The sequence below is a fragment of the Equus quagga genome, chromosome 19 (assembly GCF_021613505.1).
Source record: "Equus quagga isolate Etosha38 chromosome 19, UCLA_HA_Equagga_1.0, whole genome shotgun sequence".
Lineage (NCBI taxonomy): Eukaryota > Metazoa > Chordata > Mammalia > Perissodactyla > Equidae > Equus > Equus quagga.
In genome coordinates this window covers 34,036,300-34,108,388 of record NC_060285.1, presented here as the reverse complement: position 1 = coordinate 34,108,388, position 72,089 = coordinate 34,036,300, and the positions used below count along the sequence as shown (strand labels likewise).

At 36.4% G+C, this 72,089-nt stretch overlaps 1 protein-coding gene across 3 annotated transcripts; it reads left to right on the top strand.

The window, feature by feature from the left end:
* The first annotated feature begins 26,290 nt into the window (after positions 1 to 26,290).
* Positions 26,291 to 48,760, top strand: ALX1 (ALX homeobox 1). Of its 3 annotated transcripts, none has more exons than XM_046646036.1 (5): positions 26,291 to 26,360; positions 26,628 to 27,280; positions 30,106 to 30,410; positions 33,441 to 33,569; positions 48,163 to 48,760. In XM_046646036.1, the coding sequence occupies exons 2-5, from the start codon at positions 27,055 to 27,057 to the stop codon at positions 48,481 to 48,483; spliced, it is 981 nt and encodes a 326-aa protein (XP_046501992.1). In that variant the 5' UTR covers positions 26,291 to 26,360; positions 26,628 to 27,054; the 3' UTR covers positions 48,484 to 48,760. The 3 variants fall into 3 exon arrangements, with proteins under 3 accessions (XP_046501992.1, XP_046501993.1, XP_046501991.1); XM_046646037.1 differs by lacking the exon at positions 26,291 to 26,360 and having other exon boundaries at positions 26,427 to 26,735; positions 26,821 to 27,280; XM_046646035.1 differs by lacking the exon at positions 26,291 to 26,360 and having other exon boundaries at positions 26,427 to 27,280.
* The last annotated feature ends 23,329 nt before the right edge of the window (positions 48,761 to 72,089 follow it).

Genomic DNA, 72,089 nt, shown 5'->3' with positions numbered 1-72,089 from the left:
CTCCTTTGAAGTCTACCTTTTTCAAGGCTCCAAGATCTACAACCAGCATTTTGACCATTTGGGCAGCTCTGCTAGTTCCTATTGGTCCCTTACATTTCATAACTTAAATTTACAGATAAATAATTTCCTTACTGCACGTTTAGAAAGGTTTTACATTTAATTGAATTTTCTGTCACATAGAGTGTTCAAAAGGTGGGTAAAAGTTACGTGTAATCTTGTCCCTACTTGGATATTTTTCAATATAGGCTGAAACTATGCATAAAAATAATAATTGAGTTTTGGTTCAATTGTCCACTAATTAACTAGCATATTGGTCTTATTTGTACAAAAATCTAAATAGTTATATAATTCTGATGTATTTTCTTCAGATACTATCTTAAAGAAAAAAGAAAAAAGAAAAGTCTCTAGTATTCTGTCTATTTTTGCAAAGTTCAAAGGAGACACTACTCATTAATGTTATTTTTATTAAAGTATATTTTCATGTAATATAGCCCAAATTACTCAAATATGGGCATAGTCTTTGCACAACTTCAGATATTCTGGTAACACCTAGTTTACAGAGACCTTGAGAGGTAAAGAGAAGACAGTGACGTAAGTAAAGGATAAGAAAGTCTGAAAACAACTTTTGATAAAATAATTAAGTTAAAAAAATCATGTTAGAAGTTATGAGATCATATGTAGATATAGGTAGATATCATTATGGATACAGATATAGAAATATCTCTTGTGTTTCTCCACTCACAGAAATTGAGGGTAGTATTGTTTTTCATTGATATATTTTATTCAGTTTTAGTTTTACAGGTCTTAATTCCAGGTAATGAACAGTTTTTTTCCATTCCAAGCCATGAAAAACAGATATGCATCTCACGTTTGCTTCCTTAGTAATTTTCTTTGTAGTACTGTTATATTAGAAACATACTTTATTTCTGAATATTAAACAAGGTATTGGCTTCTTTACTTCTTTCTTTATTTTGACTTGGGCATATAAAGCCAAGTTTCAACTGTGTTACTGTCTCTTACCTTTGGGCAAATAATTTAAGTGCATTGCCTCAGTTTTCTCATCTTTAAAAGATGATATGTATCTTGCAGAGTTGTTATGAGAATCAAAAGAGACAGTGAATATAAAGTGCCAAGCCAGGGCCTAGGACATGTGGACTCAAATTGCTGCTTCTCCTTCAATGGGACATTTTCAGGAAAGATATGAGTGAATTGACTTTGGCAGAGAATCAAAGAGTAATGAGAAGTTGAAGGATGATGAAAAAATATGGGCAATAACACATAATACTCTCCTAGTAGATTTAATGGTAAAAAGCAATGTAATTGTGTTCAAGCAAAAATTTTGTTGATGCTAAATGCACAATAAATTGTTACATATATGCACTGTAGTAATATTTTTAATTAATTAGCATACTTATAAATGATGATGTTCTGACTACAAAATTGTCTAATTCCTTGATATTCATGATCTATGCTAACTGTTGCCAAATTTCATTGTAGGAAAGGTAAATACTGACTATCAGATTTCCCATTAAAAAGATTCAAACTTTGGGGCTGACCTGGTGGCATAGCAGTTAAGCTCACATGCTCCACTTCGGCAGCCCGGGGTTCACTGGTTTGGAGGCCGGCGCCAACCTATGCACCGCTTAACAAGCCATGCTGTGGCAGCCGTCCCATAGATAAAGTAGAGGAAGATGGTCACAGATGTTAGCTCAGGGCCAATCTTCCTCAGCAAAAAGAGGAGGGTTGGTGGTGGATATTAGCTCAGGGCTAATCTTCCTCAAAAAAAAAAAAAAAAGATTCAAACTTCAATCTCACTCTAGACATTATATTTTTCCCGAGATAAAAACAAGGTGAAAATAAGATTTTTTTTTTTTTTTTTTTTTTTTTTAAGATTTTTTTTTTTCCTTTTTCTCCCCAAAGCCCCCCGGTACATAGTTGTGTATTCTTCGTTGTGGGTTCCTCTAGTTGTGGCATGTCGGACGCTGCCTCAGCGTGGTCTGACGAGCAGTGCCATGTCCGCGCCCAGGATTCGAACCGACGAAACACTGGGCCGCCTGCAGCGGAGCGCGCGAACTTAACCACTCGGCCACGGGGCCAGCCCCGAAAATAAGATTTTATAAACAATTGTGGCCAAGTTAAACGTTTTTGTTCTATGTATAATGAAATCTGGCTTTGTCTATCCTCTTAAAGTATTCAAAGTTACATGTCAATAAGGAAGCTAGAGTTACATCTCATAGAATTATTATCATTGTTGTTGTTCAGCGAGAGTTGGTCTCTAACAATGTTAAAGTTTAAGCCTTTTTTAAAATTATTGCTTGAACCATTAACTCTGATTTTTCTTGGCCTGAAATTTTGGGGTAGGAGCTTTAAAATACAAATTTGTTTGGTCTTGATATTTTGGCCCTAAACTTTGACAATTAATTAAACAAACACATTAGCAATAACACTTCGACCTTTAAAATATGCCCTTAACCAGAATAGGAGAGTCAAAATTAATTACTGTTACACCAAGAGCAAGTTTACATGGTTGGTGGAATCATTTAACAGATAAATATTAAAACCAGCACAGAGTAGTCACGCAATAAATAGCCGTTGATTTAATGTCCTTTAGCAGCTCGATACTACCTATTGCCAAGATCTGAGACAGTTTAATGAAACAGTCAACAATGATTCCTGACACAGTTAAATGTAACAGTTATTAGTAACACTGAATAATGTTTACAGATCTAAAACAGTAGTTAGTTTCACCAGCAGTTGACATTATGCAGAGAAAGACAGATTTCATCTGTACTTGTGTAAGAGAACTAGTTGTACATATGTCAGCTACATTTATTCTTTCTAAACAAAACAAAACAAAACAAAAACCTACACACATTTTAACATTTTTGAGGACAGCATCCATGTATGCTCTATTGATAACAGATTAAAGCATCATGTTTCTAACCGTTGTAATTTAGTTCTTACCCCTTTCCTTCATGATCATTTTCTTTGTTAACTGTTTTACTCTGTTTTTTTTTTTTTTCTGGTGGTTATTGTTGTTTTCAAACCAATTTCTTACACTAGCTAATGTGGTGCGAAAATAAATGAGTATGATCAAATGTGAAATGCATTTGTCAAATGAATGAAACTGAAGTGCAATAATATAATAAATCCTCAGGCTAGTCATGTTTATTGTTGCCAAATGTCTCCCTGCTAAGAACTAATAAGCATGAAAAGGGATAATGAAAGTTTCCATGAAAACTTTTTGGAAACCTATTCACAAGTCTTCACTATCTGGGAAAGTGGCAATAAGTATTTGTTTTATACAAGTTCCATATGAGGACTGTAAAGATGGGATTATGAGAATAGAGTCAAATGGAAAGCAACTACGGTATGATAGTTACTGATATTACTTGGTACACAGAAGAAAATTGACAGGGAAGCTCCACTGAAAGGCAGAATAGAACAGTGCCTGCTACACAATAGTCACTAAGTACATGTGGAATGAATGTCTAAGTAAAAGGAAGATTTTACATTAAAGCTTTCAAAGACCCCAGGTGATCTTGAAAATGGAATTTGGGTTTTTAACATTTAAATTCCAAAGGATAACTGCTCAGTGATAAACATTTTAGAATTTACTTAAAATGCATATTTTTGCTAAAAGTTTACTTTGGGAAAATTAATTAACATGGGAAAATGAGGTGTAAGATGAGATCATTAGAAGTTAAAATATAGTGTTATATAAGAACAGAGTTGTTTCAAAGGAATCTGCATATCAATTAAGGGTAAAAATATTCTCAATTATTAGCATTATTTATGCCATTATTCTTTAATTACAAATAGTTATGGACACTCAGGTGTAAATATTGTAAATATAATGGAATTGAATAGAGTCCTGAAGAGAACATTAAAAAAAAAATGATCAGAGAAATTGGAAACAGAACTTTCCTGAATTAACAAGAGTAAGGGCACATATGACCTGATTTTTAGTACCAACTGTGTGAAGCAGAAAATGATACCCAGGTAGCTTATGGATTTTAAGTTTCACTCAACTGCTTATTGAGCTACACTTTTTATTACTCAATTTAGAAGTTTAAATACTCAATAAGTATCTACCAGTTTGGTGGAAAGCCGGAAAACTGCAATAACCAGAGTTATATAGAATAGTCATCAATGGAAAGAAGAGTTTTAGTTAATTTAAATGTGACAGAAGGCAAATCTAATTCTGAAAAAAATAACAAAATCTATTTAGATATTAGAACAAAAAATAAATCACTCAAAAAAATTTCCTCCAGAAAAATAATGGAAACAATGTTGAACAATGTTAGTATAAGAACCGCAGAATTTATAGAAGTCAGACAGTATTTTTAGCACCACATTCTAATGGTGCAGACACAGCCACAAGGTGTCTTTAAGAAGGACTCAACACAGTAGTGTGTTAAAAATAATAAAACTTGGGAAAAGAATGCATGTTATAAGGAAGCCTCAAGGATTCTAGATCAAATATGAATGGTAGCTATTATAAAAGATCAAGAAATAGGCAAAATACAAAATTAAAAATCTATACAATGTCTATCGACATAAGATTTCCCACCCTATCTGATATACATTAGCTTTTATGCTCATTAGGAATTGTTTTTTTTTCAAATTAAATGTACATAGACAAAGCAAATTATATGTATCACACATGTTTTAAAAAAATAACATCATGTTTTAGCAACAATAGTAAATATTGTAGACATTATTGTGACTATTAACTAACTTTTTCTTATTTATATGTCTCTTAAATATTGGGTAAAAAGAGTAACTGTAAATTTCATTGTCCAATTGAGATTTCAAAGAAAACAGAAATTTTATTAATATTTTTATGTTATAGAAAAAACGTTTATTCACTGAAAAAGCTTGGCAACAGCTTCAACAACAAACAAAATCAACATGTTACACTGAGGAAATCTGAATATGACATAAACAACCTGTTTATGTCATTTTCATTCTCAGTGTTAGACCTTAAACTGTCTACCTGAAGTTCACTGAAAACGATCATTGTCATTCAAGGTCGGACATAGCAGTGACTTTAAAAAGCAACTGCTATTTGAATACTGCAATATCCACCTCAACCTCAAACTTGCCCAGTGTAACTCATTCACAGCACTTAAACTGATGTAAATGCTTTGCTGCTAAAAATTTGTTCTGGTCACTTTCATTAAAATGTCGAATTTTTTTTCGCCATGCTTTACTTATGCTGTATCTGCTGCTAAGAAATACAATATGGGAAGGATTTTGAAATGATTTCTATATCCAGACACATAGTGTTGGGTGTATCAATGAAAATTCAATGACGTCTTACTATACATTATGAAATTTCTATTTTGACCTGTTCAATGAAGTTTTTTTTATACATACCAGGAGAGTCATTCAAAGCATTTTACATATTAAATTACTTATCAAAACACAGCATATATAGACCTTGACATTTGTTCAAGAACCAAGGATTTAACCAAAAAAATTTTTTTAAAGGACCAGAACAAATCTTTAGCAGAACACAGATTATGTGGCAAAGAAGTGACTTATTGGAAGATAGGGCATACTTATCAAGACATACTTTCAGAATATATGTAAGAGACCGACTGGTTTATTTGTATGATCACCTGCGAATATGCAGCAGACTGTTAAAGAAACATAAAATCTATAACAATAATTTTGCAGAAAAGAGAAAAGAATGATCAAAGGTCCTTTAGTCATAATTTTTTATTCCAGGAACCCATCAGTAGGTCTGGCTCTAATAATTTTTTGAGGCAAGATTCTCTCACTATTATATTTTCCTGTGGGTAAGTAATTTTAGAATGATTATACATTGACTGTATTAAATTGCTTCTTTATTTTCTTTTTTCATTTCTAGAGTAATCGTAGGACAAAATAATAGCTTTGCAATGAATGCCAATATGTGGTTCCTTCATAGATGTGTTGTTTTACTCCTCAATTTATTTTCTAGTTTTCTAGTGGTTCAAGAATTTATATGATGACAAAAGACTCTCACTAAATGCAATGAGAGAATAAGCGATATTGATTACTGCTCAAATTGTTTATTTACACATAGCAAAATACATGCAAGCTTTTAATCACATCTAAAGTATTGCTTTAAAACTAGTATATAGTCACATTTGTTTCTGTAATTTTAAAGACAAATTTCCTACAGCATTTTCATTCCACTGAAAGTATACTTCAAAATTGCTATAAAGCTGTCTTTTAATATCACACATGTTCTCTAAAATATAATTATTATTTGCTGAAGGAATTACATTAAACAATGAAAAATTTACAGACTGCCTTCTAAATTTAGGATTACATTGTGGATAAGTACAAAAAGACTTGAAGATTCATCAGCAGTTTCAAAATAACAGACAACAAAACAGTATTAGGAAAAGAAAGTGTACCATATGGTAAATTTGTAGTCAATAAAAAAATCCTCTAGAATACGGAAACACTGTTAAGAATGAGGACTAGATCTAAGGAAAAGTTATGTTTTAATGCAATTCCATTTATTTCATTTTGAAATAATTATTTTAGAAGTATACAAAATTATCTGTATTTCAATACTTTGCACAGAAAGTGTCACCTTTCTTACATATTATTTTCCATCTTTGATAAAAAGCTTATACTAAAAATAATGGCATTAAATAATACATCTTTATATTATTAAAATATTTTCATCAAAAGTATTAAACAACAATGAACTATTATTGAATTATATTTTAAAATACATACTTATTTCTATGTATTACCTTGAAGAACGCCTATAAGGAATTTGATTTAGCTTTCTCTATTGGAACAAAACATTTGTGTTAGCCATTTGTAGAAATCTGCTTACTCTTTTATTAATCTCTAAAGTTTTTATCTTGAATAAATGTATCTGAATTTTAAATGTGTCCCAATAGTTCTTCATTTCTCACACCCGCCTGGTCCCCCGCCCCTCCACCCCCAGCATCCTCCCTAAATAACGTGTTCTCATGAATATGTACTTGCTATCCAGGAATCAGTTTATTCATCAAAGAATTGTTACTGCTGGGGCAAGGTGAGGGTCTGCTGTTATTGTGACTGTTTTTTAAAATAGACCAAAGTAGACATTCCATTCTCTTATTTGGAAAAAATATATTTCCATTATGTAAGTAGTAAGTAGAAGAGAATAAGCTTTTAGGCTGCTTTCTTACGCTTTTTAGGCCACTGTTTTATCATTAGGAAACTCCTGCTTTTATGTACCAGTAATATTCCTATTGCTTGAAATCGTTCTTGCAGTTTCGAAAAGAACGACTGACTGACTTACAGGCAATAGTTTCGTGCAGGATAAATCTGGCCCATGGAAGCCAACTTCACTTGGCACCTCTCTTAGTTCGTCTCTCCGCTTAGATTGCCTTCCCCAGTGCCAGCTGTGAAGGTCTCTAAACTCATAAGCCACGTTCCACCTCTAACTGCATTACAGACTTGTGCCTATAGCCATAGGCGCTGGCCTCTCTGTGCCAGGACACCCTTTCCTAAAACAATAGCTTTAATTTTTTTCCCTGTTTTTCAGTAATGTTCTCTAAAAATAAAATATACTCTCTTTATGAAGATTCATTAGCTCCTTTGAACTTTTCTTAATCACAGTTTTAAGATTAAAAACCAAAAGCAATGCTCTTGTTTTAAAAGAGCTTTTAAATATAAAACGGACTTTTACAATCAATATTCACGATCGTGTTGCCCCAAATTTGAAATTACAGATCAATTTCCACAGTCTAATGTTTCCTAACCCTTCTATTTGGACATATATTTTTAAAATATTTTAAATTTTAGTTGGAAAACTATTACCCTCTAAAAAAAATTAGATATTTTTCCCCCTAAACTTACTTAAGCACAAAAGCATCACAAGGGAGAGTTACGTGGTAGAACCCTTGCCTCCAGCCAGGCCTGAGGGGGCTCTAGAAGCCCTGGCTCTGCTGCTTTTCCAACGTCTCCCCACAGATACAGCCCTGGGCGCTTGCTTAAGCCTCAGGAGACTTAAAGCAGATGATCATAATTCTTTAATGGTATTCTTGATACGGCCTCTTGGGGTCTTGCCGAGTAAAACATTCCTAGTCCACTGTTCCATTCTTACAACTACTAGTTGTTTTTAACCTCTAACAGTTCTGTTACTTTTCTCTGGATAAGTTCTAACTTGTTGCATGTAAATAATAATTTCTCCCATTTGATAGCACCTGTTTACAAAGCACTCTCATAGATCTTTCCACCATTGAAATATAATTAGAAAGGCAATCTTCACAACAACCCTGTAATGCACAGGTTATTTCCCTGGTTTTAAAATGACGTCTCAGAAAGCCTGTGACCTGTCCAGTCACAAAGCTGTGTTTTACGCAGCCAGATTAGAACCCATGAATATCTTTAGATTCTGGATCTAACATGCTTTCCATTTTACCAAGAATCCTTTTATCCAAAGAAATGCTTATTTCAATAGGACTATTTCTAAAACTAATTTTAATATATGAATTATGAAAATATAAGCAATTTAAAAATATAAAATATAATCAAATTTAAATATCTAAACACAAAGAAGATATATCACCTGATAATCTTGAAATACCAGAGACATTTGAATTGTAGCTAGCAGGAAATTGTTATATCTATTCAATTTTTCAGTCAGTTCCTTTTAGTTAACCTAAACGTAATTTATACTAAACTTTGATTACCTTGTGTTGCAAGTGAAAAGGAAAGTCAACATACGTTTTTTAAACTCAAAGATCATACAGTTATAAAATGTGTGTTGTTGACAAATATATTTCTTACTTTAAAATATAATTTTGCTTGAATCAAGTTAAGTGAAAGTGTACATTTAATATCACTGTCTAGGTTGTTCAATTAAAGGAACACTTGCACCAATGATAACAAATACAAGACCTTCTAGGAAAGAACGTATATCATTCCGTGACAATCCTGTACAACTCAGTGGTGGATGGGGAAGTGGCAAAAAGAAGGCAAAAACTTCACACTAATCCTTCAAGCTTCCGCCTTCAAAAACATGGCAAACAGTTTCCTTTCAAGAGATCTGTGGATATCTGGCTATGTTACCAATTGGATACAAGGTTTTAGAGGGCTGTATTTAATTTGTATTATTATATGTATTTCATGATTTTGTTTTCTGATGGAGTTTATCTTATTTCCCATCTGTAAAATACAGTTTTGCAGTTTTTCCTATATCCATGTGAAATGACCTCCTGAAAATTAATTTTTGAAATGTTATAATGGAATTTGCATATCCACTTTCTTCTTTGGTTTAAAATTTTTATGACACTTGTATTAAAAATGATTTTTGTTACCAATAATTGTTAATACCATACACAAGTTATAAGAGAATATAACTATATTTTACTGATACTGTTTAATGTAGTTTTAATGAATAATTAATATATTAATAAATTTTATTCAACCAGATTATTATAATTGGATATTTCAAAGATAAATTGATATATAAAGTAATTCAAAACAGATAATGAAAATGGCCTTTTTTCACTTTGTCATCTTAAAGAGTTATAAGAAGATATACATTCAATTTCAATTTCAATGAAATATAAATATTTATCAATTTAATTAATTGGATATTGCATCTGTAATGTTTCATGCAGGTCGTTCAGATGTATATTACTCTTCTCATTTGTAAAAGGCAGATGCTAATTGTCGTTTGTTAATATTATTCTGCTGACTCAACAATACTCTATCATTTTAATTTTTGTTAAGGTGCCTTAAAATTATCCTTTAAAAAATCTTTTCAAAGAGCAACCTTATCATTTTGTAATATTAATATATTTTCTAAAATTACAGACCAGTTTTATTAAACTCTGTTGCATGGGTAACATTCTGTAATATCTTAGTAAATACACTGTGTAAAATGCTTCATCTACATTTAATGCTCTATAGGATCTATCCTGAGTCTGGTGCATTTTTTACAGTGACTTTCCAGTGTGTTTCTGTGTAATAGGATCCAGTGAACTTTAGTTTTTTCCTTTGTTTTTCCTACTCTTTATTGAAACATTTCAATGAAAACTGACTAGGCAGACTTAGAGATGCATTTATTTAGTTTGTGCCCCCCCCATCAACTTTTGGAGCCCTGTTGCATTTCAAACCTGTAACTCCCTTTAACTTGATTGAGACAAATGTTAATGAGCCTTGAACTGTCAATCAATAAAAAAACCACAGATTCATATGTTGTGGCCTAGAAATTGAGCTTTGGAACGTAAGCTCCATGTGTAGTTGCTTTATGAACATGCTGTTATGTCATCCTTTTACTAACAGCATCCACAAACCAACATAATGTAATGATGGAAAATATTTTATCTCAGCTTATTGTGAACCCTGGCAGGAGAAAACCACATTAAGGCTGATATCGATGGGGTTTTATGGTTCATATGCTCAAATCAATGAACTGGAAAGGCTAGTATGAGAAGTGAGATGCTTAGGATTAAACTGTTTTAGCGCCTAAAAATAACCTTAATCTATGGTATTCTTATTCTGTGATCTGTGTAATTGTTTCATAATATTAATTTTGAGGAAGATGATGGGTGTTGATGCTCTTAAATTTGTAAGTGATGATTGATAAGTATGTCAATAAAATAGTTTCCTAATTATGGTGTTAAGTTGGAAGTTCTTTGTCGTGATGTTTATTGTGTCCAACCTTAAAACAATCATTTAAAAAGCCTCTCAAAGCTCAACTTATCATTTTAACACATTTATTTGTCTTATGAAAATAGAAAAGGTATTTTAAAATTGAATAAATTTTAAATTTAGTTTAAAAATTTTTAATTTTAAAATTGGAATAAAGCCTGAAAGAAATCAAACTGAGAAATATTCTTTCTCCTGTTTACTTGGGGAGGAGACATTGAGGCGAATATTTGTCTTTTGGATTTGGGAAGGTAAAAATAGGAGCCTACATTGTCACTTAGTTGACACTGAATTTTGGAAGCACAAAAACGAACCTAGGCAATGCAAGTACACAAATGTGTGACGCCAAATGAGATTTTGTCCTTTCCTGCACCCTGTGTCTACCCTAACCCCTTTCCAACTCAATTCTCACTTTCCTGCCTGTCCTCCTGCCCCAGTTCTATAACAAAGGATTGTCATCAGTCACTTCTAGGAAGAATGGCAAAGTGAATCACTGATCACAAAAAGGCTGATAGAAGTGTGAGGTAGGGTGTTTGGTGATTCCAGTATGTCTTGAAAGGAGAGTGAGTTATATTGGTTTATGAAGATATCCTCTTCCCAAGGTCTGGTTCTGCCAACAACATCTTTGTGCACATAGTGCATTATAAGAGATCTTATTAAGTGTTTTGGGAAGCATTCTAAATCCTAATTTCTTATTGTGCTCATAAATTAGTTGGAAGTACAGCATTCACATTAGAAAAAAAAAAAAAAAAGCCAGAATAATATAACAAAAGCCAAAGCATTGTTAGAGGTAGGCACTGCTCTGCCTTAGAGGCAAAAGACAGAATACATTAGGATTCTTGAAAATTAGTTTTGAGTTTTTCTTTTTAGGAGAAAACAAGGGAGAATGCATTTTAATTTGAAAGAGTATGTTGGAAGGCACAAACAGGGATTAAAAGATTACTGAAATTAAAATTGCAAATGAACAATAAATAGCAGTGTTTTAAGAGATCTTTGTCTAATTTCAGATACTCACATCATCAGCATAATGAGCTTTGGTTCTTATATTTCTTGATTCTGCTGTTCAGTCATTGAATTCGTCATCGTGCTGATTTTCTCTTAGTTGTTTGTAATTTACTCATATTTTCCTCAGTTTTTCTCAAAATCTGGGTAGAATTGATCCAAAGTTCAGACTAATAAAATTAAATTATAGCATACCACCAGTTTACTGTAAAGTGACTATAATAGATTCTTATAAGTTTCTTAGAAAGGAGAAATATTTTTGCTTATGTTTTTGAAAAGAAAAATTCATTTGTCATTCACTTACTAGAGATTAAATGTGGATAAGGTCTCCTTTTATTATTATATTTTCTTTATTATTATATTGCCTACCAAGTGAAGTTCCCATCATCTTTAAAGGCCAGAAAATTATTCATCATCTGAATTTATGGTTTTCATGACTCTACTGGGGGAAAGTGAGTTATCTAGTAAATATTCTTTAATTTAGGGGAAGACCACCCCTAAGCATTCTATAGATTAATAGTTGATAAGGCTAATTTCTAACTAATCACAAATAGTAGATGTAATTCTACTGTCCATTTCAGTATAGCATGAAATCTATTACCTCCTGTGATATTTTTGCGTACCTAGATGGAGCTGTTTTTGTCATTGATGACTGTGCGATTCAGAGGAAGACTCTTTCCAGCAGATGAAGAAGTGTAGTCTAGATCTGTGTTATCCAGGACGTTAGCCACTGGCCACATGGCTCTGGAGTACTGTTAATATGCTTAGTCTGAACTGAGATCTGATGGAAGTGTAAAATGCACAGTAGACTTCAAACATTTTGTATGAGAAAAAGAATGCAAAATTGCCCCATAAGTTTATGTTGATTGTGTTAAAACAGTAGTATTTTGGCTTAAATAAAACATATTAAAATAATTTCATCTGTTTCTTTTTTCACTTTTTAAAATGTGAGTACTAGAAAAATTTAAATTACATATATAATTAACATTGTATTCCTATTGGATAGAACTGGTCTACAGGCTGTTCTGTGAGATCACTTAGTTAGGATGGTTTGATGTCCCCATGCCCCAGAAAATAATTTTAAGATAGTAGGTAAAAGAGAGATAGTGACCATAGAAAATTAGGCATGAAAATCCTAGTTATAAGAAAAAGGAACTTTATTTCGTTTAAACATAGTGAATATTATGAAATAAACAGGAGAGATAACTCTCCATTGTGGTTCTAGACATTAAGATGGCATAATTTAACTCCATCATAATTGAATTTAAATCTATTTTATAGAGAGTTATATATATAACTATATGGATTTTATAGAGAGTTATATATAATATATATATAAAACCATATAGCTTCATAATTGAATTTAAATCTATTTTATAGAGAGTTATATATATAACTATATGGATTTTATAGAGAGTTATATATAATATATATATAAAACCATATAGCTATATATAACTCTCTCTATATTTGTTTTTATTTGGTTTTAATCAGAGACCATCCTATAAAGTCGAGTTGAAGTTTTTTATGTTGCTGATGGTGAGAAATAGGATTAACACTCACCTTTCAGTCTGTGTTGTCTCAGGCTTTACATATGTATAGCTGTTAATTTTTTAAATGGCATGATTTGGACTGTGGCATAGATGAGATCTTTTAATGGGACCCATATTATATTTGGCATCCTATTGTATCATAAATCCAGTTTTAATCTAACAGAACATAAAAATCTATAATCTAATAGAACATAAAAGCCAATAACAGTTGCACAGAAAAATATAATACATTTGAAAGATAAGTAGTGTGTTTGTAACTTCTATAAAAAGCAGGTAATCAATATGTGCTTTTATGGTCCTGTCTGACCAACATCCTTCCTTCCCCTCCAAGTACCATGAAGTTCATCCACTGTTCTTAGGAGCTAGAATTTTATACAAGTTAAAAATTGAAGGAAACTTTTCACTTGTAATTCATATCCCCATCAGCACTTCAAGGCAAGAGCCCTTTCTACTAGATCTGGGATGGCAACCTGTAGGAAGGGACCATGAGGACTCTTCTGAGCTCAGTAGGGAAGCATGCACGAAGCAGCAGGAAAGAGGGCCACAATTGGTCATGTCTGCTACAGCACTGAGAGTTGCAGTGAGGGCTTCTCTGGGGCTCATCTGTCATCTTTGCCTTCATACAATAACTCGCCAAGATGTTACAGAAAGGAAAGTCTTTTCTATGAACCTTTTGAGAAAAGTGAACCAATTCGATTAACATTACAACAAGTAAAGTTTTCCTTTTATTTCAAGCTTGTTTGTATCATGACTGAGTATAATCTGTATAGCATCCCTACATTTTAGGAGGTGGTGTTGTAAACACTTTTACATTGCAAGAGCAAAGGTGAGCAACCACTTCAAGTCTGTGCTTTCCTTATGGAGGCCTGAGTGCATCCATCAGTGCTAACCAGGTGAGTAAATGGAAAACCTTATTTTTCCTCAATAAGTGTGTCATTGGAATTTCTGAAAAGTACTCTTCTCCTGCAAAGACTATAACAGAAACTTTCAAACTTGCTTTGTGATCCTTATAGAATTGGTCTAGATAAGCAAGTACAATATAAATATACTGTGAGCCACATGTGTAATTTTAAATTATATTTCTAGTAGCCATGGTACAAATGTAAAAAGGAATTGATAAAATTAATATATTTTATTTAACCCAATATATACAATGCATTTCTTTTCTCAGATAGAATTATAAAGACATTATCTTACAAGAGAAACTTCAGCTATACTAGCCCCTAAAATTACATGTCTTGGAGAAAACAAAGAGGTATAAAAATAAAATGATTTCTGATTGATATCCATAAATGTGTAAGTATTAGTAATATTTAGCTATATGTATATATTCCAAATCATATAAATAAGTGCTGACTTTACGGCTCTGCTCTCTGATATGGATTTGAAGTTTCCTTCCACAGTTACTGGATTCAGGATTTCTTTCCCAAAGTTCATGTATCAACAGAAAATTCCAAAAAGGCATAGTAAGGGTGGATCAGTTTCTCCTCTCTCTCTGGGTCATTCAGATTTAGTCCAACCATGGATTTTCCATTAATTTCAAAATGAAACCAATACTGAGAATAACTCAGGGTAATACATAGAACAAAGTAAGAACTCAGCACAGCTATTTCGTTCTGCTTGGTGCATATTTTGGTATGAGGCATAAGGAAGAAAGTGAAAAGAAATGCTTTTTCTAGTCTAACTGCCTCGTGTTCTAGTCCTCACTCTGATATGTCATCTTGGACAAGTAGTAAGTCTCTGAGGCTGTTTGCTTATCATTACATTAACGTTATAACTCATAGGGTGTAATGAGGTCAAGTAACAGAGTCTGTGAGAAGCCCCTGGCTCAGTACCTCGGGTATCATAAGCACTCAATAAACGGTGCCTTGACACAGAAAACCTTTCCAGACCAATATTCCAAAATTAAACCAAAAATTGGATCAATTCTGCATACCTTATTTAGAAAGTATTTCCATGAAATGATGAAAAAATATTTTCAAAAGATCTTTAAAACTGACTTATCTAGATTTGTCTTGAAATGGCAGTAGAATTCAATGCTTCAAATACATAAATACTGAACAGCCTCCATTGAAAGTGTGCACAATACACTGGTAATGTAAAAGGCATACATTTCTAATAGCATGTTATCTTTTTTCACATGGGCAAGTAAAGGTTATATTTCTAGAAAACAGCACCAGAACTCTGTAGGCAATGCTCTATTCTCCAAAATAGACCCATGAAATGTTTCTACTACCAGGTCCCAAAGCAGATGGTAGGTAATTGGCTAGACTGGCTCACATTCTCCACTTCTCATCCTTTCCCCCTCAAGAAAAGTAGTGGCTTATTGTCTCCCTAGAGAGACAAAGAAAAGGATATCCATCCATTGATTTGATTTCTTTCTTAGTCTTTATTCAATTTTTTTATTGAGAACGAAAAACTTTATTATCTTCATAAATATAAGCTAATTTTAAACCATGAGTATTAACCTAGACCTAATAAACAACACTATATGGAACTTCTATGTTTGCATCCTACAGGGAATAAAAAAAATGTTTTGGGAACGGGAAGAATTAAGTTCAAATGAGAATGAACAGGGAAAGGGTGTTTTCATATTCCATTTAACTGATCTTGAAGGATGAATTCATATTGGGGAGAGCATTTTAGGCAAAGGATACAGCCTGAATAAATACCTGGAGACAGATATGGCGACATGTTCAGGGAATGGAGAGTAGAGCAATCCAGGGACTGGAAGATTGGACAGAAGTGAGAGAGCCTGGTGAGAGAGACAGGAATTAATGGGAAAGATGATTAGGAGGTAGAATTGGATAAAGTACCCTGAGACCCATCCAGCCTATAGATTTCAGGTTATAGTCTGGTCTTTAGGTGGGAAACTGCTATGTGATGGTTTTGAAAAATAAGAAGGCAATAGTATTCTCAAATAGTGTTATTACCAATAATTACTGGGATAATTTCAAAATAAAAATACACATGATTAGAGAAAAATAATAATTTGACTCAAATATGAAATAACATTAAAGATACCCACACCAAAGTCCCTGATAATGGGGACTGATTTTCTTTATACGTGTTAAAGGGGAGAAAACTTGAATGACCTACAGAGGTGTTAGCCTTTCAGAGTTTGTTGAGAGTTTTTTACAAAAGCTGATGCTTCTTCAGTCTGATTGAAGCTGTTTCCAATATAGAAACTGGCAGAATTCTTTGTAAATGCTTTCCTCCCAAGGATATTGACAGGGACAGTGATTTCCTGAACAAACTATTCTACCCCCGGGAATGAGTTCCATGAAGCCTTCAGGAGTCTATGCTGAGTCCTCTAAGACTAGTAATGGTTGGGAAAAGCTAGAATTTCTAACATTATTTACTTGGAGGATATTAGAATCAAAGAATCGGGAGGCGTCCATCTTAGTCTGCTTGGGCTACAGTAACAGAATATCAGGGACGGGGTGGCTTAAACAATAAAGGTTTATTTCTCACAGTTCTGGAGGCTGGAATTCCAAGATCAGGGTGCCAACATTGGTTAGGTTCTTGGTGAGGACCCTCTTCCTGGTTTAGAGATGACCATTTTCTTGTCATATCCTCTCATGGCAGAGAGAGAGACCTCTTTATAAGAGCATAATTTCATCATGAGGGCTCACTCTTATGACTGAATATAACCCTAATTACCTCCCGAAGACGCCTCCAAATACCACCACTTTGGGGATTAAGATTTCACATACAAATTTTGAGGGGACACAAACGTTAGTTCACAGCAGCCTCCTAGACACCATATAGTTTAATTGATGTGAATTGTAATTCTAATACATAAATAGTACTTCTTCAGTATAGCCTTTTTTTCAATACGTGGCTTACAATGAGAATATTTTAACAAGAGGAACTGAGATCTTTAGAGGTAACTGTATTTGTTTGAGATTACACAGATAGATAGTTAATGGCAAAGGTGGGAGTAGAAGCCCAGTCACCTGAGTCCCAAAACTCTTAGAAAATTTGTTAGAGGTAACACTTATGTTTCTGCCACAGGTAATACTACTGAATAGTAGTTTGGGGCAAGCACACTTACCTGACAGACCTCAGGACATAAAATCCTCATGGAGATTTGCTTCCCATATCTTCCTTTCTCCTTCTCTTTCTATCTCTTAAATAATCATAATTATGTATTTCACTTTATTAATTTAAATAGTTGAATTCTCTTTCGGTTTTTAAAGTCATTTTTTAATTTCATAGCACCACTGTTTTATTTTTGCCATGTCCATAATCTTTATGAAATGCTTTCCCATTCTGAATTTTCAAAATCATAAAAACAGTATACGCATAGTGCTTATAATAAAACCAGGCACTACCTCTAAATGCTGAAGATACATTAACTCATTTTATATTTGCTTCTATCTTTTGAGATAGGTACTATTCCTAGCCCATTTTACAGAAGATGATATTGAATCATAGCATGGTTACATACCTTTCTCAGCATCACACAGCCAGCAGGTGGTAGAGCTGGACCCAAACCCAGTAAGTCTGAATCTAGTCTGTACTTTACTACACTTTTGATGTTATAATTGAAATAGATATGCATACATATACACTATGATAAAAGATGTGTACAACCAATTAGCCAAATTGCCGACAACAGGTAATCCAAAAGGTTATCTAGATAACAAAAAAGTTAGGCAAGCCAGAATGATACAATGGTTATTTGATTGATAGAAAACACTTACTTTCTAAGTGTAGTCTTTAACTTCAGCTTATAACTAAGGCAAAAGATGATAAAAAGTTTTTCTTCTCTGCTTTGAGAAAATTAATCCTAATTTGGATTAATAACACGGTAATTATTTTGTGAAGGAAACTTCAGAGATGCTATGCTATTGGAAGCATTAAGGACATCATTTGGAAGCTTTGGTTTGGGCAACACAGATTTACCGCTGTGACATCTCTTGTCCAGTGGCGTGTGGCTTTGAGAATCAGCCCACTTTACTCATAGAGACCTTTCATTGTTAAAAAGCGTGCTTTGTACATAAAAAACCTGTTTTTGAACTGAAGCCAATCCACCTAGTTCCACCAGTGAGTCTAAACTGAATAAATTTAATCATTCTTTTGCATGTCTTTTGTAAGTCAAAAATCACTAACTACTTTAACCTTTTTTTGAATGACATAGTTTCCAAATCCTCTTTGACTCACCCACTGTACACTAGAAAAGCTCAAAATTATCCGTTTCTCTCTGTAAAAATAGAGTTTTTTTCTCGAGGACTTCTCAGTTCTCAGTTCTGCATAATCCCGTGTATAGTGAGGATCTGATCCTTCTCGATGTGTGACTGCTTCGCTTCTGTTAATGTAATATAAGCTCAGTGTGTTTCAGCTTCCTTAGCAACTAAGTCATGCTGTAGACTCAAAATATCCTCAGCTCTTTATTGCATGGACCCTTAAAGCTATGTTCCCCCTCTCCTATATTTATTTTTTAACCTTAATTTGCAACTTTATGTTTGTCTCCATTGGTTTAATTCCATCACTCTCCCTTCTCCAAAAATATTTGCCTCCCATTTTTGTTTTTTTGTATTCTAAAGTTTTAACTAGCCCTCCTAAGACTGCATCATTTGTAAAACTTTGTAATTGCGATATCTATATTTGAGTTTTTGGTGAAAATATTGAATGGAATCAAAGTCCACCTTCAATGGATAATACTTGAAGAAAATTTTTAAAAAATACATTTACAGGATTCCACAAAATTCACTTCTGGAGCTAAAAGTTGCATGACATACTTTACAGAAGCCCTTATATAAGCTATGGTTTGCCTCAACGTGACCCAGCAGTTACAGATACCCCAAGACGCTCGTATAGCTCAAATGAGACATTGCCCATAGATCTATTTTTTCAAGAAAAATAAATTACATTAATAAAGTTTCTTTCAGTTATTCATTTTGCCAAGATTTATATTTGTTTTTAAACTCTAAGGCAGTATTCAAAGTTGCATTAACATTAGAAAGATTAAAGGGATTTCTTACTCAAAATAGAATTTTGTTTAATTCAATTATTGAACAATTCTTAATGTAGTGGAAGAATGACTGAAAACCCTCCTCCCCAAAAGTAGCACATGTGAATCAAATATTATGTGAAAGAACTAATTTCATTAACGTTAATCAGAAATGAACTTTATTGGAAATATTTGGATTCCCTATAAGTAACTGCATTAAAGAAATTTCCCCCCAAACACGTTACTTTTAAAATTAAAGTCTTCAGTAAGAACTGAGCTTATTATAACTTTTTTGGCATTGCACAAGGGATTGAAATCTCACAAAGAATCTAATATAAATGGATTATTTAAAGCCAAACTTTTCTTTCTTTTTGGTAGCTTGAAAAAATGCTGGAGTACTTGGTAGAATAACAGTGAATATTTTAACTTTTTGTTATATTTAAATGTTATTAATAAATGTGCGTTCCTGAGGTTTTGTGATCTCAGAGAGCAAACTGTGAAGGTAGGAAAGTGTTTAATTGTTCTGACTTTATCGCAAAGGTCCATTTGGGGCAGCTGATGCTGGGAGCTGCAAAATGACGTAACCGGCTGAGGTCCTGAGAATTCCTTTTTAGCAGACGTCGTCGAAGGCGGCGGGCGCCACCCTGCTAGAGGTAGTGCGTCAGCTTCATTTAACAAAGAGGACATCCAAAATCCAGTAGAGGTTAAGAAATTTTTTTTACCGTAAAACAAGTTCTTTGGAAGACACGGGATCATTGCCTCGGACTTAACGTGTCCGCTGGGAGTCTCTTGGAGTCAGGCGGACTTTCCCCAACCGGGAGACTGGATCGTTCGCTGTGAAGACAGGTAGAAGAGTGAGGTGTGCGCTACTTCACACACACGTACACGCACCCACGATACTGTCAAAGAGAGTTACAAGTCTTCTGCTTTATCCTCTAAATCTGCAGCAATTGGTGATATGGATTAATTCTGATTACCAACTTGTGAAACAAAAAGGGCACTGTCCTCACCAGGGGACGGTTGGATGATCTATTTGCCAATATCAATATTTGGATGGAAAGCTTAAAATATGTTGTTTTTCCAAGAGTTAGACTTTAAAAGGAGGGAAAGCACCAGTGATGAAATATTAGCAGCAAATCGGTTAACCACCAACTTCTTTCTGTAGTCCTCGAGGCTCTTAAGTTTACAGGAGAAGCGAAACTTCATTCTCTTTGCTCAGACTAGAGACTCGTCCACATAGGCGCCCTTAATCACAGCCTTGTCCCCCATCGTAGGTGACTTAGCCTATTGCCCTAAGGTCAAATCAGGAGGCGTTTGGCGACTCAGCCCTCACCCCGGAGGCCAACCAGGGCGGTCCCCTGCGGCTCCCCGGGGCCAGTAGCCCAGAGGGTGGTCCTGCACCGAGGTGCGCACCAGGTGGCAAGCCACGGGTGCACTGGGCGCTGCGCCTCGCCTCCGGAAGTCTGCCCCGCACTCAATCTCTGCACAAGTCCAGGACAAGAGAGCCCTGGCGTGAGGTCGCGCTGCGGCCACCGCTGGGCGAGGGCGCAGGCTCCAGGACGCGGGCGCGCGCGGCCGAGGCGCCTCTTGCAGCGCCGGGTCCTGCCTGCACCCCAAGGAGGGGCGTCCCACGAGCTCGGCTTTCCATCTGCGAGCCACAGAGAGCTTTTTGTTCCGCAACTCGACTTCCAACACTTTGCTAGTTAAAACCCACTTATCAAAATTCACATCAGGAATCCATGTTGCTGGGGGCGGGCAGGACAGGTTGGAAGGGAGAAGTGAGTGAATATTAATCTTTACCTCTCTCTAAAGTTCTTTAATGATGTTTGAAATAAAGGAGTTGGCGCTCTTGCTCTTCTCTCTCTTTTTTCCCTGAATAATCCTTGATGTAATAAACGTGTTTGTGTTTTCCTTCTTTCTGTCGAATTTATAAAGCACCACGGCAAGAGGCTAAGCTAAATTGCGAATGGTTTTCAGCTTCTTACAATGAGGTGCGTTCTAAGAGCACCGCCTTGGCGCCCAAACCGTGTCCCCTTGTCCACAGGTAAAGGGTCTTCGTGGGCAGGGGAGGGGCACACGAGGTGGGGGGTCTAAATCGAGAAGCATCTGCTTCTTTCTGTTTGGACCTGCCTTGGGACCTATCGATCGGCCTGCCGTACCCTGGTCAGTTTGTTTAATGACCATGGACTTTACACTTACATTCTATAATTCTGATCCGAAGGAGAAATATCCGTCATGTTATTTTGCCTCTATCTATACCGAGATGTTCTTTAAGAAAGTCTTTCCTGAAACCTGAAAGCTCAAGGCATGAATATGTAGGCACAGCATCTTCTTGACAATAAGCAGCTCTGTCTTTAAGACATAGCTAGTAAATCAGCAGGAAAAAATGTATTTAAAATATATTAGAAGTTTAAGCAGTTCCTATTTCAAATAAATAGTCGAAAAAGTGTTTATAGATGAACAGATTAGGAATTTGCTAGTGAAATCTGGGTTTGTGAATTGAATAGGTTAGCTTAATTATGCAGTATTCAAATCTATATATCTCGTAGAGAAATAAAGGTGACTAGTTTATGGTGGTTGAATTATGATTTTTTAATATTTGTAATGAAATAAATTTCTATAGTAAATGTAAACAATGTCCATAATAAATGTAAATAATAATGTGTTAGATGTCAAAATATTTGTACGTGGGGAAAATAGCCGCCTTATATTTTTACATTTAAATTGGATCCTTTAGGAGAGCAGAAAAATCCACTTCTCTCCTTAAGAAGAGAGGCAACTATGTGAAAAACTATTATGGAAACAAATTGAAATTCAAAAACAAAAGTAGCTCTTTGAAAAATCATGTGAGTTCCTGAAATACCAAATACCTGATGTTATTACTGAAATCACAGGTAAATTTAATCTATTATATTTGAGCATTGTAACAGCACACTTGAAAGACTGATAAGGTTGATTAAAATGCAGGTAATTGATTTTAAATTTTAAATACGGAAGCTTCAAATTGTGACAAAATTATGTATTAGTCTGTAAGTGTGTTTCCTGGAGTAGACGTTGATGGATTGGAACATACATTTTAAAGAAAAATAAATAATATAAAAATAATAATAAAATAATAAACATATTTATTTGTATGTGTACATATTTTTATTTTAATGAAAACTTCTTGAGCTGCTTCTATGCAAAATGTATTTCTGTATCTGTTATGTCTGTAGAGCTGTGGGAAGGCGAAAGACGAAGCCAGGGAAAGAGAACAGCAGCGGAGCACACACAAACATGAGGCCATCTGGCTTCCTGCCATCATACATGACATTCAATTATTTTAGTACTTTTTCATAAAAGTTTTCCCTCCACCCAGCTTCCCCTCCCCTCTCCAGACTCTTGCTTTTCTACATTTGGCACAGTTCATCTGATTCAGCATGCATTTTTCCTAGCTTTACTTACTTTACTATGCTCCAACTCTCACCGCAAAAATAAAGTGCTAAGACTGAAATTTCTGCAATCCTATCTTGACATTCCCACTGTTACTATATAAGTGTGACATTTCTTTCAATAAGTTGAGAAAGAAAGGAACTAGAGTGGTCTACACATTGTTTCAACGGCTGCTTTGATGTATTTACTCACATATTTTTTATTTCCCAAAATATATTCTCATGGGGATGGGAGGCATTAAGAGCAGCTTTTAGATCATGAGAATTTTTTAATGTAAATAAATCAAGCTGACAGACAGCAAATCCCTTATCTGAATTTGACTTATCTGAACCTACCTTTGTGTGTGTGTGGTGGGGGGAGTCAAATAGTCATTTCAATGGGCTTTTCATTTAGTTTTAACTTTTTCAATTACTTTAATTCTAAGAAACTATTTAAAACTCCTTAAAAACACTCCAAATCACTATGTTTGGGGATTGACACTTCATAACAACAGCAACAATAAACTGTTGGCAGAAATGTTAGATGCAACTTCAAATTGGAGCATCAGAGTCACTTCACAAAATAGCCTTTCCACTGTGTTAGCATCCGATGGTGCCAGAGGAATGAGGAGAAAACAGTGTTTCAAAAAGCCTGACACCTGAACCTGCAATAGGGCTCCCTAAGCCTCATCCTTTTCCTTTCTGGACTCTGCACCTTCCTTCCTCACTCCCTCTGCAGGCGCTGCCTCAGAACCATCAAGGAGATGTGAAGAAGCATCAATGGCTACACACCGCCCAGGGATCTCAAAGTGCTGGACTCCTGGGATGTCCTCAATTTTGTTAGGCTTTAAAAGAAATTGATGGCTCCCCATCTCCTCCCTCCCTCTCCTACCCCCACTCCCATCACTTCCTGCAAGGGCTTTTATGTCAGGTTGGTTTCTTGACTGACAGGAAAGATGGGGAGCTGAATCCCAGGTTTAGAACCTGGGTTCCAGGTATGGAAAGAGTTGAAGAATGCTCTCAGAGGCGAAATAGAAAGGAGGAACAAAGAAGGGAATGGTAGCCTGGAGCTGATAGGCTGAGCCTGCTGAGATAAAATCCCAATTAGAACCTGGCTTAATAAATGTTGCCAGCCAAGGTTCCTGAGAAAACTGGCCCCTGGGGCCCTGGCCAAGCCAAGTGGTCAGAATTGGGGAGGGTTGGGATAAGGAATGAGGATTAAGAGCAGATTTTAAAAGCCTGCTGAGGAAGAAAGAGCCAAGCCCGGCTGGGAAGAGTAGCTGAAAGTATTTATCGAAGTGCTATGGTCAATTTCCAAGAAGGTTATCCTCAAAGCATCAGGCAGAAAAAGGCCAGGTACATCTCAGGGAACGTGAGACAGCCTCCTATCCAATCAGCCTCCAATTTCTTCTCCCTTTTGCGACTTCCTGAAATCATTTAATTATGATTGTTTTAATTAGTTTTATTTTATCGTTAATGCTCCAATGGCTAGAGCTGTGTCACTACCATAAACTGCAACTCAACCTCTCAAAATCCATTTAACGCAGCTCTTGGCAACCAGAGATGCAGCTTCATGCCAAAAACTGCAGATTAAGCATTCGTTATGGGAGTTTGCCATTAGCTGTTCCCTCCCTTATGGGGACATGTGGTTACATGTCCCAAAACACACAGGATTCCGTATAATAGATTTGCATTTCCAGGAGATTCCAGGGACACAAAGTGGGGTTGGTGACACCTTGCACCCATCCCTCCAACCACTACCATCAAAAGTGGGTTTTGGGTTTGGGGAGGAAACGGGTTTACTAGGCAGCTGTCCCATTTGGCTCCCCTGTAGTTCTCTCTGAGCTGGACCTTTCCTGGCTACAAGTACGCTAGAGCTTGCATCATGTCTTTCATTTAAAAGACACCGAATGTTTTTCAGGGAATTTAGGGCTCTTAAGACGCATATTTATAAACAAGCTGACAGAGCTCTACGACATAACTAAGTTTATAGCTAGGAGTTGTTTGTATATTTCCTCAAGTCAGCAAGGCGTTGATCTTGCTGCTGTGAATATTTGAAAAATCGATTTAACGACCATGTCTCTTAATCTCCCCATGTCTGAAAGTCAGACTTTCAGAAAAATTGAAGGTAAGGTACAGAGGGGGATAGGAGAGAATCGAAAATCATCGACCCACGCAGGAATGAGTGGATAGCTCGACATCCAGCGTTTCTGCAGGCGCGGCCCAGGAACTGGCTAGGAAGTGCCCAGAAAGCGCACGGCTGTTCCTTCGCCTTAAGCACAGTCCGGATGCCCCAGGGCACCCTCTCGCCTGCGTTTCCTTGGCTCTTTTATTTTCGCCCTGCAGGAGGATGCCAGGCTTGGAGTTCCCACGTCTTGCTTGCAGTCTGGCTTTCTCCCGGAGCGCAGTCCCGGAAAGCTTTTCTTTGACCGCGCCCCCTTGAGATCTAACAATTCGTTGTTGGTGCTAGCTGCACAGGTCGGGAGGTAGTCATAATACAGAAAAGTTACATAATTCCAGGAATAGCGTCAACTCGCCAGAACCTGAGTGCGCTCTCAAGGCCCTGCGGAGTGCGGCGCCGTGTGAACTGAGCTTGGCCCCCTCCTCGGGAGGAGCGTCTAGGGAGAACCCAGGCTGCTGCTCCGGGCTGGCCGATCTGATGGGCTCCGCCGGCCCGATCCGGGTGTTCACGGCTAGCCTCGCTTCTAGAGCAGTGGTATGGAGCAGTTCTGGTGTGCGCCGCGCTCCAAGACTGTTTCTCCCCGGCTGCGGCCTATCTTGGCCTGGAAGAGGGAGTGCCCGTGAGTCTTGGCGCAGCCAAGCCCCCGAAGCGGGTGGAAATTCCCGCACCCATCCGGATGCCCGCTAGAGTTGGGCTTGACCTCACCACTCTCAGAGTCGGGGCTGCCGGGCGTGCCCAGGGCCGCGGCGTGATTGCCAGGCTGGCCTGGGGAAGCGACGGGCGCGGCGAGGGCCTGTGTGCGAAAGGCTATCAGAACCCTCAAGCCAAGGCCTCCTGGGAAGGTGCCGTCTTTAGTCCCCAACTCGTGGGAGCTTCTCACCAAATTTGCCAGTTTAAGAGGCCTGTTGCAAATGGCTGACTTTTCGTGCCCAAGGCGCTGAACGCATTTCCCGCAGACACCGCAGGTTCCTCGGAAGCCAGACTCAGTGCCCAAACCACACACAGGCGCTTTCAACCCCGCAGGGCTGGCTTGCCCTCAGGCAGCGGATAGCTTCCCGCCCGCCCTTCCAACCCCGCCGGCGGGACCCGAGGTCCCGGCCCTGCGAGAGGGAGCCGCCGCCCCGCCAGTGCGCCCAGCCCCGTGCGCGCGCGCCCCTGGTTCCCCGCACGGGCTTTTCTAAGTAACACCACCGCGACTCCTTAAAAGTGAAAATGGTAATTTTTAAAAAATCACGCTGAAAGCCTTCCTCCTTCATAAACCCCTTTGTGTGACGTGCCTTCCTCTGGCCTAGGCTAAGGGCTCTTTGAAGGCACTTTCCCTATCTAGTTTTCTTAAAATAATCTGGATGTAACGATAAAATCGTGGACCAACGAGAGAAGTGGGGAGGAGAGTGGGGAAAAAAGTGGACATGGGTATAACGGTTTCAATGCCTCCTGCTCGGCTTCCCTCTCCCACCCATCGTCACCACGTCCCCAGGCCGCCGCATTCCAGAAAGAAAGGCAAGGCCGTGGGCTCGTGAGCGCCGAGCGCGGCGGGACGCCGAGCTCCTCCCGTTAGAAGCAGAAGCGGCTCCTCTACCACGGCCGTCCCGGTTAATAGCTGCCAACGTATCCGGCTTCCTGGGCTTCGGATTAATGTGGATCTTCCACATAAACGATTTACGGATGAAATAAAACCCCTTTAGAGCAATACTTCCTTTCAAGTTCTTAAGACGCCTCTAAATCTTTCTGGTAGCGAGTGGCCAGCGTGGGGGCGGGGTGGGGAGCGGGTGCCGGGCGGGCGGCCCGGGAGGGCGCAGAGAGCGAGGAGTGGAGGGTTAACTGCTTTGCGATCTCACCAAGCTCCTCCGAAATGCCAGTCCACAGTCGCGGCGATAATGTTTCTGGGTGTCGGGGCCTCGTCCCTCCTGGCATTTGTCTGAAATGGAGCTGTCTGTCTAACCTAGGCCTGGACGCGCCCTGCCCGGGTAAGTGGGGGAAGGTGGGGGTGGGGTGGGGATGGAGGGGGACCCGGGGTGGAGTTAGTCGCCTGCCTATTTTCATATTCATTAGAACTGGGAGGTTGCCCGAGAAGCCCAGCTGAGTTTCAAGATATAAAAGCAACTTCGGGTGCCCCCTTTCCAGCCGGGACAGATTAAAGGGCTCGGAGCAGGGCAGCTCCCGGCGCCGCAGCGCTCGCTTCCCCTTCCCTCCTCTCGGGCCCTCCCTCCTCCCGCCCACTCGCTCCCTCCCCCAGCGCTCTCCAGCCTCCGCGCCCCAGGAGCTCCGCGACAGCCTTCCAGGATTATGGAGTTTCTGAGCGAGAAGTTTGCCCTCAAGAGCCCGCCGAGTAAAAACAGTGACTTCTACATGGGCGCAGGAGGCGCGTTGGAGCACGTTATGGAGACGCTGGACAATGAGTCCTTTTACAGCAAAGCGTCGGCGGGCAAATGCGTGCAGGCCTTCGGGCCGCTGCCCCGCGCCGAGCATCACGTGCGCCTGGAGAGGACCTCGCCCTGTCAGGACAGCAGCGGTGAGTCGCCAGCCCCAGGCCGAGCCGCGGGTGCCTTTCCGCAAACCCGAAGTGAGGTCGGGACAGGCAGGGAGGAAGGAAGAAAGGAGAAGGGCAGCGAGAGTGGCGGGCGAAGGAGGTAGTGGGACGGTGCGCGTTTTAGGAAGCGGTGTTTTGGCTGCAGCGACTTGAGGGGGCAAAGGACGGATTCGGCACCAGGTTGCCTCCGCGCAGTTCTCCTTTGACTGTCGTGTCTTGTCCCCTACGGGTCCCGGAGTCCCTCTATCCAGGATCCAAGAGTAAACTGATAGGGCGGTAAATAGAACGTAATTGAGTCAAGACAGCGCGCTTCCTCTGGGGGCCCGCCGCGCGGCCCCGGCAGGAGGAGCTGAAATCGATCAGAGCTCGTTAGAGGACGTCACTGTGGTCACGAATAAGAAAAGTTTGAGCTCTTTTAAGTGAAAAACCTTTTTTATTTTCGAAGACATAGTGATAATTTTCCATGTGAAGTTGGAGGGTTGCTAGTTTATGTGAATTTGTGATTTCTGCTTCTTTGGGTTTGCAGTGCAACGCACAAATTTTTGTTAAACTCCAAATCGCTTTAAATAGCTTCGGCAAAGAATCCCCGGTATAGTCACACACTGCCGAATTCTGCGTTGTCTATTTTTCTGAATCCACATTTAAAAGTCACCTAAGAAGCCTTTCGGAATGCTTCTGGGTGAAATCTTCAACTTTGAATGGCCAAGTATCTCAAAGTCAAAATGTTATCAAAACAAACCATCTATCTTTTCTATCTTGTAACCCAATACAAACCTATTTTTTTCAGATCGCGACAGCTAAAGCAAGTTTACAATTCCAAGAGGACTTTTCCTTATCATTGTATATATTCCACAGTTAAGCTGTAAGGAGCGGGTTGCTTTAAAATAACAAACGAATTAAGTGTGAAATATTTACAACAAGCCTCCCGCCCCCTATTTTAATGGAGGTTCAAAATCTGGCAAGGGACGCTGGGCTCGTAGGAGATCATTTTCTAGACACTTTGTACACAGTAAGCTTAAAGAAAGATCTCGTATGTTTTACTTATTTCATTCAACGTTGCAAGTTACTTTTGATTCGCAAGGTTAGACCAACAAGAAAGGCGCAGACGATAGAGAAAATCAGTTAAATCTTTTGTCATTTAGAAAGACGCGAGCGATCAATTTTTATTTTTAATTCACGAAATTTTTGGCTTTCTGCATATATTTCAGACTGCAGTAACTTTCTTTTTGGAATTCTTAGATGCATACGCAAAGTTATTGGAATGGACAGGATTTTTAAAAAACGATTCTGTAACGTCCTGTGTTGACTGCTGGGTAGGACTCAATCAATAATATTTTAGATTGTCGGAAATCCAAAATAAGAAGAGAAATAGGTGATTTGGGGTACTTTATCAACTTTTAAGCGATCTTCACCCTATTAGGATGAATTTTAATAGGAAAGTATTTAGTGAGATGAATGTAGGCAGCCGTCCGCTAAATTTAGGAAAGTTCCTGTCTTTCTCCGAGCTGCCCTTACTTAGCCTCGCCATTGCTTCCCCGCCCCCATCCCTAATTAGCGCAGTTCCCGGTGGAACCCTGCCCACGGAGACAAAACCGTATTGTTAATCAGTCATGGCTCTTCTTTATGTCTAGTTTTACATCGCATCTTCTTTTGCATGAAAGCTATTAAGCATTTAAGTTATAGAGGCATTAAAGTTCAATACATTTTTATATGATTAAAGCAGTTTAATACCTTACGAGAATTTGAAAACAGACAAAAACGAAAAAAGTATGACAACTCATTGGAAATTATTGTTCTGACTGAGTTGACTTTACTTCAAAAAAAATGCCTCCCATTTCATTATGTGCATCTATTGCTTTTGTGTGTGTGTGTGTGTGTGGCACCATATGATCCATTTTTGTTTTATATCGTACTACAGGCGTGCAGTCCACTCTGGAGGAAATCACTGAAATTAAAACACCCCTAAACAGAATACCAGATGACATCTTTTGTAATCTTTTAATAAATGTTTTAATTTCTGTACTTGACTAGAGGGAAAAATAAAGCTTTCTGTCTTAAAACATATTTCATAAGTTAAGCATAAATGTGACATATTTAGAAAGAATTGCAAGTGAGTTTTTAAGCTGAAGAAGTCTATTTAAATTTTATTCTTTTTTATAGGAAGCACTTCCAGAAACTGATATGAAATTTATTTTATAATTTAATAGGTCATCTTTTGAAAAAACATTTAAAATGCAGACATGAATATACGGTCGAAATATTTGAAATATAGTAGAAACAATATCGTATCTTGAATCTATAATCCATAGGTTTTGTGTGGAGGACGAAGATAACTTTTGGGAATAGTTTGTTTATATTTTGATTTACAGATTTTATTTAAAATTGACATCTCTTTCTTGGGCCATGGAAGTAGCTTCATTTGTCTGCTGTGAATAAATATATGACTTACATTAAATGTGCTTCCCTTTTCCAAAATTATACTCACTTAGGTTTTTTTTAAAAAGATCTACAGCATCTTTTAATTTGACCACCTTTATTTGATTATAAATTATGTGCATAAACATTAGTCCTGTAACGTAGAGCTGTGAATTTTGGCAAATTATATGAGGTCCATGTACATATTTTTAAATGGTTTTAAACTTGCCCAAAGTGAGTTAATAATTGGACATAATGTGGTAATCAAATTAACACTGGCACAATGAATCATGAACAGACCGCTTTCCTGATGCTCTACGTTACTTCAACTTAATTCTTTCATGGAAGTGTTTTACAATCCTGAGAACTGTGTTTCCCCCCACCGGGTACAGTGAACTATGGGATCACTAAAGTCGAAGGACAGCCTCTTCACACGGAACTAAATAGAGCGATGGACAACTGTAACAGTCTCCGGATGTCTCCTGTGAAAGGGATGCCAGAGAAGGGAGAGCTGGATGAACTTGGGGATAAATGTGACAGCAACGTATCCAGCAGCAAGAAGCGGAGACACCGAACCACCTTCACCAGCTTGCAGCTGGAGGAGCTGGAGAAGGTCTTTCAGAAAACCCATTACCCGGATGTATATGTCAGAGAACAGCTTGCTCTGAGGACAGAGCTCACTGAGGCCCGGGTCCAGGTAGGAGCCCAATAAGGCCTTGGGTGTGTGTTGGGGGTCAGGGATCGTGTTAGAATAATTCATAGTTGGATTTTGCCACAACGGGAGAAACTGATTCTCCAACTGAGGTAGAGAACAATGTAATATATGCATGTAGGTTTACTAAAATTCCTTTTTTACTTGCAAAGGATTTGACAACTCACACAAAAACATAAAACAAAAGAACATTTGAGTTATTACATAGGCGTAAAAATTAACAATTATTTTGAAAATATATGATAACATATATCTGATTTTGAAAAGTAATTTTTAAAAGACAGGAAACAGAATCATAGCTATCCAAACTAGTAATCCATGTCTCTTACTTCATTTTCTATTTTATCAGACATTGAGGTTCTTTTTAGGTTAGATACCAGGTAGTATTGGTAAGTTTTTGTCTGTTTATAATATTTGTAAGTATTTGCATAATGGCCCATAATTCTATAATTTTATTGAGGTTGGTGTTATAATAAAACAAAGAAAAATGAAAAAAATCTCACAAACTCCTAATTGTTATATATACCATAACCTATTCTCCCTATATATTATTAAAGAAAGATCATATAGTTCATTTATGATTTTCTGACCCTGGTAGTTGCCAATACATGACATTCCATTATCATTTTTTTCAAATCTAAATAACTTACATAGTTTTTGCAGAAGTGATAGAAATGGTGACCTTAAAGTAATTTTTAAATATATACTCAACTACATTTATAAATTAAATTTGACTCATCAAATTGGATTCAATATGCTAAATTTTTTAGTAATTTGAAAAACAAAATTATAATGCATAAAATTCTACTTGTCAGGTATATTTATTTTTACCAGATTTGTTATTTTTAATGTATATTTTATTTGTTCCCAAGTAACAGTAATTCAGGAGAACGGCCTTTTTCTTTGTGTGTTTCTACTACTCTAAGTAGGAAAATAGTGAATTTTGTGAATAATTCCCATAACCCACTAGAATAGAGAACTGGATAAAGGAGTGAGAAATTTGGTTCCGAGTGGAGTAATCGTATTCCTCCTGAAGGTGAAGCCTTTGGAAGGCCTTGCATCGTTAAAGACAGCCTCTGGGGGGGCAGGAATAACAAACAGCAGATTTTCGCTTTAGTTTGTGGAGGCAAATGGTTACTTCAGCTTAGTGCAGGAAGTAAATATGTAGAAAGTATATGGTAAGGAAGAATTTTAGAATTGTCAAGTGTGTTAACATGAGCCCCTGTGTGTTTTTTTGGTCTCATGTTCATATGTTTAAATTAGTTATATTGTAACCATAGAAAAATATGTTTACACATAGAGTGGTCAGCTGTGCACAATGCGTGTTTTCCCCTTAACATTTCATCAAGTCCTGATTAATTTTTGTCTTAAGAACACGCACAGAGAGCCAACCTGAACCTAATTTACTCAGGTTGTTCTCTTTCCTGTGTTTCACATCGCAGTGGTAATTGGCACCCATTTTAAGGAGATTGTCTAGTTTTTTCTCAATGAAAAGAATAACACCCCTTTACTGAATTCCCTCGATGTGCTGCTGGTGCCTGTCTGTGGAGATAGCAAGAAAATATGTTTTGTTCTGTTTTGTTGTTGATGTTGGCTGGAGCCCTGGGCATAGCGGATAATCCACATTTACCAGCAGTGTTCTGAGAAACCATTTTCAACAGGTAGCTCTCTTTGCCTTGTTTTAATTGCTGAAAACTCTTTGAAGGGCCGTCTCGGATTTGCAGCATGTAGTTAAACATTAAACTGAGGGTTAGCATGTGGCCATCAGTGTGAAGGTAAAGATATAAATGGTTAGAATTGAATGTGAAAAAAAGAGAATTTCAAGTAAATTTTAATGAAAGGCTTTTTATAATTTGCATTTTTATGCTTGATTTCTAGCTTCTTTCCTAAATATTTTATGTTCTGAACATAGATTTGTAAAGACTAAAAGAGCTTCCCGAAAATTGCTAGTGTAATGTCCACACAAAAATGTTAAAATTATATATACTAGAAATAATTTTCTGTATTGCTTTTTAATACACTAAAGCAGTAAAGTGAAGATTCTGGAGAGCCACAAGTGTGAATGAGTGAATATTTAACCCTCTGAGGAAGACAGCTGCCATTATACGTATTTCTAGTGTGTAATTAGAGAAATTTGAGGACTCCCTGGTGACCTTTTTAGAGGCCGCACTGACTCACAGGCTTTCTTGACACTTGGTTATATCTACGCCATTTCTTTTCTTACTTATATTCCCTGTAAGTGTTTCAAATTGAAGAATGATTGTGAAGATTTCTGAGCATTTTCCGTACTGGAACATAAATGGGATAAGTGGTATAATTTATGTAATAAGCACATTTGTATATTTTAAAACCATAGCTCAACTTCAGATGATTCCATTTTACCTGTGGTCTTTATCATGCTCGACATAATATGTAATCTTAATATTTTCTGTTTGTAAATAATCATGATATTTCCACTGATGCCACATGTTTTAGATACAATCTTTATGTTTAAATTTTTCTAAGATTATGTAAGCATGGGTACAACCCAGAAGAATTTTCACTTTGTGACATATTTTAAAGACAGTTGTTTTGACAGACCCAGATATTAATTGGTTTATAGATTGGCTAGTTTAATATTATGTGCTAAACCCAAACTAAAAAGTTATGGATGTCTTCCAGGTCTACAGCATTTTCTGAAAAGATTAGCTATCATAATTTGGAGATATAAGGAGTCTTCAAGATCATATAGTCTAATTCCTTTTTGTTCTCCATAAATGAGAAAGCAGAGTCGCAGACACACACATTAAATTTGCTGAGAATATCTTAACTCTTTCTATTATATCGCCTCATGGACGTCCCACTTATCATATCAGGACACGATAGAAAGTACAATCTGTGGATCCTTTTCTGACATAAATGCCTTTATTTGTAATTTTGTTGACCTGGTTTACCTTTCTCATTTGAAGCCTTTTAACATCACATTTACATTATCAAATATTCCTTAGCTAAAATTCTACTTTTTTAAAAAATTAGGTTTGGTTTCAAAATCGAAGGGCCAAATGGAGAAAAAGAGAACGTTATGGCCAAATACAACAAGCTAAAAGCCATTTCGCCGCCACCTATGATATATCAGTTTTGCCAAGGACTGACAGCTACCCACAGGTATGGTAAACCAAGCTGAATGCGGACCGAGAAAAACAGATGTGGTTTGTATACTCTTAAAGGGGTTACTGTAAGCTTTATTTTATCTAATATAATAGTCAAGAATGAAAATCTTAACCTCCAGAAGGCTTTCTGCATGTTTGTTAGGTTTTTATTTGACTAAAGTATTTATTTTGTTGGTTTTCTTTCAGAGCCATTCATTTAAAAATATTTCAGGATCTTTTCCTTGTTATATATTGCAACAACTGCAATATGTATTTTATATTGCATCATTTAGTAGTATAAGTCTTTTAATTACTCTACATTTTAATTATTCAGACTCACTTTCTTTGTTAGCTTTTACAGATACGTAAAGCGTTGCTCTGTATGCTGTCTCTGCGCCTGTTGCTTTACGAACCATACCATAACCTAGTGTCATATGTGGTATGAAACCTTCAGTTCCCCTTAAAAATATCTCTTTTCCTATGTGTTTTTTCAGCTTCACAGCTGCTCATTGTTTCAAGGAAAATATTTAGCCGTTGTGACTTAAAATACATAATAGAATTGGCACTGAACATAATTTTGAAAATGTATCATATTAAGAAACACTTTCCTTTATAATAGGAGTTCTGTCATTTCAAAGACTATTCAGAAATTCTTTTTCTTCTCATTTTTCCTTTTAATTTAGAGACTTTTTTTCTTTCTCATACTTTGGAATGCATGTAAATAAAAAATGTTTTGTCTTTCTAATTGGGTATTACTTTTTCCTAATACTGAATTATAATATTCAGAACTGTATTTGATACATGATAAGGAGCATGTATGTTATAAGGAAGCTATCTGTTATTATATTCCTTATTATTTAAGGATGTGCATCATAAGAGTCCACTCTGAAACAAATATGTAACATATATGGTGGTGGAATACCTCGATAGTCCAGTAACCAAGTCGTTGCAGCCCCAAACTTAAGAGTGTTCATTTTCTTCACTGTAAATTCATACCCTGTGGACATGAATTGAGCCTTTTAATTTTGTGCTATTCTTATGTTCTTATGCCTTTTATGGTCCTTAAAATCCTATCTTGAGACATTCATGCCTGCAGAAAAATTCACCAAATTTATTAAGGTAATATTATATGTGAATAAGAGCCTTAGAGGTCACCTTGTTCAACTCCTTCATTTTGAAAGTTAGGAAACCAGGCCCAGGTGAGTTAAGGAACTGGACCCTCATCACACAGGTTCTCTCACAGGGACGTCTCAAAAAGGCTGCTACGAGGAAGCCTTGCCACTGCAGTTTGCCAGAAGACCAACGGTGTGGGTACCTTTTGATAAGTGCCCCTACCTGCCGTAAGAGGAGTTTTGTTTCTCTTACTTTTAAAATTAATCTTAAAGTACTTCCCTTATTTTTCCTCCTGTTTAAAAGCATGTATACACTCCTGGTTACTTATCTTCATAGGGCTAATGAAATTTTATTCACCAGATATTTTTAAGTGTCCTAGTTGAGTTCTAAACAAAGAGCTATGAGGATGTTTCCTCTCTACTGGGAACTGGATGTTTTCCAGTTGTTACACTACTGTACCCTCACTGTTTCAGGTACTGTTCCAAGCAGGTTACATATAGTAACTCATTTAATCCTCACAACACCCTTATGTGGTAGGTGTTATTAATTATCCCCACTTTTCGTATGAGGAAACCGAGGCACAGAGAGGTAAGGTATTTACTCACTTTCACCACTAGAGCAGAGGCAATCTGGCCCAACTGCAAGATCTTACCCTCACAATAGACTGTTTCTCCCAGTGAATATGTTTGAATGATTGACTGGTGAATAAATTAATTCCAGAGGAGCCTAAGATTTAAGTTATATTATTTGAGTCTGCAGTTTAGTTCAGGGGAGCAGAGAATGTCTTCACAACCAGGGAAATAATAAAAAATGGAGATGGCATAGGCTTCATATAATTTTGACCTACTTGACAGTGATGACTTTAGAAAGAGTGAAGTCACAAATTATGTACCCTTTTCAAATGCGCTTTGACAGTCTTACTGATAAGTCTATCCCACAACACTTGACCATGGGATATCTTTATTTGCATCTTATTATTTTTATCTTCATTCCTTTCCTTGTAAAGCCCATTTCTGTCCACTTTCCACTTCTCGTTCCTTGCTGTTGGTTGCCTTATCTCTACCTCCCCTTTCTTCTTTAGTATAGCATAAAACATTTAGAATAATGCCTGACACCAGTTAAGCTCTTTCTAAGGGCTTAATATTACCTAATATACTCTGACTAGTCACCCTTTTTTCCTAGGATTATCCTGCTATTGTATTATTGTGCTCACAGCTTTAGATATTGTCACTTAGCAGAATGAGGTAACCTGGTAGCTCAAGCAGGAAAGGAAATAGTACAGTCAAACTATACATTGGAGAGTTTTTTTCATGTCAACAAAAAATTAAAATTTTTTCCCTTATAAATCATGGGAAGTTTGCCCTAATTCTGCCTGTGGCTTCTCCATAATTTATGTGCATTGGTTATACCACCTCATAATGTAAGTATGGGAGCACAGAGATCATATGTTGAAGGTACTTTGACAGTGCAATTTCATTAACAGTGATAGAAATCAATACGGTGAAATCCATAGTATTTTTCTATATTGGTCAGTCATTTAATGTTTGGTTGCCAGAAATTCTGAAATCAAGTGTTTCCCACTCCCCAATGAAGATATTGGATAAAGCCAGGAGAGAGTTCCATTTTAAGTTAAAAATATGCGGTTGAATTTTTTTGTTTGTTTGAAAAAAATAATTATGCCAAGATCATGTCTCTCAAGCTTCAACCTAAGGAAACTTTTTTTTATCATGTGACTTGAGAGTGGATATTTTAATGGGAAAAATAGGAACTAAAATAGAATTCAACAACTCAACGCAATAAGACATTGAATTTGGTTACTGTTACTGATTATAGAAAAAATATTAATTACAAAAATAGTTGGAAACTAGAAAATGTTGGAGGCAGGACAGAAATAAAGAATTAGCAATTTGGCAGGAAAGCAAAAGCATACACAGAAATATATGAAAACCAGAAATGGTTTAGAAAATGATCTCCTCAAGCCTACTCAGTGTGGATATTAATCCTACCTAGCATAAAGATGTCTATATATAACATAGAATATGTTTATTCATGAATAGTAATTAATATTAAGTGTTCTAAATACTTTGTTTCTGCTGGTCTTCATTACACTATAGAAACAACAGCCATAACAGAAAAATAGTAACTACCAGTTGAGGGCATATTTTAAGCCAGGCTTCCTTCTTATAGCCATTAACTCATTGAACGTGAGCCCACGTTTTCTAAGCTCAGGAGTCCAGGGCTTTTTATGCAACATCTTTCTCCTTAATCCATCACTGAGCAATGAAATAGTTCTCTTTTGACCCCAAGAGATCGCATCACCGTGGAAAAGAAAAATGCTTCTTTTTTAAAATTTATAAAATGATAATACAAAGCATTTAAAAAGTACAGACATGGGGCCAGCCCAGTGGTGCACTGGTTAAGTGCGCATGTTCCGCTTCTTGGCAGCCCGGGGTTCGCCTGTTTGGATCCCGGGTGCTGACATGGCACTGCTTGGCTTGCCATGCTGTGTTAGGTGTCCCACACATAAAGTAGAGGAAGATGGGCATGGATGTTAGCTCAGGGCCAGTCTTCCTCAGCAAAAAAGAGGAGGATTGGCAGCAGTTAGCTCAGGGCTAATCTTCCTCAAAAAAAAAAAACAAATACAGACATTTCTTAGACTATTTTAAGATATTCTTTTTCTTAAGCTTGCTCATATTTGATAGCAGACAAACAAGAAAGTGAGAGATGTGATGTCAGTATTATTATATTCTAAAGGTAGTATATTTGGATGTACTGAAAAATTAAAAAAATTTTTTAGAAGCCCTTTATTTTGGCTCATAATATCAGTTGCCATTTGGTGAAACTATGATTTAGCTAAATTAAACAATTTGATGTTCTCCAATACGTGACATCTTAAAAAACAGTCAACAGTGCTGAATCTCTTCCCTCTTTCTGGAATTCTCTTCCCCTCACCTCAAATATATTTTCTCCATGAAGCCGCCTCTCATTCCTCTTCCAGTCAGCACATCACTTTCTCACTGACATTGCGGTGGGTTGTATAAAGTGTCTGCTACACCATTTGCAATGTAAAGTATTTGAAAGATGATTCAGTTCTTACTCACCTTCTTATCACCACAGTATTAAGCAAATTATATATACACTGAATAAATGTGAAAAAAAAGCACTGATTCACTTCAATATTTATTCAGGAGCACATTATGAAACAAAAATTAGACAATTTTCAATAAAACAGATGGTTTCTGAATCTCTGCTGTTAACCAGCTCTGTGGTCTTAAGCAATTAACTTTTCCTCTTTGAGTCTCAATTTCCTCTTCTTTAAAAGGAATAGACTAGAAAGATTTTGCAGACTCCTTTTGGCTTAATTTTTTTTTCTTCCAGAGTTATTTGCATTTTATCCACAAATATGTACTAGGTACTGTTTTAGGCACAGGGATTATATAAATGATCTAGACAAAATCTCCGGCTTTGTGGACAGACCACAAACTAGGTGATATTTGTGCCAAATTCTGTAAACAGTTCTGGAAACAAACTAGATCCAGCAAACCAAAAGAGACCCACATAATTTTGTCCTTGAGTTTAAGAAGCATATAAGTATCTATTGACATTAGATTCTAACTAGTTTTTAATTTATCAAAACCAAAGCAGTTTTTTTTTTTTTTTGAAGAACAGTAGCCCTGAGCTAACATCTGCCACCAATCCTCCTCTTTTTGCTGAGGAAGACTGGCCCTGAGCTAACATCCGTGCCCCTCTTCCTCTGCTTTATATGTGGGATGCCTGCCACAGCATGGCTTGGTAAGCGGTGCGTAGATCTGTGCCTGGGATCTAAACCAGCGAACTGAAGCAGAGCACACAAACTGCCAGCCCCCCAAAGCATTTTTTAAATAATTATTTTTGGTGAATAAAATATTTTCTGTGAGGGTGTAAACATTTTCCGGAAGATTATAGCCAGCCTTCATTCTTATAAGGAGTGCTTAATTTCATGCCATTAGGATTGGTTCAAATTACATGTGCATTAACTGTATCATTTACTAGCTGGGTGGGTAACTTTGAGGAAGCCTCTTGACTTCCTTGATCTTCAGATTCTCTGTTTGTAAAATGGAGGTATTGTTGGTGCTAGAGTTGGTGGCGTAGATGATGATACTGATGGTACGTTTTTGTTATGGAGAGGATTAAATTGATTTCTAAACAATCTATGGCTCTGAATCCTGGGATTTGAGGAGGGCCGGGGGTTAATGTGGGACTATGGGCTTCATGGTCAGGGAGTCGTGAGTTCAAATCCTGACTCTGCCACTTAATAGATTTTACACCTTTGGTAAATGAATTAACCTCTAGGAATATTTCTCCTCATTTATAAAATGGGGATAAAAGTTCATATCTTGTTTGTGAGAATTAAACAAAATAGTTTATGCCAAGTACTTGGGACATTGCCTAGTATGTAGTGAGTGCTCAGTAAATCGTAGCAATTCTATAATAGCCATTAGTAATTATTAATTTTTTTCTATGGTAGAGAGGTGGCTAAGTGGTTTGAATATCTCTTATGTTGTAGCATTTAAACTAATCCAATCTGTGAGTAAATTTACTATTTAAGGACCTAGGGAAAGATCAAATTCAGTTAAAGTACTTTTCTTTAAATTAGTATAGCCAAATATGGTGACTTTAGAGAAGCCTGAGAATATTCTCAATCTACCAAAATTATTTTCTCATGAAAAAAATATTTTCATCAAAAATTTCAAAACAGGAGTTGAAGTTTTTCCCTACCGAAATTTTCAATCTGGTTTTACTTCATATATAGTAAGAATCATAACTAAATCTGTGTTTACCAAATGTACAGAGACCCACGAAGTATCTTCCTCTCCGTTGTTTAATTGATGACTTTATAAATATGTGCCACTCGGAGTGTGAACATACTGAGGATTGAATTCAAGTTACAGATAATTTGTATTCTTCAGGGTGATTATCAAAGCAAATTAAAGCTGTGTAAAATTTCTAGCTTAACAGATTCTGTTTCCACATTGTAATTAGATAATTTTTAAAAGAAAATTTTAGTTTCCGTAAAATAGTGATTGTGAAGATATTTTTCATCCTACCCTTCTTCTATCACCAGTTTCAGTACTAATCTTAAAGTTTACCTTTACTTAAGCTAAATAAGGAATATTGAACTTGTCTCCTTCAGTCACTGTGGTTTAGCAATTTAAAGGCATCTGGAGCAGTTTTTACCTTTAGAGAAAGTACCACGTTTTTATCACTGTTGTTTCTGTTTTTTCCTAAATATTTGAAGTAAGCAAATAACCTAAAATCTTTAAAAACTGTTAATAATGTAGCTATACTTGATGCATTGTGTAATGAATATTCTCATGTCTACAAAACAACCAATGAAATGGTCATATAGTGATAGTGAAACTTCACTTATTATGAATGGAGGGACAAAAATGTTAACATCATTAGGCCAACAAGTCATATCGATAAGTGTACAGTTTCTCACTGATTGTGGCACAAATGTGCTAAAATCGTAGAAGAAATATATGATAATCTATTGTTACTCAAATGTAGTTGTTACAATGGATGAAGTTGCTGACTTAATTAAATGTATACAAATATGTAGCAGTTTTATATAAATATGTATAAGGAATATTTTATATGTATATATGGGTTAAAAATAAGTTACGTGTAGCATGAGACAGATTTTGTCGGTATCAATTAGGTGACGGTGCAGCTAGACACAAACAGTGTAGAATTTTTATTTTGTCGAAAATACGCTTCAAAGAAGTAAAGAATCCTCCAAAAGAAGTGAAGTGCATTCATGTTTCAGATTGTGAAAATAGACTTATTTTTTAAAAAATGTAATATTTGAATTTCATGTGACAATGACTTTATGCCTTTATGCAGTAGCACTAACTTAGCTAATTTTTTGCTTTTAGTTAAGTGATGGCTGTGAAAGCGTTGACTTTAACTGAATTGGTCATAAGTATTTTACATATTATGAGAAGAGAGTAAATCAATAAATTGAGTAGATTACCAAAATAAATAATAAGAAAAAATGTAAAAATAAATTATTGAAGAATGCCAGTGTTGCTTATACATATAGAAACTATGGGAGAATAGAGAAGAACCACGGGGGAGATTAAACCATCAAACCTGGCAAATCTTTGAGAACAGCCCTGTGGCCTAAAACCTGCACTTCACATAATTATTGTTAGTGGGAACCTTAGATATACTTTAATCCAGAATTGTATGTGTGCCATATTTATTAAGCCTCATGTTTCTATGGGTTTTCTTTTTTATTCTGAGCCCTGGAGCATTAAATGGAAAAAAAACCTGCACAAACTCACAGTTGATTTAAAAATCACAAAAATAAAATTCTAGCTTTGTAGTTAACACGAATACAAACTAATATAATTGATAACTTTATTCAGGATTTCAAGAATAAATTCAAAGCTCGTATATGACACCAAATGGGAATCTCTAAGATTAAAAATATTCTGTGCAAATAAAAGTATTTATATATTTGATTTATATTTTATTATTAATTCATAAGGAAAACAATTTATATTTTAATCTTTGTTTTTATAATTGTGAATTTTGTTTTAATAGGGAAATTGTGTCATTGAAAATCAGACACTGATGAGTCAGCAATAGCTATCATGCATATATTAAAATATATGAAAAATAAGGTGACAAATAATTGGAAAATTCTCCATTTGATAATAATAAATAAATATAGCTGGATAATAAATAAAATAGCGAATACTAAGTACAGTTATTTTATTTCCTCCTTAAGTGAGTTGATTTGAAAAGTTTCATTTTAAGGCATAGAGGGTGAGATTTTCCGTAAACATTTTAATGATCGTAATTACTATAAAGTGTACAAACACATTTAACACTAAAGGAAAAGAAAAAATGTCCTTAGTATTTCTTTTATCTTTGACTTGGAGCATATTTCAAATATTATTTGAATAATACAAAATTTAAACACATTCATGTGATGTCATTTTGAAAATTTCCCAGCATTAACATTTTTTATGAGACTTAGTGCTTTTCATTTGTGCACTACCAAGAGATATATACTTTTCTTTTTCTGTAAAGCCGTTTTCCTCTCAGATTATTGGTCTCATATGACTGTTACATCTAACACTGATCTTTTTCTTTAAGGGCAAAGGCACTCTTCCTTGTCCCAAATGCCTGTAGACATTTCTAAGATGGAATTTTATTTAAAAAATCTAAATAGCAATCAATATTTAATATGTGATCTTTTTCTGATGAGTAAATAACTTCTAATCACTTCAGCTTAATAATACTATAAATTGAAAAGATATACTTTTGGAATTTTTGAAATGTAAATTTATTCCAAAAAATCTTAGTATTTATATATTATCTTAATTTTTGGGGGTGAAAATTATACCTAATAAGTAGGCACTGATGAAATGTACCCTCATTTCTATCTCAGGGAGTACCTAAACATGCTGAGATTGATCTTTTCACTGTGTAATTAATTCAAGTTGGGATTTTTTTTTTCCAGGTGGACAGAGTCTCAGTGTGTGTTATTCACTGGTACCAAACTCACTATTTAGAAAAACATTTATCCTCTTTCTCCCTGCCAGAAACCTACTGATGCCGTTACTAGAAAAGTTAATGGGACCCTAAAGTTAGTCAACAGCCAAAAATACCTGCAAGGTACTAATCGTATGATTCTTACTAATATTTTATCCCCCTAAATTTTAAAGGAAAGAATATGCTAGGAAAGAATGTAATGGTCTCTTAAAAAATTGAATTACTTTCGTAAAAAGTGTTTGCATTTTTTAAAGAGACCACATACAAATCTGGTAAATTAAATTATATAGTGATAATGTGGTAATAAATCTATATCGTAAGTATTGAATAATGTATAGAGTAGTCAATAAATGTAAACATTCTGTCAAGGAGGAAAAACCAAAATCAACTTTTGGATTTTAGCGTTAAGAAGCTATTGCTATAACATCCTCACAAATCCTTCTTTGTGAATCCCTGATCTCTGTCTTTTTTGAAGCAAGCTTTAACTCCCACAGGCAGGTTAATGTGACGTGAGGCTAGCAGTGCAAGAGTAGCATGATGTCTGTGTGTGGTGGGTGTGTGTGTGTGTCCACACAAATGTTGGCGGCAGCTAGAAGCAGTATATATACAAAGGAGGAGTTAGGGTTAAATCAACTTATTTTACTAGAAAGATATTATTTAGTTGGTTTTAGAGTGATTTAAAATTAAGAAAAGATTGTTACTCATATATTTTCATGTTGTTCAGTATTTCTATTAAATCTAGATTAAATTCTATAGACTAGTGTGTTCTAAATAACGCTAACATTAGGGTATAGAATATATAATGCTATCAGGAAACTATCTGATACTTTTTACGCCTCGTGCTACTTTATGACTACGGCAAAGACTAAAAAGCACGTTTCTTTTAAAAGGTTTTTAAAAAGTATGAAAAATTACTACAATAAAAATCAGCAAATATATTAGAAATATACGGCAGGTTTAGCATACTAAAATTTTCTTTGTAGTTTTTGTTATACAAGGACTGTATCTGTGTCAAGTTTCTAGGGTGAAGGTAGATGAGATTTATGATTTCCTATCCATGATTTGCTAGATTACTTCAATTTGTGACAGATAAATCCGCAGTGAAGAGTTCTTAATGTATATGTCTATATTTATATGTTAACCCTCTCCTTGCTGTCTATTGCTTTTAGTTCCTTGTAAGAAAAACAAATGTTAAATGACTTTGATTTCAGTTTGAAAAGTCAGACAAAAAAACAACTTTGCTCCGAAATGCCAAAGTTGTGGACTAATTAAGTGTTAACTTTTTATTTGATTAGAAAACCATTAAGGGGCAAATGTTCAAATGGAGTGTGGTAAGTCAGCTGAACTCCATTCATGCTAATGGCAGGCAGTTGGCTAAGTTCCCTGAACCATGCTTTGAACAGACCCCTAGATCTCTTGAAAAACATTGTGAAGCATTTTAAAACAAGGAATATTTTTAGGTTCTATGCTCCTTTTAAATACACCAATGAATAAAAATTGTAAAGGCAGTTAGTCGTTTTTTGTTTTTTTTTTTAATGAAAGAAGGATATGGGCATTATTTAATAACATTGTTCCTGGCTGTAAAGCCCTTGAATATTATATAGTTAGAGGCCTACAGAAACACCTGAAACAGTATTTGGTCCTGAGCACTGCCACTGTAGGAGTCTGTGAAATGATCCTAAAAAGAAAAGCAGTGATCCTATTTAGAAAAAAATGCGTTTTTTAATTTCAAAATTTAACAGAAAATATAATATTTCTATTAATGAGTCAGATTTTTGTATGGCTTCTCTATTAACAAATAGATATATGCAGTTTTTGACAATACGACTTGTAGATTCCAGCACATCGTTTTAAAATGATCACTTATTGAAGAAGAGAATTGGTGGAAGGCTAGAGGAGCCATGGAATCAGTCTCCCTTGACAACAGATTTATTAAACCACAAGCTCAGACAACTTTGTGGTTTAATCAAATATTGCCTTCAGATATTAACACAAGTAGATGATCTAGAACAAAGATGATACCTGCCAGGTTTTCCCTACTGTGATCAGATGACATCTAGAATATGATATTCTGTGGTCAGTGCTGGATGTTGATAAGGATGAAGGGTGTTGACAACCTCCATCATAGCCAGAGGGATGTGACTGGAACCATGCAGTCTGGAAACCATGTCATGTGAGGAATGCTTGAAGGAAAGAGACTTGAGATTGTACAATAATTGCCTAATGAGATTTGAAGATTTTCACATGTAAGAAGGATGCTACTTATTCTCTACCATTTTAAGGAACAGAAACAGAAGCAATAGATCGAGGAAGATAACACTCACTTCTTTACAGAGCTCTGAAAAGGGAATGGAATGTTTTTTGGACAGGTGAGCTTCTTATCACAGGAATTGCATGTCATTGAACGTGTACAGGGGTTTTGCATTTAGAAGCAAGTTAGATTTCAATAGTGTTGCCTAATCCCAGGTGATTTTCAGAGTTGTGTGTGTGTGTTATCATCATTGCCATTATTTTAATACAGATCCCCTTAGTCACACCCCATGCTTAATGAATCAGAATCTTCAGGAAGATACATCCAAGCTGGAGAATAAGTCTTTAATAGGAAAGAAAACCTACATAGGGAAATATAGTCAGAAAGGTCTAGGTGTGTAATTTTCATGATTTCCGTTAAGATTCTACAGTATGGTGATTCTGTATTTCAAATCATGAAGCCAAATTTAGATATATTAGCATAAGTTGTCATAAAATTTCAATTACATCTGTAAGATGCATCAGTCCAAATTTCATGTTTTTAGAGATTTTTTCAATCATTAAATAAATTTGTATTAAAGTCTTTTCATGTATTGTGTTAGGCCTAAGGATGAAGAAAGAGTTGTGAGCAATCATTGGGGATTTTGCTTCCAGAGAATAGAGCCTGTGAACCCCCACAAAGTTAGGAGTATGAATAAGTAAACAGGCAATTTCAACTCATAAGACTAGTTTGCATATTACAGTAGCATTTCTCAAAATTTCCTGGGTTCAGATTTGACCTCCACCCTTGGAGTTATTGAAGTTGTCTCCACCATCTTGGGTGAGATTGTTAAGCTCTCTGTTCTATAGTTTTACCTTCTCCAAAATGGGCATAGTAAAAGCACATACCTTTTAGTGTATTGAAATGATTAGAAGTCTTCATAATTCATTTAATCTAATGCCTGACACTTGGTAATTAACTGATAACCACTAGCTATCATGAGCATGATCTTGATCGTCATCATCAGATGTTTAAACATGCAAAGGGAATGCTTCAAAGGAAACAAAACCTCAGTTCACTGAGGATATTATCTTTTATGATTTGCATCTAACTTTCAATATAAGAATCAGCTAGATCCCTAAAGTCAAGTGGAGACATGCCAGGAGTCTAAAAATGAAAGAAAGATATGGGAGGGAGGGTGAGGGGAGATAGAGATCATGGAAACAGGACATATCAGTAGAAATGTGTGACAGTGTCACTACCCATGGGAATATGTGGGTATCTTCTCAAGTCCAACTAAAATATTGCTGTAGTAACTTGCTTTACCAATCAGTTCCGTTCAGAAAACATTTCTGTGTGTTAGAAATTCTTTCACCAAAAGTTACGCGTTTAACTTGCTTGATCATGTGCAAATAAAAAATTTTGGTCAAAATAAAAATATTTGCCCATGTCATGGAAACTGGAGAATTTCTTTTCAACTTATAGGAAGATTAATATTAATTCTTTTAAATAGAAAACATTTTCTTAATTTACATTCATAGATTATCTTCCTTGCCTGTACTTTCCTTATTTTCCCTTTTTCGCCTAGTTGGTAAATATATTTCTATGCATTTGGAATACGAGTAAATGATTTTAATAATAAATTCTAGCAACACTATATATAAATGGAGAAATCCTTTAACAAACATAAAATGTAAATAATCTTTCTCTACCACTATTTTGCCTTTCATTTTCTTTTTCAAAAATAAACAAGCAAGTTCACTTTCATTTCTTGAAAGCCCTTTTGTCAGACATGTGACTGTGGTTTTTGCAGTGTAGCACAATGATTGAATGTCAGAGGAAAGTCACCCAGATCAAGTTAGAAGAGCTAGCTTGACAGAGAAATGACATTAACAGCCCCTGTTGTTGATTTAAGATACATAACTCAGCAATCACTAGCACCCATCATTATATTTTGGCTAAAGTGGCATACATACAGTAGGATGAGCCAAAATTAAAACAACGTAGCCCATGATGATTTAAGGATTAATAAGGTATGCAAATCTTTATATATATGTATCTATAGATATGTCTATAGAAATATGTTACAGATTTTACACATTTAAATGAGGTTATAAACATATTTATATAAAGAACTATTTTTACAACAACCCTGAAATGAGCATCTTGTCAATCATTGAAGCCCCACCTAAGGCATGAAATTAGTTGTTCAGATTTTCTCTTATGTTTTGAAACTGGTTGAGAGGTCCTTTCTTGAGTGACAGAGTAACATCTTTACCAGTGTGATCTAGAAGATTCTTTAATGCTTTTTCTGCTATTAGTTGAAAATAAGTTGTCTTAAAATGTATGATTTAAGCTTGGATTTTGTAAGACTACCCCAGAGGCTATATGTAGTAGATGGGAATCTTTATGTAAAAATAAATATAAGAAAATATTTGTGTATGTGTTGAAATAATTGATGATTCCATTCTAATTATTGTGATTTTAAAAAAGAAAGCCAGATGCAATAAACATATACATTGTTGCTGTGCTCTAGTTCAAATCTATTGTAATAATACCGTGAAAGGCATACAATCTTTAAATTTCATCGTCTAAGGCCGCATTTCTCTGCCATGCTATACCATGCAACATTTTTCTTTTTCCCCAGCTTCTGCCATTTGTCACAGTTTTTCCTGTACTTTTCAGTAATATATGTGATCACTGTTTGGTTTTTTTTTTCCTTCTTTAAATAGCTGGTCTAAGATACCTCCTGTGTAAAATTCATATTATGCAAATTCTACTTAGCGTTTCTTTACATGCTAGTAACTTCAGACGAATTTCTGTTTATTGGTAATATTGCACTGAATTGTTTCCTGTGGAAACCTGTAGAAATTTAATAATGTGAAATGTGAATTTCTTGCACATGAAACCACCCAGTTTTCAACCTTATAGAAGATGTTACATAGTACTTTGATTCTATTCATATGAAAGTTTTGCTAATATGTGCAAATTTTTCTCCATTGTGCTTCCGTTATTTGGTAATTGTCATGTTTTTATAATTCTAAATTTGTTTTATATGTCATAGTTCTATTGTGGCCTCACTATATTGTATATGTCATAGAATAAATGTTTAAAATATGTATATATTTCTCATATTTAAATAACTATGTATTCAAGACTGTAGGAAATAAAAAGCAATGAAAGGGTAAACATTTTCCAAAATGGGTCTAATCAAAAATATCGATAGAGCAAATAGCCTAATGTTAGCAGTGGTTTTCCACAAAAACTGCCACACCGAGTCCAACTATAGAACTTTAAAAAAAAAAAAAGCAATTGTGTCATTTTGTTTAGAAAGATGAAAACTATGTTTAAACCTAAAACCATATTTTACACTGCTTTTCTAAGCACATGAATTGGTCATGAATCATGACTAAATCTTCCAGATTTCATTTAAAAAATCATGACTTTGAGAACACTCAAGAGATTGACATATTTTGAGACTATTTTATGTGGTCAAGTATGTGGGTTTTGGTGATCCGTTACAGGATAACAAGCTGGAAAAATCTTTCAAATAATTATTTTTCAGCAATCGCTTTATGTACTCAGCATGCAATTACAGACCACCCAATAGGAGGAAACAATGAATAGTTAACAAAATATAGTAAATGCAGTTAAACAAAAGTAAGGGAACAAAACGGAGAACGCGTAAATGTAATATTTGTTGTTTTATATCTTCCAGATTCAGAACAATTTGTGGGCAGGAAATGCGAGCGGCGGTTCTGTGGTTACTTCATGCATGTTACCACGTGACACTTCGTCCTGTATGACACCTTACTCTCACTCGCCTCGGACAGATTCCAGTTACACAGGGTTTTCAAACCACCAGAACCAGTTCAGCCACGTGCCCCTCAACAATTTTTTCACTGACTCTCTTCTTACTGGGGCTACCAATGGACACGCGTTTGAAACAAAGCCAGAGTTTGAACGGAGGTCTTCCAGTATCGCCGTTCTTCGAATGAAAGCCAAGGAGCACACTGCCAATATTTCATGGGCCATGTAACATACAGTGCTCTTTTATTTTTCTTTTAATGGCAAAGTAAAACATTCTTATTTCTCATATTTAAAGGATACCACAATAAGCTGCTGTGTGTGGAATTGCTAAAGGTCAAGATATACAGTGAGACCAGCTTAAATGAATAGTTGTTTTTATTTAACATTAAAATCTAAGAATGAACCTCTGAGAAGACTAAATAGGTTTACCATACACCAGTCTCCACAAACTCTGTTTTAGTAGTAGGATTTTTTTTTCTATTGTACGAGTCGATGAAATATGATCATGCAACTTCTTAAAGAATAAATGTATTAAACAAATTCCTGTGTTATAGATTGATTTATGTTAGTTCTGTATAACAAGAAATGCCTTGTAAAATAATACCTGATAAAGGAAGAAATGCACTGGGGAAAATGTCAAGATACCAAAGCTGTCAGGTAAATATTGAAGCAGAGTGTTTCGGGGAGTTAACTGCCATTTCTCCCTCTCTGGCTCCACGATGCATCGGGCATTTCCCGTGTTGCTGAGAATTTATCTCCAGGCCTCGAAGATTTTTTACCTTTAGGTGTTTTTGTGGATTTCCACCCCATGAAAAAAGAACTCTTCTGAAAAGACCAGCATTTGCATGAAATATTGGGCATAGTTTCCTGAAACCATGTGGCTAAAGGTGGTAACTGAAACATTCCGGTCTGATTTAAAATATAGTCAGGAGAACAGTTTTTATAAATACCATCTTTTTAATGAAAAAACCAGCATGGACTCAGTGACATGGTTATCACACACAAGAAAAAAAGAAAGTTAGAAAACCTGCTGTTGCTTTTAAACTAAAATTGTGTCAATTAAACTGTACACACAAACATCTAATAAATACACTAAGAGAAATATTTTAGTTAAAGGAGCAGTGAATTGGAGTTTATATTTACTTCACGGGCATGTGCAAGGGCACATGCTTGCGTGTGTTTGTTTTTTGACATACAAGCCATAAGCATTTTTTGCTACTGTGGTTTTTGCATAGGGAATTAAAATGTCAGAAGGCTCTCTAAAGTTTCTGGTGGAAAAAAGAGAAGAGAAATACATTGCATCTGGAAAATGGCTAACCCCTTTGATTTACTTCTCCTCCCTTTCCCCTGTCACATTCCAAGCTTTTTCAGATGAGTGAAATGTTAACCTCCTTGAAAGACTCTTAAGTTCATAAAGGCAAAGAAAATTAATTGAAATGAAGATGACTTCCATGGCTTGGATCAGAGCGAGATCTGCTCTTTGTACTCTCTTGGAATCTTCCTGTGGTTCCTCCAGCCTTGAGGGATATGGTTGGAAGCCCTAAAGGCTAGAGGACAAGAAGAAATGAATTTTAAAAATTAAATTTCAGAAGAAGTACTTAAATCCAGTAAGTGTCTCTTCCTAGTGGGGAAATATTTACAACAGTTAGACATCTTTTGTAATAAAATTTTAAATCAAGCAGATGATGGAGATGAGTGATGTCCTAAACAAACATCCCTTGACTTCATAATAACTCTGCTCTTTATTACTTTTGTGTTCTCTCTTTTTCAGTTTTCTTCCCAAGACAAACTTGTTCAACTTTGGCCCTGAGAATTATGCTTACATGCAGGAGCTTTGGTTAAAGGATTGTTTAGGCAGCTGTTAAATATCTTTCATGTTTTAAAAGAGAATGACTTCTTTTAATATATTAGTATATATGGTTAATAGGAATTTGTGAACTACAACTTAGAGCTACGATGTGAGATTTTCTTTCTAGAAATTTCCCAAATTAGTAGTGTTCATGTTCATTTTCTTCTGCTTTAAAATTTAAATTTTAGCGTCCCTTGGCTAATGCCTTATATTTTAAAAAGGAGAGACAAAGCTCATAGAGTCAAGTTTGAATTTCACTTCATTCCTTAGTTTTTCTACTCTCAAGTTTTCTTCCTCATTCTATTTAATAGTTAGAACTTCTGTAGCTTAAATTTTTTTCAACCTAAATAACATCTTTTTAATTGAGGTTATATATCTACAATGCTCTGTATAAATATAATTTAATCAGCACATTTTTTTTAACAGTGTATGAAGTACTATTTGGGATGATAATATAAATAAGGGAACCATGGTTTTTATCCTTAGTGTGAGTCCACAATTTTCCTGGACAGACACCTGCATAAAATTTGCACATTCATCCATGCCCCACATTTTATGATGGCAGTAAGAATTGCGAGAAATTTTTTGTGTTAACATTCCGGTGTTTCTTTTTTATTGGCTGAAAATTGTATTATGTATTTAAGTTGCTAAAATATAACGAAATGAACTTTTGATTTAATAGGATAAGAATAAGATAAAACTAAAGAGTGCATGAAATGCACTTCCTGAGTTTTCTCTTGCTCTTTCTGAACTTAGGTTTAAAAAAGTTTCATATACAGTCATGCGTTGTTTAACAATGAGGATATATTCTGAGAAATGCGTCTTTAGGTGATGGCGTTGTTGTGCGAACATCATAGAGTGAACTTACACAAACCTACATGGTATAGCCTACTACACACCTAGGCTATATGCTACTAATCTTATGGGACCACTGTCAAATATGGGGTCCATCGTTGACCTAAATGTCTCTGTGCGGCACATGAGTGTACTACAATTTATATCACTCACAAAGCTGTTGAATTTATATACTTAAGGAAGAAAAACTAAGGAGTATTTCACTACTTTTATTTGGGCTAATGATTGACACTGTTGATTATCGGGAGTTTCGGTCCATTAAGTAGCTGATCCACTGGATGTTCGTTCCCATGAAGTCTCATCCCCTATTTACCCCTTCTACACATTTTTCTTGCACAGATGGTTTAAGAGATGATTCTTGTACTCTTTTTCCTGAGCAATTTGGTTAAGGTTTGGACCTCACAGTAAGAGAGAAATTTAATAGAGAATTAAGTAAGGTTTGCAGTTTCCTTCATAAACATAAAATGAAATTTCAGAAAACAGTTTGTGGATTTTTGATGATATATCATTTACATCTTATGAATATTGAGTAGTGGTTATTTTCTTCTCATATAAGTTCTTATGAAAGTAGAAAAAGAAAGCCACTGTAATCTTTGCCCTCAGTCCTGACAACATGTCTCAACAGAATAGAGAGGAGTTACTTAACCTGTATAACCTTGAGGAAACTCATGAAATTGTGTGTGTAAGTTATGGGAGTGTATTATTTTCATCGTTTCAATGGGCTGTGGTTTTTTTACCTCCCGGGAAGGGGAAAGGGGCAGACTAATGCACTTAGTACAGTTCTTACAAAGATGATATGTTATTGTTTCCTTTTAGTTACTTTATACTTTCTCCTCTCAAATACTGGCTACTTAATTTCCAAAGTACAATTCATACATCAGCTTCCTGTGTTTTATATAATGCTATTTTACATATAATGCTGTAATTTTAGTTTATCAGCAATTAAACAATGCCTTGGCTAAATCAGAAGTGAAAAGATCAATTTGCATAAGCAAATTTTGCATAAGCTGTTTGAAAAATTTAAATAATTTTCTAAACTTACCATTGACCCTGACTTTTGTCTTTTAACATTTAATTCAAATAGTATTGTAAATGATGAGTGATTATGTTAGATATTATTTTTTATTAAAAATAGTTACCACTTATGCTGCCAAATATTTTAGGAGAAATGTGGAAATAATCTTATTTTTTAAATTCTAGTTGGGCTGACCTCTGTTTTCTTTGATTAGAATATAAAGATGTATGTTTATTATTTAAAACACAATTGCTAACTTTAAGCCATCTCTACTTTAAGAAATTAGGCATATAAAATTCCAACAGACATTATTTCCTTATAGCTGTTCATATTTTGCATTGAAGAAAGTATGGCTTTTTGTAAGGGAATCAATTTAATAAAATGATACATTAAATAGTACTTTTGTTCTTAGCCTCTAAGTCTCATTATATATGTTTTATACAAGCCAGGCAGTAATGTCACTGATGAGCCAAATGAAAACAAAATCAGAAATGAAATGCCTGGCAGTAGAGACAGCATTTACGGCATGAGACCTCAAAAACAGAGTGTGCAATATTGGTTTTACAGGGTATAGTAAATGCTAAAATAGGATTTGTTTTGTTTTGTTTTAATAACTTTCCTTTTTAAATAAACCTATTGCCATCGTTTATCCTGGAAATATATTTCAAAAATGGTGAGCAAGGCTTTAAGATAGGAGCTAGCCAGTTCTTCAGTTTTATGGGATAAAATAGTAGAAAGTTGGGAGAAGCTTTTTCTTTTCTTCTTAGCCTTAGAATTCATATTACTATGCATTTTTTAAGTCCTACAGGCAAATAAATGACTTCACTTGAGTATTTCATCATGACACTATTTTATAGCATGTCTAACTTTAGAATAAGAGACATTATAACATACTGAAGTTTTTCATGCATCTTCATGTAAAGTATACTTGTAATATTTCCTCTTACCTATTTACTTTGACTTACACTTTAAAGATTTGAGAGAATAATCCAGAACAATTGCCAGCATTATCAAAACATGATATGTTTTCTGCAGAAGGCAAAAGGAGCCCCCTGCAGGCTACCGATGAGGTCCAGTTGGTGGATGTGAAAAGACTGAAATGCTCAAAATCTCCCCATGTCGCTAGAGCAGGGTTCATAACTCAGTGGGGAGTGGGTGGGGAAAGGTAGATCTTTGGGTGGCATTCAGAGGCCCCATAAACTGAGATGGAAAAGTAATTAGATCTTTATTTTCACTAACCCCTAGAATGAAGCAGCATTTTCTTTTATTTATGAATAGGGACAACAAATTCAAGAATATTAGCAGTACTTGTGATTTTGCCACCAATAGAAAGAACAGGTATTTGCATATTAACTTATTAGAGTTATTATAGATATCTTGAAATAATTGTAATTCAAGTTGATCACTTGATTAGCACGGTTTTCAAACTACTTCGAAATTCAGGTAGTTTTTAGTTTCGTTACTGGATCTTGTTATTTCATCTGTCAATAAAGATGCAGGGTATTACTGCATCCCATCATCAGTTTTATAAATATCTGCACATTTCGATGTAATTGGTTTCCCTCTCAAGCCTATGCATTTTATGTATTTAAAAACATTATCTAAGAAGGTATTCCCAAGATCACTAAACTGCCAGACAGGTCCATGGCACAAAAGGGATTAAGAAACCCTTTTTAAGCACCAGGGTCATTTCTCCAGATTAATTTTTTTCATCCTGGAGGATGGTCAAAGGTTATGGAAGGAGTAAAATAGGGTACATGATAATTTATCGGATTCTCTCTTACTGGCAGAATGTAGGACTGAAAGAGAATGGGACTTTTTAAGGCAGGCAGCTGCAGGGCATTCATTGTTGAATGAATGAATGAGGCATTTTAATGAGGATCACTGAGGAGCCAGGGTGCAGTATATGGGGACTAGGCATCTGGGAAGAGGGCAAATGGTTTGGGCAGCATCATGGAAGGAATATGGCCTTAGGAATCATAGTTCTACCAATTTTTAGCTTTAAAGCTTTAGGTGGGTCATTCAATTCCTCTGAGCTTTAGTTTTTTTCATCAGTAATTGAAAAAGTTGCATAAAGCTTTAAATTAACAAGGCACTTTCACATTTATTTTCTCCTTTGACTTCCACAATTTTGTGACAATGGGTATTATCGTCTCCATTTCAAAGATGAAGAAACTTACTGTCAAAGAGTATAAAGAATTTCTGTGTCCAAAGCCTCTCCTGCCTTCTTATCCTAAAGGCTTTCCTTAAAGCCACAAAGAAAAAATGATTGAAAAATGTATTTGAAAATACTTTGTCGTAGTCTGTGAAGTACTTAAATGAAACACTTTTTTCAGACTCTAATTTGTCCTCCTATTGGGTCAATGTTAGATATTTTTCTTTACTTTTAATCTTTAAATTCAGTTTTATTTAAATTGTCAAACATGTATTGAGAGGCTCCTTTGTGCCAAGACCTAAGAGAAGCTGACATGCTGGTTGGGGAGATGAAAGAGTACAATAAATAATTGTAATATGACATGGAAGTGGCTCAAACAAAATACTATTGGAAAACAGGCAAGAGAGCAATTAATTCAACCCCTTATAAGTCATGGAAAGCTGAAGAGACATGGTGACATTTGAGCTAGATGTTGAGTAGGATCTTATAAGAATATAATATTTTATCTCTTTGTCCAGAAAGAGAACCAAACTATGTTTTGAAAAGCTAGGTCTCTGCTAGTTAAAATATTTGCAGTCCTTTCTTTCTTTACATCATACCACAACTTTTCTCTAATTTTAAACATTTTTTTTCTTATTTTCTTATTTTATTAGCTGGACCAAAGTTCTCAGGTTCAGCAGAGAAATAATTTATTCAATGATGTTTTGTCAAGTTTTCTACTCTCAAATAACTTAATGAATATGTGCTGAGCTCATAATATTACAATGTGCTATGCTAGTCATGGAGGTTAGGAATAAATGCAAGCCATGGCCTTTTTCTTTGAGGAATATTCAGTTAAGTTGGATGGATGACATTTGCTAAAACTTGCCTACTAAGAAAAGATAGCATATATATTTTAATAAGATCTCTATATAAATGTTTAACAGAAAAAATGAAAAAATTGTAAGTGCAGCTTAAAAATCCACATCTGCAGAAAGTTGATAGAAAAGTTCAATAGGAAGAAGGTTTCACCCTGGTATACCCCTTGATCTCTGACCAAGAAAAAGACAGAAGATTCTGAGGTCATTGCAGGAAAAATACTCCCTACTCATGAAAGGGAAAAGAAAAAGAAGCTGCAGCTGGGTGTTGCTTTTGTGTCTTTAATTTAACTCTTTGTCTGCCTCAGTGTGGCCAATGTTTGTCTCACTTTGTACAAAACTCTTATCTAAATTTTATAAACAGAGGTTTAATGGAGGAATTGCTCTCTCTTATCTAGATCCCTCTATTCTCAGCTGTGAAATTGATTGATGTTTTTAAAGCCCTGAGGAGCCTCCCCTTGTAGATATGTTTTCTGGTTCGAAGTGGAAAAAAAAAAGCAGGAGAAATTATTTAGGGAAATATCTTAGAAGGAAATTTTATTGACCTAGGAAGAGAGCTATATAGCTAGATGTTAGGAAGAGGGAAAACTCTGAAAATAGTCAATATATTAAGAATGAAGATAAATGGCAGGAGACAACTTGCTGGGCTCATGTAATTATATGACATTAATATTTGTAGCTGTGCGAAATTTCTTAGATTTAAACTTCTTCGTGTAATATTTCCATTGGCTTTGACTAAGATCACTATTCGGCAAGACAGAATAAAGAGTCTGATCCCAGATGTGTCACTGATAATCAGTGCCACCTCACCTCTCAGTTCTCAGAGTTCAATTTAATCCAGCAAATATTTATTGAGTGCTTATGGCTGCCGACTTTTCTAAGTCAGAGAAAAATAATGAGATGTTAGTAAAATGTGACATGTCTCGGGTAAGACAGCACCACATAGAGAAAGCCATTATCATCATTGGCATTTTAAACCAGAAGTTCAATTTAATTGCATTAATAACATGAATAGTGTACATTGCTTCGAAGTACAATAATTTCCACACTGGATTCTGATTTTTATCTGCAAGAATCACTGGATACAAACCACAGTCCCCAAGGCTTGACTTATAAGTAAAATAACACCATCCCCCTTCCAGCTTCAGTTATGCACATCTCTAATAGCGCAGCTGAGGGACAGCATTAGCCATTATATAAACTAATTGGGTTAATTCTGCTCTGGAATTTAGGCAAATAATGTAACTGCGATAAACAGAGGGTCACTTATGCGTCTACTTGTACACATTTATCTACACTTCTTATTTATACTACTAAATACTTAAAACAACACTGGGCTATAAATTTGCCTTTTCTTTCTGATTCTCTTGGCAGGATTTCTTACATGCTTAACTTTTAAAGAGTGGAGTTCGGTCTCCTCTCAAATAAATAAGAGAGCAGTGGAAGGAAGAAACTGCAGCTACAAAGTAGTTCGAACCCATTAAACGCAGATGGCTCACAGGGGGTTTAATCATCAGGAGCTGAACACACATCATGCTGAAATATAGAGCTGTTTTCTATCACTTGTTACCATTCGAATGTCTGTCTCAGGAAAGTGAATTCCATCTATCTTCCTGGCCATCAGTTGCCCTTTGAGTACTCCTCTCTCTGATGTAGCTAGATTTCTCTTCAGAACTTACTGAGATGAATGAGCTCTTGCCACACGTAGAAGTGAAAGAAAACATTTCTTTCTCTGCCAGAACAGATGAGATTCGTCATTAGGAGAATGGATTTGACCTTGTAAAGTGGACCAAAGCAATTAACAAACAAACCCCTTTGGGGCAGATTGCCTTTATTAGTCCTCTAACAGAAGCATTTTTTTTTTCTGATGGGCTTACAGCTGTGTTGCAAAGATTGTTGAATTTGATCACCTGAAAAGAATCCAAAATATGGGATAAGAAATCATCTCTAATTTAAGCCTTTCCATGCAAAGAGAATTTCATGGACATGAAAAATCGTATGGGTTTATCCTCAGCTACTGTAAGTCAATTATCAATTATCAATAAGTCAAATTGATGGGAAATCATTAAAGAGATCCATAAAACCAGTTTGATGGCGGCGTAGAAAACAAAACTAGAGATCAGCACTAAAGCCTATTATAAAATGGTGAAAAGTTCAATTTGAGGACAATTTATAATACCTAAGAAAAAGATGAGTTGCACTTTGCATCTCTCACCTCAAGGAACGATACGAGCTTCTTAAGTCATTTCCTAACTCATGATCTCTCTTCTCTGCTTTCTTTCCCCCACTCCTTATCTCCCCCTCAGTCTTCCATCTATTCTTTGCTTTCCCCAGAGCCCATACCTAAGTAAAACCTAGTCTTCAAGTCTAAATCTTAGGTAGCATTCAGGAAGAGGGCAGCCACCACTCCCTGGATTACCCAGCAAGAGTAAGAAAGCAGCTTCCTTATTTTCCGTCAAGCTCATGTCCAGCCCATGCTGTTAAAGTGAATGACATCATCGTGAGGGACCCCAGCTGACGAGCCATGGGGAGGCTGCTTGTCTCCCATAGACCTGCCATACTTTGGTCTTGCTATTTCACTTGTCTTTCTGCCTGAGTTTGTAAACCGCTCAGCAATGTGGACACTAGATATACATTAAGGGTTATTGTTTTAACCTGCAAATAATCTAGTCCTTTCAAGGCATTTGTAGAAAGACATTCCTTCTTCTAAAATTTTTGTGTATTGATTTTATTTGGAAAAATCTACCTGTTGAAAAACAAACAAAAAGTAGATAAAGAGGAAGGATATCAGATTAGAAAAGATCTGAAATCTCAAGGTATTTTTAAAAATTGTGAAATTTTAACAATTTTATTATTGAGGGAAATATTAAATCCACTTTTTATTATTTTTTTACCAGTAGATGGCACTGCACAGGTGTAAGAGATGTCTACACCAATGTGATTTGGGGGAAGAGAAAATCATCAGCTGTGCTGGCTGGTGTGAAATGCCCTCCACTAGAGTTCTTTCTCATAGCTAAAGTATTTCATACAGGAGTCCCAGCTGTTGTATGTGAGGAAGAACGTAAATTCATTAACATTAATTTTATTTATCCAACACTTAAGCAGTGCTTATTATGTAACAGATGAGTAAATCCCCTTATTTCCCTTTTCAGATAAGAAAACTGAAGCCCAGAGTGGTTAAGATTCCCTAATGTCACACAGCTAGTAAGTGGTAGGACTAGAATTTAGCCGAAGGCATTTGATCTAGTCTGCATTCTCTCTGCTTTGCTCCCTCTCAATTCACTGACATGAATCATTCATCTATTCAACTATTTTTAAGGAGCTGACCTGAAAACCACAGGTGTTGAAAGCAATAGGTTCGAATCAGAGAACCAGAGAAGTTTTAGGAGCATGGAGGTGACGTTGAGAGAAGCAAAGTGGGTGGGGATGTGTGGGTCTGTTATGGGGGAAAATCAGGCAAACTAACAGTCATAAGAAAACCCAGCAAAGAAGAGGAGAGGATGCCATACATATGATTCACCAATTCACAACTTTGCTAACATCAGGATGCTGCATATTTTTAAAATAAATATATCCTTAATATTAGCTATATTTTATATTCTGGCTGATCTACACAATACTTTAAAAACTTTAATAAGTGCCTTATAACCAGTTCAGTGTCTTGCAGGATCAACTCCAGTAACTCCCACCTCCCCCCTACTTCAGGCATCGACATCACTAGGGACACCCCAAAGCTCCAGATTGGCCAGAATTGTGCCATCTTAGAAATCTGAAGTTCTGACTTCCCATTCTCTGGTGATACACTACACCATTCAAAAATTTTAACTTAGTTTCTTCAACATGCCTATTGTCTGACTCCATTAAATCCTCCGCTGCCTCCACTTCAGCACGGTACGATTTCTCTTGACACTCCCTTTCATAACTACTTCCTTTCCCATCCAGCTTAACATCACAGCCCATTCTTTCAACTACTCTTTGGCCAATACCTTCAAAAGCCTACTGTTTTCTTTTTATCACACTTGCCTCCACCTGGGCCAATGAACGTCACTAAAAATACATCAGGAATCTGTGTAGATTAGCTCCTCTAAAAGAATGTATAACTTCACCGGGTCTTTGGTCCCAAAGGGACCCTCCACATGCCTGATCACAGTCATTCCTCCTTCCTTTTTTCCCACCATAAACATTTCAAAGCTTTTCCACCCTTCAAATCTTTTACTATAATACTCCCCCATCTGACTGAACCTTCTTCACAAAAAAAAAAAAGAAGAAAAAATGCCATCCTAAAAGAACTGGAAACTTCCTGCCACTATGTCTGCAAATATACCTGGTCCCATAAGTCATTTTTCTTCTTCATGTTTAGTTTAGGGGAAAAGAGATTCTCTTTCTAATTCTAATCCTTGTTCTGTATTGCATCCCATCCCATCTTGTCAGAGTTTTTATGGCATCTTCTATATGTTTAAACTTCTTCTTTCTGCCTTTTACCCAATCAAATTTGTTAAAAAATAAAAATTATAAAAGTTGGGAGGGGCCAGCCTGGAGGCATAGTGGTTAAGTTCTTGAGCTTCACTTCAGCAGCTGAGGGTTCACAGGTTCGGATCCCAGGTGGAGACCTAGACACCGCTCATGAAGCCATGCTGTTACAGCGTCTCACATGCAAAAGTGAAGAAGATTGATACAGATGTTAGCTCAGTGACAATCTTCCTCCAGCAAAAAGAAGAATATTGACAACAGATGTTTGCTCAGGGCCAGCCTTCCTCACCAAAACAAACTTGGGAAAAAATCTTCACACCCCTTCACTACTTTTAGATTTGACCCAAAACTTCCTATAAAGGCGTACCTGCACTCAATATCTCTACTTTTTCACTTGCTACTGACTAGTCAAAATTCTACAACTGGGTTTTGAATTCTACCAATCCACGGAAATGACTTTTTTAAAGCTTACCTAAATCCAATGGTCACCTTTCAGTTCCTTTAATCAATTCTGTTCTGGAGTGAATCGTGGCTCCCCCAAACTCCTAACTTTCAGTGACTGTGAATGTGACCTTATTTGGAAGTAAGCTGTTTACAGTTGTAATCAAGTGAAGATCATAAGAAGAGAGAAATTTAGATACACACAGACAGACAGACAAGAAGAGAATACGTGATTATCATGTGATAATCAGCAGAGATTGGAGTGTTGCTTCTGTAAGCCAAGGAACGCCAAGGATTGCCAACAACCACCAAAAGCTAGGAGAGAGATGTGGGGCAGATTCTCCCTTACAGCCTGGAGAACTGCAGTGCCTATCAACACCTGGATTTTGGACTCAATAGATTCCAGTGTTTTAAGACACCCAGTACATGGTACTTCGTTACAGCAGCCGGAGGAAACTAATACAAAGTCTCAGAGTCACTTGATTCTGACCACTCCTTCCTGCTCAATGCTTCCATGTTGGCTTCTGTGGTGCCACCCTCATCTAGTCATCCTTTGCCTCTCCTACTCCTCTCCAGTCTACTCTTCCTCTACACCTAAATGTTGGTGACTCTGGGCCCTCTGCTCCCTTCTCTTCTTTTCTCACTATCAATATTCTTCGCAGATGTTTTTACTGCAATAGCTATACCCTTGACCACACCACAGATCTCTCTTCTGAGGAGCAGAGCTATATAGAGAGCAGACATAGGGAAGCTCAAACTGGACATAAAATCTCAACCCACTTCTGCTTAAATATATATAATTAATAGAGGTTTTTTTAGAGCAGTTTCAAGTTCACAGAAAAATTGAGAGGAGAGTACAGAGAGTTCCTCTATGTACCCTCTTAATAATTATTAACATCTTGCATTTGCGTGGTACATGTGTTATAATGATGAGCCAATTTAGATATATTGTTATTAACTAAAGTCCATGGTTTACATTAGGGTTCACTCTTTGTTTTGTACATTCCATGACTTTTGACAAATGTATCCACCATTACAGTAGCATACAAAATAGTTTTGTTGCCCTGAAAATCCTTTGTGCTCTGTTTATTCATCCCTCTCTCCACCTTAACCCCTGGCAATCACTAATCTTTTTACTGTCTCCATAGTTTACTCTTTTCCAGACTGTCATTGAGGGAATCATACACTATGTAGCCTTTTCATATGGACTTTTTTCATTTAGCAATGTGCCTCTGAGTTTCCTCCATGTCTTTTTGTGGTTTGATGGCTCATTTCTTTTTGTCACCGAATAATATTCCATTGTATGGATGGATGTACCGCAGTTTGTTTATCCACTCACCTATTAAAGGGCATCTTGATTGCTTCTAAGTTTTGGCAATTATGAATAAAGCTGCTATAAGCATTCATGTGGAGAGTTTTGTGTGGACATAAGTATTTAACTCATTTGCGTAAATACCAAGGAGCATGATTGCTGGATTGTATGGGAAGCATATGGAGTATGTTTAGTTTTGTAAGAAATTGCCAAACTGTATTCCAAAACGACTGTGCATACTTTTCATTCCCATCACCAATGAGTGAGAATTCTTGTTGCTCCACATTCTCACAGCATTGGGCATTGTCAGCGTTCTGGATTTTGGCCATTCTAATATGTATGTAGTGGTATCTCATTTTAATTTGCGATTCACTGATAATACGTGATGTTGAGCGTCTATTCATCTGCTTATTTTCCATCTGTATATCTTCTTTGGTGAGGTGTCTGTTCAGATCTTTTACCCATTTTAAAAACTGGATTTGTTTTCTCATTGTTGAGTTTTAAGAGTTCTTTGTATATTTCAGATACAAGTCTTTATCAGATATGTGTTATGTGAAGATCTGTTTTCCATGTCTATGGCTTGTCTTTTCATTCTTTTGACAGTATCTTCCACAGAGCAGAAAGTTTTAATTTTAACAAAGTCCAACTTATCAATTCTTTCTTTCATGAGTCATGCTTTGGGTGTTGTATCTAAAATATCATCCCCAAGCCCAAGGTCATCTAGATTTTCTCCTATATTATTTCCTAGGAGTTTTACAGTTTTGTCTTTTAGCTTTAGGTCTTTGGTCCATTTTGAATTAATTTTTTCAAAATATGTGAAGTCTGTGTCTAGATTCACTTTTTTGCATGTTGATGTCCACTTGTTCCAGCACCATTTGTTGAAAAGACTATCCTTTCTCCCTTGAATCACCTTTGCTCTTTTGTCAAAAATCAGTTGACAATATTTGCATGGGTCTATTTCTGGGCTACTTCTCATTTTCACTCCTCTGTTATTCTAACTCAACCCAGTAGAAACCTGAGTGCCATTCTTTACACCTCTCTCTTTTCTCTCATAGCCAATCAGCTACCAAGTCCTGTGCTAAGCACTTTACATGTATAATTTAATGTAATATTACACCAATCCTATGCTATTATTAGGTTCATATTAACAGTGAGAACCTGAGCTCAAAGAGGACTCTATTTATATCAATAGACTGAAACGTCTTTACTCTGAATCCCTATGGTATGTTACCACTCACAGCTCATAAGCAGCAGAGCAGTTGGATCTCAGGATATGAACCCCTAGCCATTACACTATTTTCTAAATATACTTTGAAGTCATTAATATCTCTTCAAGCTCATTGCCACCGTATTAATTCAAGCACCATCATCTTTCAGTTAGTTTACTAACAGCACTCTCTTAATGGGTTTCTTGCATCCAGTCTGGCCCTATTCCAGATTGCTATTTCTAAAGCACAAATCTGATAACAGTAAACATAAAACCATCTCATGGCTCCTCATCACCTCTAACGAAAGCAGACACTCCAAAATATGTTTACAACTCCCCTCTCCTTCCAAATCTCTGATTCTGCCATCCCGACCTGCTTGTACCTCTCCACAGGCACTGTGCCCATGCTTAAATATGCATCTTTGTACATGTGGGTCCATTTGCTTCTGCTGGACTTCACTGTTTCTTCATCTGACTCTTTTCTTTCACCTTGCAAGTTAAACATCATGTCCTAGTAGAGTTACCAGATTTTGCAAATAAAAGTACAGGAGACCCAGTTACAAATACTGCATGGAGCATACTTATATTAAGGAGTTATTCATTGTTTATCAGAAATTCAAATGTAACTGGGCATCCTCTATTTTATCTGGCAACCCTATGTCCTAGGGAAGACTTATCTGAAACCTCAGTGCCCCTCTGATCTGCTCCCATAGCCTCCTGAGTTTAACCCATCACAGTATTCACTTCTTGTGTGTTATTCATTTAAAACATCTGTCTCTGCCACCATCTTAAGGACAGGGGTTGTATCTTTTCCACCAGCATGTTTCCAGCATCCAAGCATCCAATGGTAGATGCTCAACAAGCACTTATTAAATATTTTTAAATGAATGAATTCAATACCTTTAATTAAATCTAAACTTTTCCCATGTAAGTTGCTATTAGCTGTACCATTAAGATATATTTTGCACCTAATTTTGATGTATTTAATAGAAATTCCTTTTTGAGATTCTGCACAGCAAAGGAAACCATCAACAAAATGAAAAGACAACCTAAGAATTGGGAGAAGATATTTGCAAACCATATATCAGATAAGGGGTTAATATCCAAAATATACAAAGAACTCATACAGCTCAACAACAAAAAAACCAACAGTTCAATTAGAAAATGGGCAAAAGATATGAACAGAGATTTCTCCAAAGAAGATATACAGATGGCCAACAGGCATATGAAAAGATGCTCAACATCATAAGCCATCAGGGAAATGCAAATCAAAACTACAATGAAGTGTCACCTCACTCCGGTCAGAATGGCTATAATTAACAAGACAGGAAACAACAAATGTTGGAGAGGGTGTAGAGAGAAGGAAACCCTTGTTCACTGCTGGTGGCAGTGCAAACTGGTTCAGCCACTATGGAAAGCAGTATGGAGTATCCTCAGAAAATTAAGGATAGATCTACCATATGATCCAGCTATTCCACTGCTGGGTATTTATCCAAAGAACTTGAAAACGCAAAGGCATAAAGATACATGCACCCCTATGTTCATTGCGGCATTATACACAATAGCCAAGACATGGAAGCAACCTAGGTGCCCATGAAGGGACGAATGGATAAAGAAGATGTGGTATTTATACACAATGGACTACTACTCGGCCATAAGAAATGATGAAATCCAGCCACTTGTGACAACATGGATGGACCTTGAGGGTATTATGCTGACTGAAATAAGTCAGAGGGAGAAAGTCAAATACCGTATGATCTCAATCATAAGTAGAAGATAAAAACAACTCCAAAAAAAACACACAGCATAGGAGATTAGACTGGTGGTTACCATTGGGGAAGAGGGGAGGGGGGGGACAAAAAGGGTGATTAGGCTCACATGTGAGGGGATGCACTATAATTAGTGTTCCGGTGCTGAACATGATGTAATGTACACAGAATTCGAAATATGATGTACATCTGAAAAAAAAGCCAAAAAATAAAGAAATTGCTTTTTGTATTTAACATTGATGTTTGTGGTTTAGAATTTTGTAAAAACTATATAAATTATCTTCACTTCATTCCTGGCCAGCCTCAGTTCCCCTAACCACAAAAACAAAGGCATGCAAAATTCAATGGTAGGCTGTTAAGTATGTAACTTATCTAGATTGTAGCAAAAGATTGGTCTTCCTCTCCTTTCCAGAGACTGGAAGTGACAGCTGAGATGCCAAATATTGCTCACTCACCCAATCTAAGCAGGAAAAAATCATTATTTTCCATATTAGTCATTTAAATTAATATTTTTTCTTCACGATGTTTCAAGAAACACTAATTCCTCAGGTTGGTAATAGGTGTTCTTCAGATGGAAACACATTATAAGTCTGTTTATCAGCTAGGTGAAAGAAATTGGAAGAGATTTCTGTCCTCGAGGAATTTTCAGAGTTTTTAATATGTTAATGCACATAGCAAATCTCCAGGAGGTGATGTATAATATAGGGGATTTTTCTAGTCTAATCACAGAATCTTTTTGTTAGTTAATGCCTAATTGGTGAAATACTAACGTGGATTGCAATGCTCTCCTCAGGGTAAATGAGTATATCAACCAGATTTTTATTGTTAAAAGCAGGTTCTTTGGAATGCCTGACTCAGAGATGTGATTACATAATTTATCTAAAAAAACCTAGCTTTATTGGGTCGCGTTCATCTGTTTTGAACTAGAGCATCAAAAAGTTTCCAAAATAAACGTCTTTGGGATTTAGTGTATATAAAATAAAGTTTGTATTTGACACAGAAATTGGTAAGCCCGTAAGGAGCTATGTACAATCCTAGAGAAGTTCTATATAATTTGGGTTGCTGAATATTTAGTATTATTGGATTTTAAAACAAGAACTTCAAAGGTAAAATACAATTCTCGCTAATGAAAAGCACATGTCATGTGGCTGAAGCCCCGATAGGCAACAGTCAGGGCAGGCCTGGTGTGTGATCAGGGGCAGGCCGGCCACCTGGGAGCTGCCATGAACCGCGGATCTGCCTTTCAAATCATACTTACCTCCATCATTTGAATGAGGTTGAGTGTCACTGGAGGGTTAGTATAGGTTGTGTTGCATCTGAAAAACGGCACATGACTTGTTAACCTAAAAGTGAGTATGAGTTTGTTCCTACTATTGTTAAATGCCATAGCACTAATATTTGATAATAATAATTTCCATTTATTCAACCACACATGCCAAGTCCTGTGCCAGTTGCTTTACATGATGATAGTGACCACAGCTAACGCTTTTGAGCACTTAAACCGCTATACAAAGCGCTAAGTTTTCTACTTGTGTTATTTCATTTAACTCGTTCAACGCCTTGAAGTCAATCTCATTATTTATATCCACTTTATAGATGATGAAAACTCAAACTGCTTACTCCAGAGGTCTAGTAAGCAGCTGAGATGGGCTTTGAATTGATCCTTATCTGACCTCTGGGCCTGCATTATTAGGCACCATCCTATTACAATGCCCCAGCTTAGATAGATCTCAGAACACCGAAGGAGGTAATCATATCACCTTTTACTGTGGAAGAAACTGAGGCTGAAAAAATATATCTACTTTGCCCAGTCTTGAGGGAATAGGTATAGGTTTCATTGTGGGAAAATCAAGGTATAAATTATGTGAAACTACCAAAGTCAGAAGAAGCACCAACTGTGGGGGCCAGGACAATAAGAACACACAGTTTTCACTCTGTGGAGAGGAGGCGAGGCGGAAGAGAGGGAGAAATGGAGAACAAATTGATCATCCTAACAATTCTGTTTCAGGCTTGAAAGAAAAACTCTGGCTATTTAAACTTGAGGGTGTTTTCTACTTAATTTATAAACAGTATAAATAATAAAATAGGTTTGAATGTAATATGTTTTTCGCTGCTAAAAGCATTAGGAAGTAGACCACTTGAGGTCAGGGTAACACCAAAAAGAATTTCCCAGCACTAAAATGAACCACATCGCAAACTTTCTAAGTGCTTAGCAACGTTCTGAAACGGCTCCGTTTATATGAAGCTTGAGAAACGAAAAGGGCCTCTTGTGAACTTTTCAACCACAGAGGGGAGTGTGCTTTAAGGAAATGTATTCAGAGTGATATAACAAGTGTGAGATATAAGTTGGTGAGTTTCCTTATATAAAAACAAGTGTCAATAAAAGATATTCTTCCTGTTGAAAATCAAAATAGTTCAATCTTTAAAAATTAAGTTTCTGAAAGCTGTAATAATTAAATATTACATGTTTAATGTTCTTTATATTCTGTGATTGGTTATTAATTTCTATCACTTTTTTCATATATGTAATATCTCATTAAAGATCTCATGTTTTGTGCAATGTCTTATTGAATGACTGGATAATATAGACTGATATTGATAAAAATGGGCATTTAGTGACATCAGACACTCTGCTAAGAGGCTTTGGAATATAGAAACTAAGAATTTGTCATGGTTGTTTGATTTCAAACAACCTTTCCTTTCAAGAAAACTTTCCCTGGAGAAAATGTTGGTTCCAGCTCTCACAGCCCGATAGGGGTGATATTATTAGTAATGGTTGATAAATTACAAAGGTTAATATAACAAATTATTGTCCTGCTAAGCACTTCATCAACAGGTTTCCCTCTCACCTTCCTGCACTATGTCAGACAATGCTCTGCTGTTACTTATAGGGTTTTCATGGCCAATTTTTTTCGCAAGTGGGTGACCAGGTCCTGCTTCCTAGTCTGTCTTAGTCTGGAAGCTCCTCTGAAACCTGTCCACCCTGGGTGACCCTGCTGGTCTTTGAAATACCAGTGGCATAGCTTTCAGCATCACAGCAACATGCAACCGCCACAGTATGACAACCGATAGAAGGGTGGCGTGGTTCCCTGACCAGAAAATGGACCCGGGCCTCAGTGGTGAGAACCTGAATCTTAACCTCTAGGCCACAAGGTCTGGCTGACTGAGGTTTAGAGATTAATTTATCCAAAGTAACACAGCTGGTCAGTGGTTGAGCCAGGATTCAAACTCTGGCAACCTGATTCCACAACCAACACTTGTAACTGTTACGGTATATGTGTTCTCCCATGGAAAGAGCATTGTTGAAGCACTGGTTCTGACATGGCTTTGACATTAACTTCTGTGTCTTGGATTCCCCATCTGTAAAATGAGAGGCCAATCTAGCTGACCCCTAAGGACCATTGAACGTCTAATATGCTATGATTCTAATTGTTATAGCAAAACTTTAGAGAAATGACTGCTTGTGCAATGTCCAAAATGGATTATAGTATATATGGAAAAACTAGAGAGAATGAATGGTGATTTATGAAAGGGGAAGTTAAAATCATACATATTAATAACTTATGAAGTACAGTGAACTCATTTAGTGTTCTCTGTACATATGAAAAAATTGCTTTTACAGATGCCTTTGGCAATTGCATACCTAGACTGTAGAACGTAAACCTGGAAAACATTCTTTTCTTTTGGTTTTGTTTTATGTGTTTGAATTCAGACAACTAATATAGAGCACACTTTTTCTTAGTTATATTCTTAATTGATGGTAAATTAGAAAAATTTTGCCAGGGAGCCTTTAAGCGTCTATTTCTAAAATATGCTTGTCTGACTTTCTTGGGTGTGACCAAAGGACTTGAGTCTTTGTTTGGGTTGTCAAGTGAACTTTTCCTCTTTGTAACTCCATCTTCCATCTTTATTAACCAGTCAAGCATGTTTTACTTTACACTGTGATAAGGGGATCAGAAACAGCTTCCCCACATCTAAGGCGATCTTAATCAATTGCAAGGAATACATGATGTGTGGAAGCTTCCTGCCTCGAGGAGGAAGAGATCTCCTCTGGATTATTACTTTTGATTCCATTGATAGAGGAAGAAAATTAGGTAACCTTGAAAACAAGGTACTTTTGATTGTGAACCATTTTGAGAGGACATGAGGTAAATTGTCACCCCCCTCTTGACCTTCAACTAACCTTTCACTTTTAACATATGTTTTGAAGTGCCAGCCATGTTGATTTCCATGGCTGTTTGGGTACAAGTTTCAGAGAAATTTACTGCCCCCAAGTCTTTAATCACTTTTTTGAACTTTGAATATAAGCATTTAAGATGCTCTTAGGGCTCAAAGAAGACTGGCTGAGTGGCATTAACTACAAAATCTTCCCCCAAATTGCCTTAAATAGCCCCTCATTCAGCAACCCAACTACATGGTCTGATTACCCAGGATGCAAAACGCGTAGTGTAAGCTCACTGTGCATGCAGCAGTGAAGTGGCGATTGGATCATGGGATCTACTGGATATCCTGAATTCCTCTTTGTGACACAGCCACAGGAAGGCCCAGTTGTTTCTGGGGCATTTTCCAGGTTATTTCAATGTGAATCAAGCTACTGTGTGCTGATATGTCTGTCTTTCAACGCCATGAGGAATGAGAGATGAAAGAATAAATGTGCAGTTAATGTAATAGGAGACTGACATAGGAAAAATGAAAGCAAAGTATTAAGGATTCACTTTTGGCAATGTCTCTTTCACTGTGGAATAATCTAAAAGTGTAGATGTGCAATTAATCATAAGTGCTCATGATACAGCCTTCAAAAGAAGAGAAGCACGAGTGTTAAACACATTGAATTCTCTCGCTTTCTCCTTTGGCTCCTGTTAAATAACTTTAATTCTTTCTTATATTGTCTTTGCTACCAACGCTCCCACCTCTGAAAAACCTACTACACTTTTCTTTTAGAAAAAGTAAGGTCACATGAATGGAATGAAAATCAAATCTCACTAATGTCTAGAGCAGGGGCTGGCAGCCTTCCAGAAATGCTTTTCCAAAATACTGGTCTCAAGTTTTCATTGTTGAGGGGGAAGGGAGAGTGGGGTTTTGGAACATTGGGAACCTCTGGGGATTATCACTGGCTCAGACACCTCATTAGGGAGCTTTGGTGGGGGAGTAACCGTAGAGCCCTGGAGGCCCGGGAGATTGAGGAGAAGGACTTCATGAAAGGAGTGTGGAAAGAAAAAAACACAAAGCGAGAAAAAAGAACGTCTTTCATTTGGGATATTAATGTTTTACCTTCCAATCTATGTGCCACCAAAAGTCACCTCCTGCACATTGGCATCTAGATACTAATTTCTAATGAAATAATCAGTATAATCATGTTAGCTAAATAAGGTGATAGGATTTGCAAACTCAGTGCTATAAAAAATATGTATTCCTCTGCTCTTCTGTGAGTTTCTTGTGGGCAATATGTGACACAATGAATGGCACATAGGAAGTACTCAATAAAAACTTGAATTATTTATATTAAACGTCATGTGCTGGCAATATAGCTATTTATCAAATCTTAACATAGAGTTTTTGTCAAGCCATGTTCTAAATATCATGGAGGATACAGGAATACATTCTCAGACATAGATCCTGCCCTCAATGAGTTTATAGTTTAACTATGATCATAATACATGTTTGAAAGCTTGTCTTATGTGATGTAAGTTGTGTTAAATTGACCATGAGTCAATGAATAAAAAAAAAATCATGCCACTTTTAAAGCATTTTATATCAGGCTTTCAATTGGCAGGGACAGATAAACTTTAGCTTTCTAAAAAACTCTTGGGGAGCCGCCCCGTGGCCAAGTGGTTAAGTTCGCGCGTTCCACTGCAGCAGCCCAGGGTTTCACGAGTTCGGATCCTGGGTGTGGACATGGCACTGCTCGTCAGGCCACATTGAGGCGGCGTCCCACATGCCACAACTAGAAGGACCTGCAACTAAGATATACAACTGTGTACAGGGTGGGTTTGGGGAGATAAAGCAAAAAAAAAAAAGATTGGCAACAGTTATTAGCTCAAGGTGCCAATCTTTAAAAAATAAAAACCTCTTGTAGCTACGAAGAAACTAAAGTTTCATTGTTAGGTAAACATATGTGTGTATATGTGTGTACAATGTGTATTGACAATGTGTACATATGTGTCTTGACAGTAGAAGAGTCTCTCAATTAAAGACCCTAATCCCTTTACTATAATAGCAGCTATTTAAAAACAGATCTCAATGTGAAATGGGTGTGCATGTGTATGTATGTGTGTGTGACTGTATGTGTGCAGGTTAAGAACATATGAAAGGAGAGTAGGAGAGAAAGAGAGAGGTTCTAGGGCCAAGCTGAACATATCTTTCATGAGTTAATGACTAACTTTAGTTTGAAGAAAAAGCTATTCTTAAATATTATAGATAAAAAGTGAAATTTCTCGACATCAGAATAAAAATTTAATGTATCCACGTCTCCCTGGATTGCTGCATCTCTGCTTCTAGTCTGATCTATCACGATATACAGCCCATCTCCATACTGCAATAGAGTGTCAAACCCACATCTGATCAAATCACTTCTTTGTTTCCAACTCTTCAATGTCGTCAAGAACCTTAGGTTAAAGTCAAAACCCTGTAACATGGTTGACAAGGTCTTCCGGGATCTGGTGTCTGCTAACATCTCTAACCTTTCTCACTCAATGCTACACCCATGGATGACGGTTGCTGAATTCCTGGGTGTACTATAGGCTCTTTTTTGATCTTTAGGTTTTTCTAAGTATTACCTTTGCCTGGAAAAAATGTTTTCTTTCTCTCCTCTTTGTCGTTATACTCCCACCCTTTGAGTTCTAACTTAAAATTCACTTATATCAGAAGGTCTTTGCTGACCCTTTGCTAAATTGACTTAGGCGGTTCTGCTCAGTGTGTTTCTAGCACCTTCTATTTCCCTGGTCATAGCAATGGGCTTCTTTATTATAGCTGTTCTGTAAGTATCTATCTCCTCATTGTAGTGTAACTATCTACAAATGTAGGGATAATGTCCATTTTGTTCACAGGATGTGGAACATAGTAGAAGTGCAATATACATACAATTCCTTCATTCATTTGTTCAACAAATAGTTAGCCATTGGTGCTAGGTGCTCTTCTAGGTGGTTAGTAAATAGCAGTGAACAAAACCGACAGAATTCTCTGCCCCATGGAGATTATATTCTAAAGGAATAAGTGAAAGCATAGTCTGCTATAAATGATGAGTGCTAAGTGAAAAAACAAAGAGGGAAAGTGAGATAGGGAATTGTTGGGGTGGAAGGGGGTTATAGTTATAATTGAGATGGTGAGGTAAGGCCTCATGGAGAAGGTGACATGAAGGAGCTACAGGAGAGACTAGGAGCCCTGAAGGACAGTTGTGTGAAGGAGAACACGATGAGACTAAGGTCCGTAGGGGTTACTGTACTACTTTGACGTTTTTTGTTGTTGTTGTTGTTGTTTTTTAAAGATTTTATTATTTTTTTCCTTTTTCTCCCCAAAGCCCCCCAGTACATAGTTATATATTCTTTTTTGTGGGTCCTTCTAGCTGTGGCATGTGGGACGCTGCCTCAGCGTGGTTTGATGAGCAGTGCCATGTCCGTGCCCAGGATTTGAACCAAGGAAACACTGGGCCGCCTGCAGCGGAGCGCGGGAACTTAACTACTCGGCCACAGGGCCAGCCCCACTTTGACGTTTTTTTCTTTTCATTTTGAAATAATGCTAGATTGACCCAAGAGTTGCAAAGACAGTATATAGAATTCTCTATACCCTTGACCAACCTCCTCTATCATTAACATCTTTCATTCCACAGTACCTTTACCAAGATGAAGAAATTAGTATTGGTACGATATTATTAACTAAACTACAGACTTTATTCAGATTTCATGTTTC

Bases quoted from the DNA above. Each gene is read 5' to 3' on its own strand.
- ALX1 (XM_046646036.1), top strand. From the start codon at position 27,055: ATGGAGTTTCTGAGCGAGAAGTTTGCCCTCAAGAGCCCGCCGAGTAAA. The intron at 27,281-30,105 runs GTGAGTCGCCAG...CACCGGGTACAG, and splicing joins GCCCTGTCAGGACAGCAGCG to TGAACTATGGGATCACTAAA. The intron at 33,570-48,162 runs GTATGGTAAACC...TATATCTTCCAG, and splicing joins GGACTGACAGCTACCCACAG to ATTCAGAACAATTTGTGGGC.